Source organism: Wolffia australiana, chromosome 4 (genome assembly GCF_029677425.1).
Source record: "Wolffia australiana isolate 7733 chromosome 4, ASM2967742v1".
NCBI classification, from domain to species: Eukaryota; Viridiplantae; Streptophyta; class Magnoliopsida; order Alismatales; family Araceae; genus Wolffia; species Wolffia australiana.
The window spans coordinates 11,988,428-12,060,516 of NC_135838.1; the positions used below are offsets into that span (position 1 = coordinate 11,988,428).

Here is a 72,089-nt window from a genome sequence, read left to right on the forward strand (position 1 = left end):
CCTTCATAAAAATTGCACATTCGCACCTATTCGCACTGCACAGAGGTGTGTGCAGTGTGCGAATATTTCGTGCGGCGCGGTGTGATAAATTACCACCACACCGCACAAACGCACGAAAGTTTTTTGCTTGCAGATTTGGACCTTCCCTAATTCTAGGAAAAAACTTACGCCTCTGATGACATTAGTCTCGTATTCTGTCGTATCCGATGATCCAACTTTTTCAAATAGATGATAACATCACATACGACATTTAGATGACCTTAAAATTGAACAATAACGTTCATTTTTTCGGCTCACAACCTAACGGAATTGTTTCTATCTCATGCAGCTCTCTCGGCCGACCCATCCAACTATATTTTTTCATGGAGTCGGTGGCTTGTAAAAGCGATGCAACCTGTGCATGAGCCCGAGCATTTGACACGAGGAAAATCCCTCTCCTCGTTGACATACACGGACGAATTGAAAATGCGCCCGTCGTTTCGGAGACGTGCAACGGGCATCCCATGCGAATACTGAAATTAGGACGGACCAAAATACGTGCGCAACGAGTGAAAGTAACTTTTGCAGTATTTCGTGGTGTTATTCGAATTTCGTTGCGGAGAGGGGATGAGATTTAGTGCGTTCATTCTTGGACATATTTTGACAAGTATGGTCTTATTATTGCACAGATGGTGGGCTCTTAATGCGGCCTACGCCGCATCGTAAGAACAGCGCTAACACACCATGAGGATGCTCCTAAAGTCGTGATGACCGCATCGGCGGGTCTCCCTGCTCAGGCGGACCGACGGGCCGTTGCAATGGCGACCCGTGTAAAGACGCGCCGTCTATCCCTCGGTGAAGACGAAGTGGAAGCCTCCGGAGAAGCCCCTCAAGGGAAAGCAGCCGCAGCCGTTAACGTCTCTGGTCTGGCCGGCGCAGCCCGGGCCCGAGAAGGCGGTCAGCGTGCTGGCGGATGCAGGGCCAACAATGGCAGCTGCCACGAGCAGCGCAAGGATAATCGCGGCATGAGCAGGTGTGTTGGACGAGGCCATCTGTACTTCATGGAAATGTTATGAAGCGCGAGCGACGGTTGTAGGGCTGTTTTTAGTTTTTAGCTGATCTCGGTGTGGATAATTTTGAAGGCACGCATGTGGCCTATATATAGACCGCAGAAGAAGGGGCAATACAGTCTCGATTATAGAAGCGATGACCCGTCGGAGAATACTTTCGACCCTCACCCGCGTGGGCCACTGCGCGGCTGACGTATTTAGTTTATCGCCGCTTGTCTTTGAATTTTGGTTGCTGGGTCAAGTTGAAAACTGTGACTCTTCTCGGGATTTAACCGGCGACAAATGGGTTTTTTCGAAGTGTTCGGGTTGCGCGTGAACATTTTGAGAATGTCTCCCCGAGGTTATCCGTGTATTTTCCAGAGTCCTTGCTCTTGGCAATGTTGATGAGTCGTTACCCCGCGTCAACGCGCGGCGGGGGGCGGGCGGTCCCGCCAGACAAAGTCCCCTACGCGACTATTGTTTTCATTTTACTTTGTTTCCAGCAGTGTGTGTCGTACGCATTGCGGGTTCGCTTTGCTGCGGTGGTTCAAATAAACAGGTTGCCTCTTAGTTGGCTCATCGTTTTTAAGTAGTCCTCTTTCGAGAGTAAAGGAATCTTGATGCTTTGTTTTCTTTTGCTATCGGGCTCATTTCGGCGCTTGGCGTTTCATTTGATTCTGCGTCGTAACTCAAAATGTTTAGATTTTGCCACAAGAAGAAGAACGGAAGAAAGAGAAGAGAAGAAGAAGAGAGAGAGAAGGAGAGCACGCACAGGAATACTTTAAGATCGTTGTATTTCCCTTGACTATGTTAGAACATTGGTTGGCAATTTATACGGTATATAGATAGCTAAACATAGTAACTACTATAATGTATATATCCATTGTAACGATTTACGACGGATATATAAATTTGAATTATGATTTTAACTCTTGACCGTTATAACGTTTGGGTTCTCGATCACAAGCGTCGCTCGGTGCTGTGGACCCACTTATATAACGGATATAGGAGATCTAATCCTGACCATATATTCCTATCTATGTTTAACTCTATCTATGTTTATCCCTATATATGTTTGAACTTATATGTCATCCTAACATTCTAACCTCTAACGAGTACAATTATATGAGCTCTTTTTAGTAATACTCTAATCTTGATTAAGGGCCCTATCCAGCCGCCTCCATTTCGCGAGTCTTCGACTCCTCTTTACCCCCCGTCAAGCACATCGGCCGATCCCAGGATGTTGAGCTTGAGCCGCAAAAATAAAAACCGTCCTCGCAGTAAAGGCTTTGTGAGGGCGTCAGCAAGCTGAGCTTCTCAATTGATAAATTTCACGGATATGTTCTTGGAAGAGACCTGCTCACGAACAAAATGAAAATCTATCTCTATATGTTTAGTTCGAGCATGAAAGATCGGATTAGCCACAAGGTAAGTCGCCCCTATATTATCACACTAGATTATTGGAGCATTATTCTGTTGAATGTTAATCTCTTTAAGGAGAGATTGAATCCAAAGAAGTTCTGAAGCACAATTAGCGAGAGACTTATACTCAGCCTTGGTACTAGATCTGGCAACCGTGGGTTGTTTCTTAGAACTCCAGGAGATGAGATTCTTACCTATGTATATCAGGAAAGCGCTTGTGGATCGATGATCAATTTCATCGCCAGCCCAGTCTGCATCGCTAAATGTGTTCAGAGTGGAGCATGAATCATTGTAGATGAGCAATCCTTGCATAATTGTGCCTTCCAAATATCTTAGTAAATGCTTAAGAAATTTCCAAACACCAGAAGTAGGGGAATGCATTTTTTGACAAGCCCGATTAACCGCAAAAGCAGTGTCAGGTCGAGTTAATGTTAAATATTGAAGTGCTCCTACAATCTGTCGGTAAATAATATCATCAACTGGTGAATCACTTGAATCTGCTGATGTAGAGTAAAGATAAGGAGTGGATGCAGGTTTGCAATTTTCCATATTGGATTTTTTAAGCAGAGAAACAATGTAATTTGATTGAGTTAAAAAATAGCCATCATGGTGTTTAATAAACTCAATTCCTAAAAAATAATGCGCAGGTCCAAGATCTTTACTAGCAAAATCCGAATGTAAAAATTGAACAATGTGAGAAATGTTAACTTCATTTGGTCCCATAATAAGGATATCATCAATGTATATTAAAATAAAAAGAGGTTCTGGTTTCAGATCATAAAACAAAGAGGTATCTGGCTTGGACCCTGCAAAACCAAGACTATGTAATTTAGAAGAAAGTTTTGTAAACCAAGCATGTGGTGATTGTTTTAGACCATACAAAGATTTTTTTAATCGACATACATGATTTGGAAAATGTTTATTTTTAAAACCAGGGGTTGTTCCATGAATATTTTTTCATGTAAATCCTCATGAAGGAATGCATTTGACACATCAAGTTGATGTATAAACCACTTATTACTAACTGCTAAGGAAAGCATTAGACAAATAGTTGTGTGTTTAATAACGGGACTAAAAGTTTCATTAAAGTCAAAACCCTCTTGTTGATTATAGCCTTTAGCAACCAATCAAGCTTTATATTTGTCTATATCACCAGTGGATTTATATTTTAACTTATAAACCCACTTGCAACCGATTACATGAAGATTGGGATTTCGTGGGACGAGATCCCAAGTATCATTTTTAATAAGAGCATTATACTCGGATGCCATTGCCTGCATCCAGTTTTCATTTTTTGAGGCAATGGTGAAGGAGGTTGGCTCCGAAATAATGTCTATAGAAATCTAATCGAGCAAGTAAAAGATTCCTTCAAGGGAATAGAATCTAATTATGAATCGATATTCGTTCCTTGTCGATAAATATTTTGAACAAGTTTGATTTTTAATTTAACATTTGGATCGGGAGTTTGATCAAATGTGGATATAATTTCTGGAAATTTGGAAATAATAGTATCAGGATAACATTGTGAATCATCTTTTTCTGGAGATGATGCCAGTTTGTTTGATTCAGAACAATCATGATCATGTACAGGATCATATTTAGATTGTGAATCAGGGACAGCCACAGCCTTATTTCCAACAAACTGGGAAATAGGGAACGAGGAAGGGAACATGGGATTATTTGAGTTTATGTTGGAATGTGGAGAGGCTCCCAAAGTTCCTGTGGTCGATTTTTTTCCAAAAGGAAAAGAATTCTCATAAAACACAACATGACGTGAAATATAAAGTTTACCTGTTTGGAGAGAAAAACATCTATAGCCCACATGCATTGAGATATATCCCACGAAGATGCAAGTTTCTGATCTATCTTCAAGTTTATTGTTAGTATAAGGTCTCGAATATGGGTAACAGAGACATCCAAAAGTTCTTAGAAAGCTATAATCAGGCTTATTTTTAAAAAGAACTTTGTATGGAGATTCATTTTGTAAGACTGGTGTAACATTCTATTAATAAGAAACACAGAAGTACCAACTGCTTCGTCCCAAAAATATTTAGGCATATGAGCTTGTTTTAATAATGCAAGAGACGTTTCTATTATATGACGATGCTTCCTTTCAGCTGTGCCGTTTTGCTCAGGAATATAAGGACAAGAAATTCGATGAATGATTCCACGTTGTTTGAGAAACAAATTCAATGATTGGAACTCTCCTCCCCAATCCGACTGTAGATATGTAATTTTACAATTAAGTTGTTTTTCAACTCTAATAGAAAATTCTTCAAACGTGGAAAGTAGATCACTTTTCCTTTTAAGAGGATAAAGCCACGTGTATTTACTGAAATCATCTATGAAGACAACATAATAAGAGTACCCAGATTTTGATAAAACTGGTGAAGGCCCCCATAAATCCAAATGTATTACTTCTTGAAAATGAGTAGACAGATGAGAAGTGGGATTAAAAGGCAACATGCGATTAAGCTAAATTGCAAGACTCACATATAAAATTTTTGTTCATTTGTGAAACGGGTAATCCAAACTTATTTATTGTAGAAACTAATGTCTGAAGTTGAGGATGCCCAAGTCTGGCATGCCAGATGTCTGATGGCGCCTTTTCTCCAAGAAAAACAGCCTTCGTAGTTATGGGAGAGTCAAGATAGTAAAGCCCATCTTTAACTCTCCCTTTGAGCAGTACTCGATGAGTTACTTTGTCCTTCACAAGGCAATAGAAATCATGAGATTCAATGAAAATATTGTTATCTAGTGTAAATTTATGTACGGGAGAGCAAATTTTTGGTAATTTCTGGCACATGTAAAATATCTTTCAAGTCAAGTATTTGATTTGAAGTAGAAATTTTTGAGGAACCAACACATAAAATTCTCAAACCTGTTCCATTACGTATATGCAGTTGGTGACTTTGCTCATAAGGAACTGGCTGGACCAACGTATTTTCACTTGCAGTGACATGGTGCGTTGCACCACTGTCAGGATACCACCCTTATGCTCTGATGTGGCAATATAGACTTGTCTTTGAGGATTTTGAGATGTAGAGCTTTGGAATTCTGGACACTCTCTGGCTCAGTGCCCAAATTATGCACAGATCTGACATCGAGGTTGAAACCTCTGATTCCTTCCTCTACCTCTTCCTCATCCTTGAAAATAATTTCTGGATTGGTTGTAATTTCTTGAATTGTATCCTTTCTGACTCCTTTGTGTCTGCAGATTGTTAGCCATTCGAGGGAAATAGCTCTTTTCCTCCTCTAGTTCAAAACTTAAAAATGCGTCATGCGCCTTTAGATTAGTAATGATTTCATCGAATTTTAGATGTCCAAGATTTGCATTGATGCTAGCAACAAATTGGGTATAAGCTGACTCCGGGATAGGATAACCCATTTGTTCAAGAGACTCTATAACATCTTTAAAATGCTGAATATAATCCTCAATTGACCGTGTACCTTTTTTCATGTTATGTAGTTGACGTTGCAAATCCATCATTCTCACTTGATTCCAGCCAGCAAATGTAGTCTCCAGCTTTTCCCAAGCTTCTCATGAGGATCTTGCCTTGTTGATGTATGGTAGCACGGATTCGAAGATTATTTGGTGGAGGAACCCTAAGACTTGCTGCTCTATTCTCCACCACTTCTTGAACTCTGGATTCTCAACTATATTCCCATTCGCATCTGCAATTGAAATTGGAGGTGAAACTGCTTCAACAAACTTCATTAAATCATACCCGTGCAAAATTGGGATGATTGATCCCTTCCACATCTGATAATTGTTGCTGCTCAATCCCAGATGGATTGAAATTCCTAGAGGGATGGCAACTAGGACTTTTCCTGCAGTTGTGGTGCTGATTTTTGCAGTGGATCCAACAGGCGTGACGATGGTAGAATTTTCCATTGCCAACTTGATCCCCAATTTTCTCCCTGATACCATGAAAATATTTTGATCTCGCCACAAGAAGAAGAACATAAGAAAGAGAAGAGAAGAAGAGAGAGAGGAGAGCACACACAGGAATATTTATGATAATTGTATTTCCCTTGATTATATCAGAACATTGGTTGGAAATTTATATGGTATATAGATAGCTAAACATAGTAACTACTATAACACATATATCTGTTGTAACGATTTACAATGGATAGATAAATTTGAATTATGGTTTTAAATCTTGACCGTTATAATGTTTGGGTGCACTGATCACAACCGTTGATCGGTGCCGTGGACCCATTTATTAACGGATATACGAGATTTAATCCTGACCGTATATTCCTACCTACATTTAACTCTATCTATGTTTATTCCTATCTATGTTTGAACTTATATGTCATCCTAACATTCTAACCTCTAACCACTATAATGATATGAACTCTTTTTATTACTACTCTAATCTTGATTAAGGTCCCTATCCAGCCGCCTCCATCTCGCGAGTCTTCGACTCCTCTTTAGTAACGACGTCCAGATTTCCTCGACATTGTACAGGTCTATCCTCAATTTGATGTCGCCATCCTTGGGGTTGTGGTTGTAGGCGGTCCTGGTCGTTTTATTTTGCGTTGTGCTTTTACTCAACTCCTCCTATTCGTGCATTTCTCTATGCGCATTTTAACACAGTTTTTCGTATGTTGGCCAGTTTTCTGGGGCCGGGCTGGACATCGTAACAGGCTGAAATTTATCGCAATTGCTCTGGCTGTTTTAGAGGCAAGCAGCCATGCGCCTCATGGTCAGTAGCCCGCAGCGACAGAAATAAAGACCGAGAAACGCAAGTATTACCAGCGACAGATAGACAGTAGTAGATGGGGAAAATAAATCAGGACGGACAGACATCAGTAAAAAATACAAAAAACACAGAAATGGAGAGAGAGGACTGACTAATAGACAGAGAAAAAGAGGACCCTGAAAAAACTAAGGGAGAGAAAGACACAGCCGAAGATCCATAAACAATGAGGGAAAATAAATGATAGAAATGGAGAGAAAAAGAAAGAGATTTATACCTCGAGGGAGAAAGTTGTTTGGATAGAATCCCTACTGCCACTCCTTGGCAGCACATGTCTTGGTGGGAGAGAACAAGGGAGAAGAAGAAGAAAAGAAAAAACCAGAAGAAAGAAACCCTCGTCCTAGAAAAAACTGTTCAAGAGTGTTCCTTTTATGAAAGGAATATAGAGGCGGAGTTGAAATGTGGTTACCGAGAATAAAAAAGAAGTGGGACCCATTCAAGGCCAAACCCCACAATCTCCCCCTTGATCTTGACGTCATTCCCTGCAGACACTTTGAACTCCCAGCTTCACACGTAGCTCCCTGAACTTCAGCTGTCCAAGAGTTTTCATGAATATTTCAGCCAGTTGATCTTCTGAATTGACATGGTGTACACTTACTTTACCTTCTTCAATGTACTCCCTAATAAAATAAACCTTGTGTCGATGTGCTTCGAGCGACTATGGTAGACAGGATTCTTGCCAAGGGCAATGGTAGATTTGTTGTCGACCATCGGTCTCACAGGCTTCGGACTTTCTCTTTTCAATTCTGCAATCAACTTGGCCAACCAAATTCCCTGACACCGTAGCAGTCATGGATATATACTCGGCTTCACAAGAAGAGAGAGCTACGATCTTCTGCTTCTGTGAGGCCCAACTTATCAGGTTTGGTCCGAGGAAGAATGCCATACTAGTGGTGCTCTTACGGTCATCAAGGTCTCCAGCATGGTCACTATCACAATAGCCAACCAGCTCTTCTTCTCCAACTGCTTTCTCATAACATAGACCAAGGTTTAATGTTCCCTTGATATACCTTAAGAGCCTCTTCACCACCGTCATGTGTTCAGCCGTTGGTGTCTCCATATATTTGCTTAGAATTCCCACAGAATAATTTAAGTCAGGCTTGGTATGAGTCAAATACCTTAGGCTGCCGATCAGACTCCGGTACTCCATAGAGTCAGCGGGAGAGGACGAGCCTTCAACAGTAAATTTCTGTCTTGCTTCAAGCGGCGTATGGATTGGGTTGCAATTCATCATCCCACTTTGCTGTAGGATCTTCATTGCATAACCTTTCTAACTCAGTTTGATATGCCCATCTAATTGAATAACTTCTATGCCTATGTAAGAGTTGAGCAATCCCAAGTCACTCATCTCGAATATGTCCATCATTTCGCTCTTAAACGCCTCAACATGGAAGCTCTCTGGTCTGGTCACGATCAAGTCATCAACATATACTCCCACGAGCGAGTGCACATCATCTGCAATCTTCATGTAGACTGCGTGCTCCTGGACATTCCTAGTAAAACCAATGGAAATAAGAAAGTTATCCAACTTGGTATACCATGCTCGTGGTGCTTGTCTTAGGCCATACAAGGCCTTCTTCAGCTTCAGAACCATATGCTCTTTGCCTCTCTTTATTAACCCCTTGGGTTGCTTCACGTACACTTCTTCCTTTATCTCTCCATTGAGAAAAGCTGACTTGGCATCAAGATGATGCAAGTCCCATCCTCCTTGTGCTGCTAGAGCCACTAAGACACTGATGGTGTCAATTCTTGCCACTGGTGCAAATGCCTCCTCGAAGTCAACTCCAAGCTTCTGGACGTAGCCCTTCGCGACCAATCTGGCCTTGTGTCTCACCACTTCTCCTTGTGAGTTCTTCTTGAGCTTGAAAACCCATTTAAGGCCGATCATCTTGTAGCCTTTTGTTGGATTCACTAGCTCCCATGTCCGGTTCTCCTCAATGGAGTCCATCTCCTCCTTAGAAGCTTCTAGGAGATTTTCTAGCTCCCCCTCTATCACCAAGCACTCTTCTTGTTCATGGTGGACTTGCTCGGTGTCTTCATAAACTCGACATAAACCTCTGAACCTCCTGGGCGACCTCTCTTCAATAGTGAGAAGAGGATCTCCTTCCCATGGTTCAGGGCTCACTTCATGTAGAGGTGATGCAACATCAACTTCCTCCACTGGTATTGATGGCGAGGACGCCAACACTTCAGCATCGAACGCGTCACCACGGTCAACCGGAGTCAACACACCCGCTATGGACCACGGTCAATCGGAGTCAACCGAAGTAGACATGCCACAACCGTCGACAAGCATGTCTCCACCCACGCACGTCCCTACGCGCGTCATGACACGACGCCAGAGGCAGATCCACAACTGCCCTTTGGCGTGACATGGCGCACGTCTTTATTTTCTCATCTTTATTTTCTCGTCATTTTCTCTTTCCTCCAAGGCCTATATATAGGCCATTGTTTTCAAAAAACATTAGGCAATCATAATTCAAGAATCGAGTTTTTGTTTAACTCTTCTTGGAGGATTGCCCAGCCTCCCCTATCTTCCACCTTCCAAACCCTAGTCGCCGTCGCCGCCGCCGCCGCCGCTGCCGCTGCCGCCACTGCCGCGGCCTTGCGATGTCGGCCTCCCCTCTTCTCTCTCTCTCTCTCTCTTCCTCTCTCTCTCGCCCAAGGCTACCCAGGTAGTCCGCCAAGGGGCCACCCAAACTGCCCGCGCGCCGCCTGAGCGCCGCTCGCGCATTGCGATGCACCGCGCGGTCGCCAGCGTGCGCCCGCGCGCCCGCCTGCTGCGCCGCCGCCGCCGCCGCCGCCGCCGCGCGCCGCCGCCGCGCGCCGCCAGCGCCGCCCGCGCCGCCAGCAACGCCCGCCAGCGCCGCGCGCCGCGCCGCGCCGCCCGCGCGCCACCTCGCCTGCCCGATAGCCCGCCAGAACGCCGAGATCGCACTCGGCTGCCCCTGTCTGGGCGCCGTCGGCGCCAACCAGCAGCGCGGCGCTTTCGACTGGCGCGATCCGCCGCTCCGCGTACTCCACGCGCGCTGCTCCGCGCGCTCCGTGCGCTCGCGCGCACTTCCAGCAGCGCCGCTCGCGCGGTGTTCGCCACGCTGACACTCGCCACGACAACGCGCCCAACCAGGGTCGTTCAACGCCCGAAACGTCCATTCTCGTCCTCGTCCAGTGGGCTGCTCAATGCCCGGATTCGCCCAGAATCGTCACGTTCAGAATTGCCAGCAACCTCTTCACGCACTGCGGTGCTGAGGTACGCCAGAACTCTTTGGTGTCGACGTGTTCTCCGTCCAGTGTTTTCTCAGGAAGTTTCCACCGCCGTCGGAATCTGAATTGGTTTGGATTCTCTGCTTCTTCAACCTACCTCTCGAGTGTTTCCTCGCGACGTGAATTCGACGTATTGATTTCGGTGCTTAGGCATCGTCGCGGTGGGGGAAGACAGTACTCCCGCCCTCGATAAGGGTCGGAGCTGCACCAGCAGATTTTCATCGGTTTTAAAGTCTGGATCCGACCGTGAATTTCTGTGGATTGTTTTATCCCTCACGCCTATCCTACCCCTAGTCCTGTCGTCCCGCCCTTCCTCGCCTACCTTATAGTCGTCCTACGTCAAATTGGTATTAGAGCCTAACCTGTCAGCCCAGTCGTTTCCACCATCGTAGATGTCTACATTCATCATCATCTGTCAGTTCCTTGCATGCATTTGCGTTCCGGCAAATGAGTCGCCGCTCCGATGACAGACCAACCCCAAGACGGTCGTGAGGTGTCTGTCCCTGTCCACGAGTTGTCGTCATCCATACCACCGACCTCTTCTCGAGGAGACATCGATCGTGTATTAGACGCTGTCCAGAACGGTTTTCGTGATGTCAATACACAAATTACCAATATGGACAATCGTCTAACTAGTTCGATTGATGCGGTGAGCGAACGGACTTATCAACTCGAAAATAGAGGTTTGGATCGACATCGCCGCGATCGCGAGAATCACTATCCCCCAGATCCTAGATCTCGAGATCGTGATAGGAATCATCGCGACATTGATGATCCTATACAACCTGAAGATAGATCCGGAAGCCGAAATCAGAATCGTCTCGAGCGAGACGATCCGATTCCTCCGGATATTTGCACTCCGGTTCATGATAGAAATTCTCGCGATGATTACTATCCGCCCGAACCTAGGACCCCAGGTCAGGATCGGAATCGTCTTCCTCGTAATGATCCCTATCCGCCTGTGGATAGAGCCCCGGTGCATGATGGAAATTGCCCACTACGGGACGACTACCATCCACCGGAGGAGAGGATCCCAGAGCGCGATAGGAATCATCCCCCTCGGAATGATCCTTATCCGGCCGATGATAGATATCACAGATGGAACGGGAATCATCCGGACAGGAACGATCCTTTTCCACCCGAGGATGTGGTTCCCCATCGCGATCACCGCCGTGTGGATCACAACAACCAATGGCAGCAGATTCAGCGTAGCGTCAAAGTCGATGTTCCATACTACGAGGGATCTAGGGACCCTAAAGAGTATCTTGTTTGGGAGTCTAAATTGAATAGTTATTTCAAGTGGTACAATATGCTAGAGTGGCAGAAGGTCCAGTACGCCGAGATGAGATTAGGTGTACAAGCCAAGATCTTTTGGGAAAATCTTGAATTTTCGATTTATAACTATCGTGAGGCACCCATAGATACTTGGCCCCAAATGAAGGACAAACTACGTGAAAAATACGTCCCACTTGCCTATCTTGACAACCTTCTTGACCAATGGCACAAACTGCAGCAGGGTAGGCGCCCCGTCTCCGAGTATATCACTCAATTTGAGGAATTCTATATGAGGTGTCGAGTTGAAGAGAATCCTCGAGTCGTTATTTCTCATTTTAGGACTGGTCTTAACCCTTATCTAGAGACGGAATTGCTTTTCCGTAAGGCCACGACTCTCGAGCAGGCCTATCAGATTGTAGAGGACGTAGAACTTTGTTAGAACTTATACCATACTCCCGTGTACAATCGCCCTGCTCTTACGGATCGGTCGCACTTATCTAACCCTTCTTATTCCAATCGTGCGACCCAGCGTAATCCTCCCTTAGCTCTCCCGGCACCACCACCACCCGTTCCTACCCCTACTCGTTCTCCCACTGAACATCGTCCACCCGCTCCGAATCAGTCATCAACTATGCCGAATCTCGTCCCTCACCCTCCCTAGAGTCCACCGCTAGGGCTCCTCCTCAATCCAATTCTGCACAACTCGGTCCTTCCGGCTTGACTTGTTTTAAATGCCAAGGTCGAGGTCATAGAGCTTCCCAATGCCCTTCACGAGCCTTGCACATAGGACAAGAGCCCCTCGATAGTGACCCTACCTTTGATGAGCCACCTATAGATGAGGAGGAGTATAGAGTTGAAAGCTATGTTGTAGATGAATTTGTGCATGATGACGGATTAGTGAGTTTCATTGGTATCACAGACTGTCCCCCATCTCTTCCTCGTCACTACCCATCTACGTCAGTTAGGGGCATTATCCGTTGCAACCTTACTCAGCGTAACACCGATAATTCTGCATTGAGGACATCCATATTTTACACATATTTTAAAATTGGTGATAAGATGTGTAAAACGATCGTAGATAGTGGTAGCTGTATTAACGTCGTCTCCGATGTTATGACATCACGTTTGGGATTACCTTTGATTGATCACCCTCACCCCTATTTCGTGTCTTGGATCGATGCTACCTCCATCCCTGTGAAGAACCAATGCCGTCTCCCCTTGAAGGTTCAATCCTATGAAGAGGAGATATTATGTGATGTACTACCCATGAAGGTGGGCAGCATTATCCTCGGCCGCCCTTGGTTGTATGATAATGATGTACACCTCTATGGTTGGAGCAATACCTGTTATTTTATCCATCAGGGCAAGAAAATTACGTGACATCCCTACACTCATAGTCCGCAGAGAGCCTCACCGAAATCTCCATCCGTAGGCTTATGTGTTGTTACTGGATCCCAATTTCAGAAAGAACTCGATAGTGAAATGACTATGTGCTTGGCCATGATACCCGATCATTCCTCCGAGGATTCCTCCACCCCACCCCCCGAGATTTCTCAGCTACTAGAGGAATTCGCTAGTGTTTTCCCCAATGATTTGCCCAATGACCTACCTCCGATGCGTGATATTCAGCACGCTATTGATTTCATTCCAGGGTCATCATTACCCAACCTCCCTCACTATCGGATGGACCCTACGCAGTACAAGGAATTACAGCGCCAAGTCCAAGAACTCTTGGACAAGGGGTTCATCCAAGAGAGCCTTAGCCCGTGTGCCGTTCCTGCACTGCTCGCTCCCAAGAAGGATGGGAGTTGGCGTATGTGCATTGACAGTAGAGCTATAAATAAGATCACGGTCAAGTATAGGTTTCCTATTCCCCGCATCGACGATATGTTTGATATGATGGCAGGTTTGACAGTTTTCTCCAAAATTGATCTTAAGAGCGGTTATCACCAGGTTCATATCCGACCCGGAGACGAATGGAAAACCTCCTTTAAGATCAAGGACGGACTATATGAGTGGAAGGTCATGCCCTTTGGATTATCAAACGCACCTAGCAGCTTTCAGCGATTGATGAATCATATACTTAGACCGTTCATAGGAAATTTCATCGTCGTATATTTTGATGATATCCTTATCTATAGCAGATCCACACCCGATCATCTCCAACACTTACGTTTAGTTTGTGAAGTATTGAAAACTGAGCAGCTGTATGCTCACCCAAAAAAATGTTCTTTCCTTGTCAGTCATGTTTCATTCTTAGGTTTTATCCTATCTGGCCAAGGTGTATCCGTTGATCCGGCCAAAATCGATGACATAGCCCAGTGGCCAACGCCTAAAAATGCCCATGATGTTCGTAGTTTTCACGGCCTAGCAACTTTCTATTGACGATTCATATCCAACTTTAGCACCATCATGGCACCCTTGACTGAATGCCTTAAGGGAAATTATTTTGAATGGACGGTAGAAGCTCAGAAATCTTTTGAGGAGATCAAACTTAGAATGACTCAGGCCCCTATTCTTCGCTTACATGATTTTGATAAAGTATTCGAGGTTGCCTGTGATGCTTCAGGGTTAGGAATAGGAGTTCTGAGTCAAGAAAACCATCCTATTGCCTTCTTTAGTGAGAAATTGAATGACGCTAAGCTCAAATATTCTACCTACGACAAAGAATTTTATGCGATCGTCCAATCTTTACGTCATTGGCGTCATTACGTGCTCTCTAAGGAATTTGTCCTCTACTCTGATCATGAAGCCTTGAAATATCTCCATTCCCAGCAGAAATTAAACTCTAGGCATATTAAATGGGTCAAATTCATTCAGTCTTATACCTTTGTCCTTAAACACAAGAGAGGAGTTGAGAACCGAGTCGCCGATGCTTTGAGTAGAAGGGTCCACTTGTTGAATGTTATGAAAGTTGAGGTTATCAGATTTGATCAGATGAAGGACCTATATCCAGATTGCCCGGATTTTGCTCCCATTCTTCAGAGCTTAGGCAAATAACCGAATCCTGATAGTCAAAATTATATCGTGGAGAATGGATTCTTATTTTACGATCGTCGCCTATGCATCCAACGCTCATCTCTTAGGGATTTCCTCGTATGGGAAACACATGTCGGAGGCCTTAGTGGTCATTTTGGGAGAGATAAAACCATAGCTATGGTTGAGCATCGATTCTTTTGGCCCTCCCTAAAGCGAGACGTAGCAAGTATAGTTTCTCAATGTCGTGTATGTGCTCTCGCTAAGCAGGTAAAGCAGAACACCGGCCTCTACACCCCACTACCAGTCCCTCAAAAACCCTGGGAGGATGTGAGCATCGACTTTGTGCTAGGGCTTCCGAGGACGAACAAACGCCATGATTCCATCATGGTGGTTGTAGATCGTTTTTCAAAGATGGCTCATTTCATCCCTTGCTTTAAAACTTCGGATGCGTCTCATGTCGCCCAATTATTTTTCAATGAAGTAGTACGTCTCCACGGTCTTCCAAAAAGCATAGTGTCGGATAGAGATGTCCGATTCACTAGCTACTTTTGGAAGACCCTTTGGCATCTTTTGGGGACAAAGCTTAAGTTTTCCACGGCTTTTCACCCCCAAATTGATGGACAGACCGAGGTCGTAAATAGGAGCCTCGGCAACATATTACGGTCATTGGGATTCTCGGCAACATATTACAACCTCAAGTCTTGGGATTCTGTCATTCCGGGTGCCGAATTTGCTTACAACGCGTCAGTCAATCATACTACCAGTATGAGTCCATTTGAGATTGTGCATGGTCATCTCCCTCGTACCCCTACCGACCTTATACCTATGTTGCCGCATGCTAGAGTCTCAGATGACGGTCGTGAATTTGCGCATCATATTAGAAGTCTGCATGAGGAAATCCGTTCACGCATTATAAATAGTAATGCCTCATATAAACAATCCGCAGATTTGCACCGTCGTTTTCTTGAATTTAAAGAAGGTGAAATGGTGATGGTGCGGATTAGGCCGGAAAGATTTTCTTCCAAACGGGCTACTAAGCTTCATGCTCCTAGTGCCGGGTCGTTTCCGATCCTCAAACGAGTTGGAGAAAATGCCTATGCCGTTGACATACCCTCCTCGTGGGGAATAAGCACTACTTTCAATATCTCGGATTTAGTCACGTTTAAAGCCCCACCTCCTTCGTCTAATAGCCACGTTCTACCCTCGGACTTTTTGGTGAGCGAGTTTGACTTGTCCACTCCCCCATCACTACACTCTGACTGGCATGAAATCATCGAGGAAATACTGGACGAAGTAATCACCTTCACCAAAGGTGGAACGGTGCGGAAGTTTATTGTTCGTTGGTAGGGCAAGGCATCGATGGACGACATGTGGATTACGGAGGATGACCTGGCTCGCCTGCGTCCCGACCTACTAACCCCGCTGGAGCTTTCAGATGTCTACTCAACAGAGTCGAGTTCTCCGCACCCCGGGGGAATTGATGGCGAGGACGCCAACACTTCAGCATCGAACACGTCACCACGGTCAACTGGAGTCAACACGCCCGCTATGGACCACGGTCAACCGGAGTCAACATTAGGCAATCATAATTCAAGAATCGAGTTTTTGTTTAACTCTTCTTGGAGGATTGCCCAGCCTCCCCTATCTTCCACCTTCCAAACCCTAGTCGCCGTCGCCGCCGCCGCCGCCGCTGCCGCCATTGCCGCCACTAGCGCGGCCTTGCGACGTCGGCCTCCCCTCTTCTCTCTCTCTCTCTTCCTCTCTCTCTCGCCCAACGCTACCCAGGTAGTCCGCCAAGGGGCCACCCAGACTGCCCGCGCGCCACCCGCGCGCCGTCCGCCTGCCGCCGCGCCGCCGCGCACCGCCCGTGCGCCGCGGCGCCCGCCCGCGGTCGCCAGCGTGCCGCCAGCGCCGCCTTTGCGCCGCCCGCGCATCGCCCGCGCGCCGCCTTTGCGCCGCCCGCGCATCGCCCGCGCGCCGCCCGCGCGCCGCCTTTGCGTCGCCCGTGCGCTGCCCGCGCGCCGACTTTGCGCCACTCGCGCGCCGTCCGCGCGCCGCCCTCGCCTGCCCCGATAGCCTTCGCCAAGGCCGCCCGAGATCGCACTCCGGCTGCCCCTGTCCGGACGCCGTCGGCGCTTCAAGCCACGCGCGAAGCACGCGTGCGGGTGTTCGCCCACGCTTGACACTACGCCCACGACAACCGCACTTAACCAAGGCTGTTCAACGCCCGGAACGTCCAGCCTCGTCCTCGTCTAGTGGGCTGCTCAACGCCCGGATTCACCCAGCCTCGTCACGTTCAGAATTGCCCGCAACCTCTTCACGCACTGTTGTGCTGAGGTACGCCAGAACTCTTTGGTGTCGACGTGTTCTCCGTCCAGTGTTTTCTCGGGAAGTTTCCACCGCCGTTGGAATCTGAATTGGTTTGGATTCTCTGCTTCTTCAACCTACCTCTCGAGTGTTTCCTCACGACGTGAATTCGACGTATTGATTTCGGTGCTTAGGCATCGTCGCGGTGGGGGAAGACAATACTCCCGCCCTCGATAAGGGTCGGATCTGCACCAGCAGATTTTCATCGGTTTTAAAGTCCGGATCCGACCGTGAATTTCTGTGGATTGTTTTATCCCTCACGCCTATCCTACCCCTAGTCCTGTCGTCCCGCCCTTCCTCGCCTACCCCGTAGTCGTCCTACGTCAGGTATCTCTTCCACATGACCATCACAATCATCAGTTAACATAGGAAAATCATGAGAGAGCGGGGTACCTTGCTTGTTCTTCACTTCAGGGACATCCTAGTCCCACTTTGCATCTTCTTCAAAGATGATGTCTCTGCTCAAATGTACCTTTCCACTGTTAGGGTCATAGCAGCGATAAGCTTTATACCCAATTTCATAACCGATGAAGGCCGTAGGCTTGCTTCAGTCATCCAACTTGTTCAAGTGCCCCCCCAGCACTTTCACATGAGCTAGGCAGCCAAAAACTCTAAGGTGTGCAACCTTAGGCTTTGACCCTGTCCAAGCTTCATACGGTGTAGTTCCTTCTAGGCTTCTAGTTGGAGTGCAGTTCATGAGGTACACTGCCGTGCTCACTACCTCTCCCCATAGCTCCTTGGGTAGGCCTCTGCCATTCAACATAGATCGCATTATGGACATAATTGTTTGATTCCTTCTCTCAACGACACCATTCTACTGCGGAGAATATGGGGCTGTCAAGTGTCTCTTTATCCCATGCTTTCACAAAAAGCTGAAAACTCTGTTGAAGCAAACTCTCCTCCTCAATCAGTCCTGAGAACTTTGACCTTCACATTATTCTCACCTTCTGCGATCTCCTTAAACTTTGTGAAAGCGCCAAGAGTTTCAGACTTCTTCTTCAGCAAGGCAGCATAAGTGAGTCGACTAAAATCATCAACTATCAACATAAAATAAGAATTACCACCCATGTCGACGGAGTGATCAGACTGCATAAGTCAACATGCAGCAACTCAAGTGGTGTCTTCGCTCTATATGTTGATGAAGATGGAAATGGAGCTCTCGAATGCTTACCTGCTATGCAACTTCGACATAACTGGTCTGGAGATTGTAAAGAGGGTAATCCTTCAACCATCTCTCGATCAGCTAACAACTTCAATGCTTGGTGGTTGAGATGCTCATAGCGCTCATGCCATACTCATGCCATACAAACTCTGATAGTATTTAGCTTCAACAGATATAAACGGCCATTGGTCTTCTTTACACGAGCCAGCAGTCTCTCCTGCTGATCGTATATGATCAAATAACCACGCTCCATCACAGTCTTGCAGCCTTGTTCATCAAGCTGCCCGATACTCAAAATGTTAGAGTGTTTTTTAGGGATAAACGGAACATTACTCAGAGCGGGGAATAAAAAAGGAGAGGGACCCATTCAAGGTCAAAGCCCACAAACGTAAGAGATGGACGGCGTGCGAAGGAGTAAGACAGAGATTTGTAGGTAGAGCGAGAGATAGATAAATCGGGAGCAAAAGTTAAAGATATTGATAGAGGGAGCCCGAGGGAAAGAGATGCAGAGAGACGTTAGTATATCCAGAGCATAAATGGAATGATCGACAAAGAGGCACTAATAGACCCAAAATAGAAGATTCAGACTTGGATCGACAAAGAGGCACAAATAAAGCAAGAGCAACAATAAAAGAGCAAGATTAGTAAGGGGAAAGCACAAGAGATAGGGGAAGAGAGAGAGACAGAGACATATATAAATAGCAAAAGTTGGAGAAAAAGAGGGAGACAGAGACATAGAGAAAGAGTGAGAGAGTATGGGATAGAGAGAAAGCGACAGACGAAGACGGAGCGAAAGGGTGAGAAAGAGAGAGAGAAGAGTTAGACAGGGACAGAGAGAGAGCGCGAGATAGAGACAGAGAGAAAGAGCGAGAAAGATGATGAGAGAAACAGAGACGGACAAAGAGCGAGAGAGGAGAGATAGACACAGAGGAGCGATATAGAGAAGTAGTGGGAGAATGTGAGATAAAAAATGCAAGAGCGAAAGTAAAGAGTGAAAGAATCAGAAATAGAGGAGGAAGAATTGGATAGAGATAGAGACATGATTCAAGCAAGAGCAAGAATAAAAGAGAGCGGCTTAAAGATAGAGATAAAGAAAACGAGAGCAGAAGTGAAAGGGTAGGAGAGACAGAGAAACACAAGGATGGAAAGAGAAAGAAAGTATTTCTACAAAATTTTAAGCGATTATTCGAAATGTCCTTAAATTAGGCAAGTACTGTGAAATCAGATATGTAATAACTTAATATTCACAAATAATAACCTCACCGTTTTTAAGTTTTTATTCCCCCTCTTTTCAGCTTTATTTCTGCTGTTGGGCCATGTGTTGTATTAAACATTGATTGTAGTTTGCCAAAACTGCTTACGACTCAAAGACACCGTTTTCCAGTGAACACCCATTGTGTTCACCAAAACTGCTTTCATAAAACCGCAAAGGCATAAATGTTTCTAGCTTTGTTACGACTAAGCCAAACCTTATTTTTTGTTTCTCCGAACTAACACCAGCAGTAAATACAAACAAACTAGTTGCATATCTTAATGATGTGATATTATGAGCATATGCTCTGATCTTTTACTCTTTATCAACAATGACGTGGGAGAGTAAGTTTTTGAAAGCTTTGTACTTGTATCTTCAGTCCGTTGCCAAATTTGCTTATAGCTTCTGTCAACGGAGAATGACCTAGTTGCCTTCAATATGATTTTCTCATCGTACTAACTAATCCATATTACTAAGAAATTAAAGAATATGGATTGGGAAATCCTGATCAAATGCCACTTAAACTTCTACTTAAGGTAATGGAAAATCCTGATCAATCAACCTATTGACTTATCAATCAATGCACACGGTCCTTGGTGCGCAAGTGAAAAATTGACCGATTGAAATAAATATTGATCAACTATATGAAAATCCGATGATGCCAATTAATATGTGCAAATGACTTCCCATAGCCTAAAGAATCGAAAACATTGAAACAAGTCCATAAAAAAACACTCTCATACTTCATATATGCCACTGGTTGTTAGGATTACATTCCCATCATTCACTCTCTCGTGTTAAAACTAATTTATTTGATGAGTAGTTTTTATATGCATTGGATTACTTTCGGAGACTAATCCTACTTGACTCATTTGAGCCAAGTGGGCTTTCCTCACATCTTCTTGTCGTTTTATTTGATATGCGGGGGCTAGCTGAATAAAATGGGCACTTTCATAGGTAAATGGAAGAAAAGTAAAAGCCCTAGCACTGTCCTAGAAAAGAAAAGGAAACCGACGCCACCCACATCATAAAAAGAGGCCCCAAAAAAGAAGCAGCTCACCATTCAGGCCTATTACAGTTTAAATGTGTAACTAACCCACAAATAAAACTGCAAGGACTGTGGTAATAACCCACAGTCCTTGTATTTTTATTTGTAGAACTGATGAACTGTGGAGCTAACCCACAAATGGAAATTTAGTGATGGGAAAGAATGGACGAAGATCTAGAGTGGATTACAATCCAAACGCCGCAATCGGTAGAGAACTTCAATTTTAACTTTTCTTCCCCCACATAGTGTCCCATCTGGAATTTCTGGTTTGAACTTGTTGTGAATGGACTCATACATCAGGCCTATTTGATCCATTGTTGTGCCAAAACAATTTGGGCGAGGGTTCAAATTTGATCAAGGTTGTGAGAGAAAGAAACATTCCTTTTTGGGGAAGTGAAATCGAGGGTTTTGTGATCTCCTAGCTTGTTTCATTTGATTTTGATATTCATTTTCTCCAGGAAAGCAGTATTAATGATAACTCAGATGTCAACATTTCCCAGGCCCATAACTATGTCCAGACATTAAATATGTAGCCCAAGTTCCACAATTCTAAGCTACCAAATCAACGGCCCTCACCACAGCCAACTGACCTGTTCGACTTGAATAGACCAAAATCGACAATAGACCGACCAAAAGGTATTGTCATTTCATTTTGATTTCTTCTATACTGTTAAAAGTCAAATGAATTCCATAAAACTTAAACGACATTCCTTGATGTGATATCAAATTAGTATAATATAAGAAAAGAAAAACTCAGATTCCATTTATTTATTTGAACACGTTTTCCATGGTTTTTCTTACGTTGGATGGAATTTGGTTCCTAGGAAAATCGCAAAGAAAATTATTTAATGAAAGTATTCGATAATATATTTTAATGAAAATCAACTTTCTTACTCCCTGGGCCCTCTGGGATAAACTGTTGCTCAACCCTCCCTAAGTGAACACTAATAAATAGATCTTTTTAAATCAGAATCATGAACTGACATATTTAAACCCAAATTTTAGGTTTTTAATAATGCTATTAAGTCTGCACCTTTTCAATCTAAAAAATGTTTGTAAGGCTTGTGTTGTCGCCTTCTTATAATGAATGCATATCATATGAATTAGGCTTATGCAGGTACATGTGTTAACGTTTATAAAGGGTAAGTGCGTGAAAATTCTTCAATAAATGTTTGTTTGTTCGGAGAGTGTAATTCAAATGTATATTCTCAAGCCAATAGTATGCTGATGTGCAATGGAAAACTAATAAACATGAGTATTTTTATATATACTTGAAATATAAATAATTATTAATAATTATGATATTCAAGAAGTTGGAAAATTTTAATGATGCTGCATAGCCATTGGAAACATATCATAAATGTGAAAAGCTACAGTGATCCCTAACCTTAGTATGGCTGACAACCTTTTTTTCCGTCTCAACAGATGGCTTAACATTATTAGGTGTTTTGCACTGGGTGATAATTAGAGGAAGTACGACCTAAAATTTCACTGTAACGATGTCTGTGTTTTGCACTGGGTGATAATATAGAGGAAGTACGACCTAAAATCTCAATGTAACAATGTCTGTATTTCAATGAAATTAGTAAGGTTCATTATAGTTTTTCCTCACGACATACATTTGAAAGTTCGAGCCGTACGCATAACTAGAGGACCTTGTCCCATAGCACGCCTCTATTCAAGATTTCTGCAGCAAAATAAGCTATTATGAACAAACATTTGCATGCACGTGTAGATGTATTACATACTTGATTTTATTTTGCTCATTTCATTTGCCTTGCATGTTTTTGTTGTTCTAAGGCTGTAACTGTAAATGAAAAAAATATCATTCTCCAGTGTCACTTGACTGGACTTTTCTGGGATTTACTAAATGAAACAGTGTACCTGATCAAATGCTATTCTAAAACAAAATTGCCCTTCTGTTGACCTTTTTACCGTATTCAGTTATATCAGATGATATAATATTCTAAAATCGAGGATAATTTTATGGGGACATTCAGTTAGCCTTAAAATTGAACTATAACATTGAATTTCTCATTCTAACAGAACCGAATTGTCTCTTCCTCATACAGTTCTCTTGGTGGACCCATCTAACTATCTTTTTCATTAAGTCCATAGCCTGTTAAAGAAATGTATCCTACGTATGAGCCCGAGCACTTCGTAAAAGAAAAATGTTTCTCGACATTGATATATGTTGAGACCCACTGATACTCGTAATGAAAACTCCAAAATGCTGTCCTCAACAAAGTTCGAACACAGAACAAATGGGAAAAGGTGGAAAAAGATTGAGGGAAACAGAAAGGAATGGAGTGGAGCACGCTTGCTGCCCTTGTTGCCAGGAGGCTCGGTTGCAAGGTTTAAGGTCGCTGTAGGAACAAGAAAGGAGAGGAGTTAGGGTCAGGGTAAAAGGGTGAGAGAGATAGAGGGAAGGGGACTCACGATAGGATTTTCTTCATGCCTCCCAGCTCCATGTTCTCCTCTCTTAAATAGAGGGTAGGTTGGGAGCCTAAACGTCCCCCGGGGAAGTCGAAGTATCCCCCGGGGAAGTTGAAACGTCAGAGGGTCTTTTCGATTTCCGTCTCTGGTAAACCCCCCGGGAAGTCGAAGCGTCCCCCAGGGAAGTTGAAACGTCAGAGGGTCTTTTCGACTTCCGTCTCTGGTAAACCCCCCCAGGAAGTCGAAGCGTCCCCCGGGGAAGTTGAAAGGTCAGGGGCCCTTTTCGACTTCCGTCTCTGGTAAACCCTTAGTGGGGTCTTAACTTGGTACGTCGTTTTGGAGACATGCATCTAATGAATCTAACTGGAGCCGTCGTTTTGGAGACATGCAATAGGCATCGTCTGTCAATATCTAAATTAGGACACAATAAGTATGTGCGCATAAATAAAAAAATTAGTTTAAAAGCATTTAAGAGATGGAAATAAAATGTAATATACTGTATACTATTAGATTCTCTGACTCCTTTTTGGGGCATCTCTCGGCTATTTCTTTATTGTTTAGATGGCAATATCCTGATGTGGTATCAGAATTTTGACAAGTATGATCTTATTACACATACAATGGGCGCTTAATGCGCACCAAACTATGTGGTAAAAGCAGCTATAGGACACATGAGGATGTTCTAAGAGTCGTGTTGACCGTATCGGTGAGTCTCCGTTCTCAGGCAGACCGACGGGCCATTGCAGTGGCGACACGTCCAAAGATGCATCCCCTGCCCCTCTGTGAAGGCAAAGTGGAAGCCTCTGGAGATGCCCCTCAAGGGAAAGTGGCCACAGCTGTGATTGTCTTTGGTCTGGCCAGTGCAGCCGGGCCCCGAGGGGTCGACAATGGCAGCTGCCACGAGCAGCACAAGGACAATTGTGGGATGAACTGATGTGTTGGGCGAGGCCATCTGGATTTGATGGAAGTATAATGAAGGACGAGTGAAGGTTCTAGGGCTGTTTTTTGAAGATCTTGGTGCGGGTTATTTGAAGGCACAACTGTAGCCTATTCATTGTCTATTGGCCAATATTTAGGCTGGTATGATTTGATATCTCACAGCATATTTCAAACTATTGATCTGTTTGTTTCATAAGCAAGCTTTTATGCTCTATTTTACAACTCTGAAATGTAGTAGAGTTTTCCTCACCTCTTCCATCCAAATGACGAAACTTCTCCAGATAAGACTCAAGCTAATGTTCAGAGATGTGAGAATAATATAATTCGAAGGCTATTCAGAAATCACAAGAAAGAAACATGAAAATGCAATAAATCATAATAGCTCAATGAAAATCTAATATAATATAGAATTTTGAGAAAATGCAAAAAATAAAATATCACAAGTCATGAACGCTTTTTCTATGACTTGGAATCACCATCCAAAGCCATCAAGATCTTTTGTTCAGATCATTATAGAATTTGAAAGTTAGCTACTCATTTAACTTTAGATTCTAAGCGTCCAAAATTAAACAGCTCTGATTCAGTGCAAAAATAAAAGATGACATGAATTCCAATGATCAGCTTCTTAAATTTATTCATTCGCATCATCACTTTACTCAACAGCTCCAGCAGCAAACGCTTTTAATTATGAGAACTGAGAGAGAGAGAGAGAAGTATATGCTGTTGATTAGCAACAAATGCTTTATTGATCATCATAATCTTATTCCCAATTGCTCTGCGGGAACATGCACAGTTGAATGTACACCAGGCTGATGCTATTGCCTATCATTTCTCTCCCTCATGAACAGCCCTTTGCAAGAAATTTCTGCTATTCTGGCTGATGCCATAGCTCATGGTGTATCCATCTCTATCAGAGACAGACTGAGAGAGAAGTATTATATTCCTCTCTCTTGTTTTCCACAAAGGCCCATTCTAACTAAGAGCATAGTTGATCTGCTCCAGCAATTCGATCACCTTGATGACCGAGATACCTCCGCCAGATACCGTCCAATCCAGCAAAGCTCCTCCATTCTTCCCCTCTCTGTCAAGGCCCAAAACTTGAGCCTGCTGGTCACTGGTCAGCTCTAGAAACTGCGCCAGCATGTCCCCGTCAAGCATTGTTTGTACTCCTGGCTGAACGTCGGAATTAAACTTGAGACTGGGAGAACCAACAAAACTTAATCACCGATGGAAAGTTTTAATGTATACCAGTAATCCCCGCCCGCGAAATAGAGCATGGTCATTCCCAAGGATGGGAGCTGTGATTGGATGGACTGATATTTTGTTTTCAACAGCTTTCAATAACTCGTTCTCTTCCCTGCAGTGAACAACAAAGATGGGAAATAGCTGAAGATATAAGAAATAACAAAAAATTAATATTACCAATTGTACAACATCGGAAGTAACTAATGTGATTTAACAAAAGAAGAGGAAAAAGATGAGAGGAAACCCTGCGATTCCTTAAGATGAGGAGAAGTAACCAACTCTACAAAACAGACTCAACTACACATGAGGTTGATATAAGAAAGAACTAAAAAAAATACAATATAAACCATTGTACAACAATATCGAAAGTAGCTAATTTGCGGAAGTGATTCAACAAAAGAAGAGGAAGAAAGATGAGATGAAAACCCTGGGACTCCTGAAGATGAAGAGAGGCAAAACAACTCTACAAAAAAGAGTCAATTACACCAGAGGTTTTCTACCCTTTTAAAGGGATACGGAAGTTGCAAGAAAAACTCTACTTTTAGAACCATAATATTTCTGGAAAGGAGAAAACAATCTCTGAATGAGGTAATGTCTTGAGATTTTCTCAAATTCACTACTCACGCTGAACGAGGTATCTATCCTCTTATAAGGAGTAAGGAATCCTCCTTGATTGAGTTTGGTTTTTAATCTTTGTCCACTCTCCTATCTCTCTTCTTCATCTCTCAGCATTTTTCCCATTAAGCTCTACACAATGTTGACCCATCCAATAGTTGGAAAGACGGTGTTTTCATACAATCAAGCCAAAAGATGGAGGAAAATAAATTCGAGTCATGATTAATCTGTAGAGTTTAAGATTTTGATGTTCACCTGGTGAGAGCAATCAGAGTCAGCATGTTGCCCAACATTGTGCCACAAACAATACTTTCCGTCAGGAAAGGCAAGGATCTATTCCAATTTCGATATGCCTTGGATGCATCATCCGCTGGTATTGAACCCTGAGTCGAAAAATATTTCCCTCTGTGAAGCTAATGAATAGAACAAGCAAGGAACAGAGAAAACTAACTCCTGGTTTCATAACGACATTTAAAATTCAAATAATTAAAGCAAGTACATAAATCAATGTGATATTTGCCCACAAGTACATCAAATTTATGTGTCCGTGACGCGTTTTGACTCATGTAAACTTTGGAAATAACTCATTGATTATAGACTATGTATTCTATATCCATGGATATCAAGAAAACGAATTTGAGAATCAAAAAAAATTAATATTAATAGCAGATGATTCTCCACTGCAACTACAGAACTCTGGTGTCTCCCTTGATCTCCATGGATCTTCTCCTTCCACCAGGTTACCAGCCACCAGAGCCTGTTGCCGAATACAGCTTCTCTCTGAACATCCTCCCCCTTTGAAAGAATGATTTTGCATACACATCATGTCTCCCTTTCCTTCTTTGTACTTCCCATCCCTAACGGAAAGTAAGGATTTTCTTCAATTTGCACCTGCTTCCGCATGTGACAATTTGTTTCCTCCTTCCAATAATACCGTCGTCTTCTTCTTTCTATTTTTCAATCTCATCCTTTGATATCCTACCATCCCTTCCCCTTCCATTACCATGTCGTCTCTGAGGTAGAACACCAGAAATTGACATGATGACGGATAAGGGTTCCCAGGAAGAATATGCAATCAGCAGGCCTTTCTGTCTAATGTATAGTACCAAATTACCTGACTTTTCTCAGGCATTCAGTCCTTTTATGGGTATCATTTGCCACTCTAACTGTTCAGATAACATGGCACTTTTATGGGTAGAGCTTGCTCATACTCTCCCAGAGAATTCTTCAACTGAGAGATAAGAAAGACTGGAAGTAAGTCTCAATCTGCTGGAAGTAATGGTCAATGGTTCCCACTTTTTTCAGCACTAAATAGGGACCAGAAATTTTGGGGGCTACATTCTCTTTCACTCTCTTAGCTAAACCTTGTCACCTTCAAATTTCAAAACTCGTCTATGTCTTTATCATTGAATTTGCTTGTGACAATTTCTGACTGAAATTCATCGGCATTTGCTCTCTCTGTCGGTAGACTGTTTAATTTCTCTATTGAGGAGAATTAAGTCCCATAATGTAACAACCTCGAAAGATCCTGACCATAAACCAGATTGAATAGAGTTGACTTCAAAGCTGAGTGATATGAGGCGCCGTATGAGTATTCGGCCCAATATTACCATTTTGACCATATTTTCAGTTTCTCAGAAGTGAAAAACCTTAAGTACCCTTCCAGACCCCAGATGACCACTTCTGTCTGACCATCCATTTCCGGGGGTACAAGGAACTCATTCAGAGGGCCTTCCCTTGTTACAGTAGCAGACATGCGAAAAACCTGCCGCTTAGATTCACCAGGTGTCTATGGGCCGCTATTTTTTCAGGTACCTTTGGTTTCTGATTTGTATCTACCCAATTAGTGCAGCTGAAGACTCAAACATCTTCTCCAACCATTGTTTATTCTTATCTAATGATTTCTGTATGGCCACCTCACTTCTAGATTTAAATTCCTACATACCACACTTCATTTCTGTGACTTCCTCCATAGCATTCATTCCCAGTTCCAAATCTTTGACCGTCACGGTTTGTTTCACCGCCACAGCTCTGATACTTGTAATAAGCTACCAACCAACGCCAATAAAATGAACTCGAGAATTAAACTCCCTAATATGAATAGCGGATGATTGTCCATCAATGATGGCTGAACTACTCCATCTCTCTTGATCTTTATGGATCTTGTCCTTCCCCAAAAGTTAGAAGGGTGTAGAACCTGTTGCCAAATGCAGCTTCCCTCCTGGACATCCTCTTCTCTGAACGACCAATGTCCCACTCAATGTTCCTTGCATCTGCCTCTCCTCATTTGACCTTCCAACTCCTAGCTGGAAGGTTGTTAGAATTTTCTTAACTTGTCACCTGTTTCCCTGCATGATGATTTGTTTCCCCTCTCCAATAATACAAGTGCCTGTTTCTTTCTATATTTCATTCAATTCATCACAAAAAATAATGGGATGGATTGAAATTACCAATTCTCAAATTAGACTGGATGAAGGATACAAAATCAAGCCCAAAAACAATGAGTTAGAATTTGTGGATAGTTTTCCGCTAAAATTCAGGGTTTTATTGAGTTACGGACTGTTCGCCCATTAAAGGTCGACAAACTATCAATAGACTGTCTTGGCCGATTGTGAACTCGTGCAGCAAAGCACAGCTTAGCTGCAGAGTTTATCTATTTTCCTTTGTTTCATACACAACATGTTATAAGAGGCCTGCAAATATGTATCCCATATTAGTATCCCTATATATACAGGGGTACAAGGGTGCAGTTAGGGTTAACAATGCACTATGTTTGTTTCCTTCCACCTGTCAGCTAGGGTTCATTGCTCCACAACTCACAGAGCATGTGAATAAAAATATTTTGAAGCTTTTACTCTCCATCCAATGATCATTACAGAAGTGGGAGCTAATGTAAAACTAGAAGATGTTATGCATTATCATGTGTTGTATTTTTTAAACTAAACCTCTGCTTCCCACGGTCACATTTCTTTAAACCCTCATCTTTCTGTATCTGTAAATATCTTATGGGGATTCACCATAAGTCAAGGGTTTTGCCAGAAAATTCGGTCCATTATCTTGACAACATCTTGTTTAAATACTGGTCCGTACTGTGTGGAGGCTGAGATGCCGATATAGTTTAACAGCAGGCAAAAATTCTGAAAGAAACCTAGAAATATGGTCCGAAAAATCATAATTAAGAAAACAGAAGATAATCCATTTGAAAGGAAAATGCTTAGTGGGCAGAAGATGAGTTAGGGGAACCATCACAATGTCACAAAGGGAGTGTTTCTCTGGTAATCCTACTTCTTCCCACATTGTAGGGTTACAATGTGGGTCACCTAAAAAGTGTTCCTTGCTGGGCCTTCTAAGAAGACCTTACATGTGATCTCCTCTACGGGTATATATGCATATAGATTTTCATCTATATGCAATACAGGGTATGGAAATATGTTTATGTTCAACTAAAAACATGTTCATCTGCTGACACCCCCCTCAAGCTGGTGCGTAGATACTTCCGATGTCCACCTTGTCACTGAGCCAATGGAATAATGTTCCAGGTAGCCCTTTGGTCAGCATATCTGCCACCTGGTCTACTATCGATTTCCACATGCTTGGTTCTGTTATGCTGCACTGGATTATATGCAATATCAATTGCTGTCTTGCTATCACAATACATAGTAGCTGGGACAATGAGAGAGATTCTTACTTCCTCAATCATACTCCTGTTCCATATACTTTCACACATTCCTCTTGCCACTTATCTTTTATCTGCTTCTGCACTTGAATGTGCATCTACAACTTGCTTTTTACTCCTCCGGGTGACTATGTTTCCGCCAAGAAAAGCACAATAACCCATAGTAGATCGTCAATCAAGCAGAGATTCTCTATTATCTACATCCGTGGATATCTCCAAGTGGGTTCCTCCACCTCAACTGAAGAAGAGTCAATGGCCCGCAGTCCCTTTCAGGTACGAAGGAACCTTAAAAACTGCTAGACAATGTGCCTATCCAGGATTATGCATTTACTAACTTAGATACCCAACAGCAAATGCTATGTCCGGCCATGTATGTTTCAGTTAGATAAATCTGCCAACTAACCTATGATACTGTTTTCTGTTTACTGGTGGATCTTCTTCAGAGCTGCCCAATTTGATGGTGGGATCAGTTGGTACAAACAACGGCTTGCACTTGACCATCTTCGCCTCGCTCAACAGATCAAGCACATACTTATGTGGAGAAATGAAAATTCCACCCTTTGAATCTCTATGCCCAAAAAGTTTTTCAGTCGTCCCAGGGACTTTATCTCAAATATCTGAGATAGTTTTAACACTTAATCGGTGATTCTCAAGTTCATCATCACCGGTAATAATTATGTCATCCACATAACAATGAAGATGGAGAACTTCCCTACCTGTGAATTGTTCATGAACATTATATGATCAGCATTACCTTGACGGTATTCCATGTTGCTCATTCTGTTCAAAAACTTCCAAAAACAGGCACGTGGTGACTGCATGGGACCATACAAGGCTTTCTTCAATTTACACACTGTGTGTAGACTCCTGTTCATGATATCCAGGTGGCAGTTCCATGTGAATTTCTTCATCAAGGTCTCCACGGAGGAAGGCATTCTTCCCATTGTATCAATACACATTCCAATCTGTTACGACCCCGATCGGAGACCGTAACTTCCAATGTAATGCGTCCAAATTTGCAATGCAATTGATAACTCAAGATTGATGTCCAAACGAGAGTAGAGAAGGTGAGGGAAATTCCCCGGGGTAAGAGAAGACGGGAATGGTAAGGGAAGAGAAGAGAATGATCGCCGAGAGGGAGAGCGTCCACGAGCAGGCTGGCGACGCCCACCTGAGAGAACGAGGAGATGTTACGGGGAGGAATAGGGCAAGAGAGAAGTGAAGAAGCTAGGAGGAGAGAAGGGAGAGAGAGAGCTCACAATTGGTTCTTCCTGCTTCTGCTCTCACAAGTGGAGCCTTAAATGGGATCGGCCATGGGTTGGGCCGACCTTAACGGGCTGGGCCGGTGTCGTGCCTTCCTCCGAACATAAACGCAGGTGTGGATCATATCAAAATCCAGACTGGCGCCCAAGTCGGCAAAGATAGGCACAGTGTTCAGCTTTTCAACCAGTGCAAATGTTTCTCCATAGTCTATTCCATAAGACTGCATAACCTTCGCTACTAGCCGAGCCTTGTATCTCTACAAGGATCCATCCGCATGATAATTCACTGTATATACACCCATCTGCATCCCGGATACTTTTTACCCTAGGGAGCACTAACAGTCTACAATGTACCATTCTTCATCAATGTCTCCATCTCTTCATCCATAGCTCTCCAATTCTCATACTTAATGGCACACTGCCATGAATTTAGTACTGTCGTAGAGTTTAGTGCCATTAAAAGGAATGATACTATGGTGAAACACTTTGGTATGTATTGAAATTTGACATAGAAAGTTTTCCTTTTTGAGTACAAGCTCTCTTCCCTTTTCTCAAAGCAATAGGCCATCTGCTGTCATCTTCTTCTGCAGCAACTTCAGTTTGGTCGACATAGTCCATTTCATCCTCTTGGTTTTCACATTCCATGCCAAATGCAATGTTAGGTGATAATGGAGTCTGAGACTCAACTGGTTGAAGAATCTTCTCAGAGTAACTTGAGTTATCAAATGTTACTGTTTGTCCACCAGTTTCCTAGACTGAATTGGGAGGATTGCACGTACTTGGATAAGTGCACTCCAACAAAGGGAATATGTTGATAGAACTTTTCTGGATGGAGAAGAATTTCACTCCATGAAAAATGACATCGGCAGAAATAAAGAACCTTTTTTGTAGGGTGGAAATAAAAAACCTGTTATAATAATTGTTATAGATAGGCCCCACACATCACATGGATTAATGTAAATGTAAGAGACTGATATGATCCCACGGCGCGTGTATGAATGCAGACAAAGGCCCAAGAACACAAGGGAAGCCCAGCCCACTAGCGAAGGAGTTTGAAGGGTCCGACAGCCAGAGGGTTAGGGCAGACAAGTGCTTTGGTCAATAAATCCTTCTCCCTTTTCCCTTTGCTCCCAATCTCCTTCTTTCGTCTGGTCGTCCTCACCCTCCTCTGCTGGCAGGTCTCAATCACTGGTGAGCAGTGGCCACCTCGCAACGCTCCACTGTCATCTATCTCCTCCTCTCACCTCATCTCTGTTCTCCGTTGTTACCCCCCACTCCTTCTCTGGACTACCTGCTGTTGAACTCTCTTTTGGTGGTAATAGATTTCAGTTCACAAAGTTTGAGGAAGAGGAAAGCGATACGTTGAGTGGCAATGTATCAGAGACCTACGCTCACTTCTTCCATGAACCAAGGCTCTTTTGTGCTTAGCGAACTTGCAAGTATCACATAAAAAATGAGTGTTACAATAATTTAACATGCTCATAAAACATCTTTTCCAACACTTCAACCGACGGATGACCAAGACGAAAATGTCACAATTTAAATTGTTCCAGACATTGTGGATGGCACTCTCCACCATCAAACCAGCAATTTGGGCATCGTCCACGTACATAAGTTTGTTCCTCTCCTTAGAATTTTTAGATCTTCAAGTTCCTTGCCTTTTCAAATAAAAAACACCCAGTTTTTAAAACACAGTCAATATCGCTAACCAGTTTTAGAGGAGATATCAACTGCGCTTTCAGGTCAGGAACATGAAGGATGTTTTTAATAAACCATATGGTTTATAATAAATCAGACGTTTTTAATAAACCAGATGTCCCTCACTACGGTTTATATGCAAATAAATGAAATGCAGGGCATGGAAATAAGAAAATGTTTATCTGCTAACAAAAAGGAAGATATTTAGTCGGTGGAAGAAAAAGGGAAACCATCAAAATGTTTTGAAGATATTCCCCTAGCTACTAATCCAAAATGACATTCCTACCCATTATCTGGGACGTAAAATTTTTCAAAAAAAAACAATCTGAAAAGTAAAAATAGGTCCGCTAGCACATGCATTTCATCATGAAAAATTCATGGTCTGACTCTCAACATAAAAACCAAACGAAGTTTATTCATAAAGAAAGGCAAGTGAACTCATGATCTACCTGTCGACTGCTCATTACTATCTCACCCAGATGGTACGAGGATCTTGTTCTCAGATTACGTTCTGGGCTTGAATTATCTGAAAAACATAAAGGCTTCCAGATATGAAACACCATACTTCATATGATGGGAGTACATCAAGAAAGGGAAATTCACAAGTACCAATAGGAAACTGAAACCTCACTTGAACTTTACATGCTTAGCTTCTTGTTTATCTTCATCCAATATTTCAGGAAGACAGTATCAATATCGGTCTCATTTTTTAGCAAAAATATGAACCTACATATAAAATTCTGAGATTGTGACCCAGCAATGCCCTCCGACGATGACTTCTGGAAGCAGCCTATCTCGGCGTCATCACTTCTACCTCCAGAAATTTTCCACAACTTTGAAGCATCTCTTTTGACTCTGCCTGCTTCAGAACGCTAGGCTTTGTTTTGAGCTCAGGGTGGCCATTGCTCTGCCTCCTCCTCTCCCTCCTTTATTCATCAAATGACACATTCCCACCTCTTCACCTGTGAGCCTCTCTCTAGTAACCATAAGGTATCCGCTGCCTCTGAAGATTTTCTCACAGTTGTGGGTATTGGTAGGCATCCAACAATCTGTTGTGGTGTCAATGAGGCAATATGAAAGAAGGAAATTACATAAGGGAAATAAAGGAAGGGGAGCGTCACATGCAGAAGCACGTGACAATTAAAGAAATTGTAACTAACTTGTCGTGTCGAGGGGAAGTATAAATAAAGGGCAAAAGATGAAAGAGGGGAATTTTCCTGGCTTTTGAGAGGAGACACAAGGGATCTCTGCGAGTGGAGACTCTAGAAGGAAGATCTCATGGTGATCAGTGAAGCCAGAGGATTTCGTTCCAGGTGGTGACCTAAATCGGAATCAAGGAAGAAATTCTTCCTAAAAGTATTCTGTGGATTTAGGGAACCTATCACGGTCATCATTCCCAATTACATCACACCCTTCTTCATATCCCCAGTCTTACATTCAGCATAATATCCATCTATCAGTTGGTTAAGGACTTGTGTCATGATGTTATATTTTCTGAGAATTATTGTTTTTACATTAACAATGTCTCAGGGTGGATGGTTGGACTTGCTAAGGAAGGTGGTGACCCTGAGCTTCTTCATGAATCTAAACTGAACTTATGTTGAGAGAACTTTGTTGACCTCATCTCTCACGTCCCCATCTTTCGACAACATGTGGTGGCATCATGACAGTTCATCTCTCTTCAAAAAATGATTTTCCCATCAATCTCATGGGGTTCTCATAACGCATTACTTCCATTAGGGCATTATAGTATTTATATTATCATCCGGATCAACAAGTAGACCTTAAGATGAGTGGACAGAATAGAGTTAACATTTGAGTGCGCCAAGAGTAGACCATTTCTTCTTTGAAAAGGAAAAACAGCAGACCATTTCTACAAACTATGAAAAATGATGAGACAGCTGTCATCCTCACGAAACTACAGGCTTCCCTGATTGCAAATATTGATGCAACTCATTGGTTTACACAAGTAGTAAAATAATACCAAAAGGTCAAAGACAAACTATGAGCAATGAGCAACCATAATTTCATAGGTTGGTTTACATGAGCTATTTTATCGCAGGAATAAATCAGATCGATCTTGAATGGAATGAGGAAGGGAGGACAAATTAACATACAGATAAAATGAAGGTAAGTAACAGATAATTAACCCATGCAGAGTTTCCCTAACTTCAATTTCTTGTACTAGTCCCCGCAAAAATCCAAATGAGGTGTCCCATCCAAATTTTCCAGTTTTTTATGACTCTTATGACCCTACACCAGAAAGACAACAGGGGGAGAGAATTTTATGCATCTGCCACTTCCCTGGAACACAAATTTGGGCAAAACTCCTATTCTTCACTTCACCCTTTCTCTTGGGTCACAACTTACTCAGGACAATCCACATATCTTGAGGAATGTCTCCACAGCTGTAGATTTCATGACTCAAGAATTGACTGTAGATAAACAACTTGTTTCTTTTCTATCCACGGAAGTGGCTAAATCCCATGGAGAAAGAAACGAACAAAATTTCAAGTGACCACACGCCGCTCTATGGAAGACAGAAAGATAGCAGTGACAGGAAACTGAAGTATAGTGAAATAAAAACGGTCACATTAGCATTGCTCATGACCAAATTCAACATGATCCCACTAAACCAGAGAGATGGATAGGCATCAGAATATAGAGAAGAGAAAGAGATACATTGCATCATCCTCACTCTTTAGAACAAGCGAAATTGAGATGTACAGGTCTAGTTAATAAAGACCTATCTGAGTTTCAAAACATCAAGCTTCTTTGCGAACTGGGAAAAGAATACAACATGACAAGGCTCTTTGCAAGGGGGATTGATGCGAAGAGTCAAACGGAAATGCCAGGAGGGGTCAGATGTAGGAGTCAGGGAAGGAGAAGGAATGAGCTGGCTGAAGACAATCATGAGGGAGGGGGGTTGTTGAGGGAGTGACAGGACTTAGACATCAATTGGAGGAGAGACAAGGAACTCCAACTTCATTCTTCTTGGCTCCCTTCCTAGAGAGAGGGATGTCCTATTTAAAAAAGATACATAAATGCCAAATAACCAAAATGTCCCAAGTAGTCTATTAAAACAATACTAACCCTAAGTAGGATGGGGATCATATCAATCAGCAAGATGGAAATATTGATAATAGCCAGTTACATAATACCCTTTATCTGGTAGTCCTAGTCTGAATTCAGCTGTTCATGTATAATTTAATACCAATAAGCTACAAGTTTACGTAATGTCACCCCCAGTATTTTTAATGGATTCAAATGAGTAGTCCTTTCTTATGGCACTGAGCAGGCTTCAAAGAAGTAAACCATATCATGGTACAAAGAGTATTGATAATGTCACACAAATAACCACAACGAGATTTTTTTATGAGATATTATTGTTCCAATCTAAAAGAATCGGCCAACGAAAAGCATATACCCAACAGATAGAACGATAAACAGCAAAATTGTGTCCCATACAATGAAATTCAAGCTTGAAACTTTAAAACTACATTAAACCCCAATTTACACATATGGTTGCTATCACACCTTCAAAATGAGTTGGAGATGACAGCAAGCTAATCATCCCAAGCCGATCTGACACCAGAGCTGTGGTACAGTTAATTAGAGAACAATCGCCAATTAATCTCTGGAATGGATCACTATACAACAGCTCAAGTTTTTTCTGTTCCTAAAAAATCAACAAAAAACAAGTGTCAAAGGTTTGGTCCGGTAATGGAGACTGAACTGATGTGCTTGCATAAAAAACAGAAGTAACGTTTATAGGATTTTCATTTTGGAGTTCAAGGAAGAACACAAATGTGCATCTTTAAATGTCATTAGGAGCATACCTCATGGTACGTATAAAAGAGAATACCATCACGACAATCCCCAACAGCTATCATGTTCAAATGGGATGTCAGAGAGGTTATTGTAAACCGTGATTTTGTGGTGGCGAGTCTTCTTAACCGATGTGGATTATCATTGACAAAGCCACAAACACACAGCTGATAATCATAAAAGACTTTAGTTATGATAATAGAAAAAAATTTTATTTAATATTGCTGATACAAGGAGAATGATACAGGAAAGAAATCCTACAAAACTCCCAGCAGATGCCAAGACAAAGCGGTCTAAATAGGAGCAGACTGAAAGGACAGCTCCCGGCATAGACATGTTTGCTAGTACTTGCAACCGTTCTGTCTCCTGACTAAGCTGTTGAAAATCTTCATAACCCACAGTGTCTAACATCCTGGAAGAAAAGTGTCAAAGACTCGCCCAGTACAGGATCTAGCCTAAAGTAGCATTTTTAAGTAAAGAATAATGTTATATAACCTTCCTGCCATTCTGAGCCTGATGATGATTAAGCGGCCACTTGAACTGTCGATGATAAAAGAGTCAGCACAGCTTTACACTTCACTTGAAAGTGACAAAGAAACTGCAGTACTACCAATTATGGAAATAGATTTGTTTAATGATATCATTAGAAGCATTATAACAAGCTCAATATGGGCTTGTTTGCATAATAGGCCTGTTTACCCCAGCAGTGTAGGCTCACCAGTCACAAACAGGGGTGGATGTGATACGTTCTTTACAAGAATGTATCGTCAGACTTCCATAAAGAGCAAAGCCAACAAGAACATACATGCAATTGCTTGCACGAATGAATCAGTTTAAAAGAGAAGGCAACCCGCGCAGGAGAGGTATCACGCATTTCTTGGAAGTCCGCCAGAATCAGGAAGGATTGGCAGAGCGCCGAAGACCGGACCAGCAGAGGGACCATCCATGGCCTGAGGGGACTATACCATCAAGGGCAGTCCATCTTCTATCTTTCTCTTCATCTACCTTACACTCACAAGATGGATTTCATCCAGACATTTGGGCATTTGTGACTGATTTGGATAATGAGTACAGATCAGTATTTTTCCTCAGAGGAAGTCTTCTGAAATTCTAGAGGCAGAGGTGCACTAAGGGGGAGAGAGGGCCATGGTTGACCATTCATGGTGCACCAGGCATTACTGCTGCATTGGACGGAGGTTATATTGAATGGAAAGGAGACATCACTGGATGGTGTTGACCTAGCCATCCAGAGTCTTAACTCATGGTTTAAAGGGCTGAGACCAGAGGGTGTGGGGGCCCTTTGGGCCTCTTGTATACTTATTGGTCCTATCTGTTAAGCACATCCAGAGGGTCACCAATTTTGAATGAGTTCAAACGTGAACTATGTTGAACAACGGCCATATCACATATTAAGGCACTCTCTCCCGCCAGGTTGGGATAATCATAGAAGTTTTCCCCAGTCCATTCTAGTTCCATCTCTCATATTCACTGATACAAGACAAGTCAGTCCCAACCCCTTCCTGATACGACCCACTCCCCGGACTATGAACGTCGCCCTCGGCCCAGACATCAAGATGGTGATCCGGCCCAGCAGAGCCCAATACCGCAGCCTTAAGGGAGCTCATCCGAGGACGACAGAGTACATTGATCCTCGTAAGCTCCTACGAACCATCCTAGGTCTACACTCTGGCTCATCTCTCTCTCTCTTGCAGAAGGCCACCCCTGCAATGAGAAAACAATCGGGAGCCCGTGCCGTGCACTACCCCGTCACCTCTCTCATTATCACCTCCCTCTTATCTATCGACGTGCTAACTCCGTCAAACACACCCCCTTCCTCTCTATCTCTATAGCCTTTCGAACTCTCCCTTCTATTAAGAACTATGTGTTCTTCTTAAAAAGTTTAGGAAGTTTATTATTGTTGAAGTTCCACAAGGGAGTCATATCACTTCCTGAGTGTTGGATCAAGATGCAAATAGATTCGAGCAGAAATAGATAAAATCCCAGTATTTGGTCCTAAACCTGGCACTCACAAGTAGTCTCACTTCACGATGAACTTGATCACTGATACAATCCAGTAAGCCCACTAGGGGCATAGTCGTCTTTAGTCATTTCCATTTACGTTCCTTTAAGTATGTAGCCATCCTTGTTGGAGGGCAGGACATGAATTATTGAGTCGTTTCCTTTGGTAGTCTCTTCTTCTCTCTCTCTCTCCCCTCGACGACGGCCACTCCGTCGAGCTCTCCGGCGACGTCCACTCCGCCGACCCCGCCCTGCCGTAGTCCATCCCGGCACGCCGACGTCCACCCCGGCGACTTCACTCTCCCTCCACCCGCCTTCTTCCCGTACGAACCAGCCAGGTTCGTATCAATCACATATTAATGCACTCTCACCCGCCAGGTTAGGATAATCATAGAAGTTTTCTATGCTAGTTGCATTTCTCTTTTTCTTTGATACAAGGCAAATCAGTCCCAACCCCTTCCCGAGGGTTGGATCAAGATGCAAATAGATTCGAGCAGAAATAGATAAAATCCTAGTATTTGGTCCTCAACCTGACACTCACAAGTAGTCTCACTTCACGATGAACTTGATCCCAAAAAAGGTGCATCACTTCGGATGGGAATGTGTCGTCAGAGACCTCATTGGCTGCAGCCTGGGGAAAATGTGGACCCACATGCATGTTGAAAGACCCATGTCCCAGTGTCTTTATCTTCTTTTTCCTTCACCCGGGTCTGAGAGAGGGCCAAGAGATCTTTCAGTAGTTTCAGTGTTTGATCACATCTTTGGAGTTGCTAGTCCAAAGCTGAAAGGAGTTTATAGGTTGATCGTTGCAGTCAATTTTTGTTCATATGCACCCTTCAAGCGATTCACTCTACTTCTGGAAATTTATAGGTTGCTTGTCTTTGGAGAAATTACTTCTATTTCTGGAAATTCCAGGAACCCTTGGCACAGATTCACTCAATAGTAAAACATTCTCCAGAGGACCCTATCATAGTCCCCGCTTGACATTTGGGTCAATGGGTGATACAAACCCAAAACCCATAAGGCTATTTTGTCATTTCATTTTCTTATGACATCCTTCAAATGATGTAGCCCTCCTCATTGGAGGGCAGGAAGAAACCTGATGGTAAGTGAACCTTGCATGACAATGTCCACCATACAAAATAATGTAGCCTTGCTGTTAAGCCCTAACCATAATCAGGATTTAGGGTAGAGAATGGAAGAACAAGAGAAGGAACTCACGTTAAGAGTAGAAAATGCAGAACACTCACTCAGACGGCGCCCTAGGGTTTTTTATAAGTAGCCTGGGCGTTTCAGTCATCCAGGCTATCGTGGACCCGATAGCCTGGATCCGCTTCACTTATATCCGATGAGGACATAAGCCTTCAGACAATACAAACACATATAAATACCAATACATGATAAAACATCATAGGCGGCTGACACTTGCCAAAGACATCCAGCCTGTTGGAATTCGATCTCATCGGGAACATCGGTCATCTAGATTTGAATCAATGGGTACTGTAAACGGCTTGCAGTTATACATCTTGGTCTCTTCAAGGAGATCAAGGATGTATTTCTGCTGGGAAATAAATAAGTCCTCCTTCCAATTGTCCACTTCAAAGTCTAGAAAATACCAGAAGTCTGCCAAGCGACTTAATCTCGAATGATTCAGACAGTCTGATACTCAGGAGCTGGTTCCCTGTCACGTCATCAGTTGCATTCATTTGCGTACACCAGTAATACACAAAATTGTCATAGAATCAGAGGATTTACCCCCATCAAGTATGTACAATCATTGATAAATATTATAATTCACAGTCACCGGCCAAAAGGTGGGACATGAAGGGCCCCACACATCACAATGGCCTCATGCATGCAGCAAGTTATTTTGTTTGTTTCTCGCTGAGTCTGAGTTTCTTTTATGCTTAGCATACTGGCATACATGGCAAACGAGATAAGATAAATCCAAGTCTCTGAAAGGGTTTGAAAGATGTGTTTTTCAAATGTTCATAATAGGCTGAATCTTCTCCTGCCGTCCACTCGAATTCTCTCCTTGTGCAGTGCACCCAGACACAATGTCAGCACCAGCTTTATTCTCCACATTTACAAGCCCATTATAAAGGTGAATGCCTCTGGTTCTTTGACTAGACATAAACAAAACGCCCATCAGGAGTCACACCTTTTGTAGAGATAATTCTCAAATCTTTAATGAACTTCTGTGGAGATAAAAGGTGCAACAGAGACCAGGAACATCTGATACATGTCTCATAGTTCTCAGTCTTCCACCTCGAACACAACCAATGGCAGTAACTGGTAGGATTTAACCCATGCGGTAAAGACTCCTTTATAACGGTTATAAGTATGAAACTTTGAATGGTGGGGAGTCAAAGGGTCTGAAGCACCACTATCAGTAATTGATCTGATAGAATATGCTTCAAAATGGAAGTGGACACCAAAATGGAAGGATTTCCTGTATTATCAGATCTCAAAAGGATTATCAGATCTAAATGAATGAAATCCATATTAGTATTATCCGATCTTAGAAGGAAACAAATACAGGAAACAAATGGTACATATGTCAACGAAGAAAGAAAAAATATAAACCGAGTCTCGGCCTAACACTTACTTGAGGTAGACACACAATGAAAGAAAAGCAGGAGGTTCACACTGTCCTACCATGCTAGTCATGTCTCTTCCTCCAGTCCCGTGGCACTAAAACTTTTGCTATCTCATTAACCCATAACCCTAATATTCTGTGAGGTTCATATAAGATAAATATATGGTGTTCATGACAAAGCCAACTCCCAGAGTTTGAAGTTGAATAATGGCAGATTCTACCCGGCCTTCCCTGTCCTCCAGCTTCACTCTAAGCACTAGGATCTTGCCCAAAGAAACAGCTTTTTCACAACCAAGATCCCAGTTAAATGCCAGCTCTGACCATCATCGGTCAGGTCCATTATGGAAGTCAAGAGAAACACCATCACTCATTCAGTGGCTGGAGAGTATCTCGATCTGAGAGGTCTCCACTTCTTTGAAAGGAGAGAGACAGCCCAAGTAAAAGAGAAGGATAAAAGAAAAAACATGTTTCAGAAAGGCCAAATCATCCCCAAGTATGAGATACAGCTGAGCAGAACTCCCGTTATAAAGATAGGTCCAGACCCACATTCCTTACAACGGCCAAAAGATGTTAAGCATCTAAATATAAGTTACAAAAGTAAAAGGGCAATCTCAAAGATGACGAAAAAGTGACTTTGATTCCTAACACAAAGTAATTAGTCGATCCTCTGGGTGATTCACTTTATAATCATTTTGGAATGGCATAGGTCCAACAAGGTAACCAAAATTAAAATCACAGTTTTCCATCCAAAAAAGAAGTAAATACAGAGTAAGAGAAAAAATGATAACAGAATAGGAATAAGCAAATGATAACAAAATGACATGTTGATTTCTAACAGAAGCCAGAGTGAAATTTTGAAGAAAGAATGAGAGAGACAAACATGTCAGGTTCACCAGTTGGCAAGATAATTCTTTCTCCCGATCTAATAGTTCCGACGACCAAGACCTTTTCGCTCCCCACCTTGACTATTTTCATGCACTTAGCAATTTCCTTGCTTTCACAGTTGAATCTTGCCAGAATAGATCCGCTACACAGGTCCAATTGACAGATGTCCGATACGCATGAATCATCAAATTGACCCCGTCTCAGAACAAACGATGTCTTGCTCTCCTCATCGTATAGAATTTTACAGCATGTACCATCAAGGGAAAACTTTTCAATATTGAACCGCTTACTGTTGTTAACTTCTACCTTTACACAGAAAATTAATCAGAGGTGCCGCTCAAAATATTCATTTATAAAATATGCCTCAGTGAGCAATCATTGTCCAGAACAGATAAGAAAAGGGTTATTGCACAGCACAGGCAGCCAAGGAGTTAAAACTTGACCAAGAGATGGAGACTTATAAATATTCACAAGAAAATAGTTTACCAATATATTTTTTTTTTTTGAAGAAATAGTTTACCAATATTTAAAACAAACATAAAGATAAAATGTTCAATAGTCAGAATTTTTTTCATGAGAAATTGTCTCCATTCAAGAACTTAGATTCTAATTCAGATTTTGAAACTGCAGTCATAACGAGGAAATAAAACCTAAATCATAATCTGTTGAGAAAAAATATGACTTGATCTCCTAGACTAAAATTTTTTATCTTTTTTAAAGAAAATAAAGAAGGTCACCTGACATTGGTGATCGACCCTCATAAACTGGAATGATAACCCAACTAATGAAGTATCTGCATGGAGAAGGAAATTCTGATCGGCCTCAAAGAAAACTAAAACTCCTCGTTGTATCTTGCAGAGCTTCCAATGCACACCAGATCCAACTCCTCAAGAAAAGGTGGATCCCCACAAAGGAGATGCCTCACCTTTGCAAACTAACCAGACAAACTGTAATGATCTATTCCCACTATTAAACTGATAGGACTCTCGAACCAAATCAAAGTAGGATACTGATATTCTCTGATTCAGGCGATATTCAGAATAGCAATGACGGATCAAAGTCAGGAGGATCGAGAGGGAACTCCACCGATGAGAACAATATCTAGAACAATTAAGAAGGAAAGATACAGTTGAACCAGGATCTCACAATCCCCTTATGGATGCAGGCATTTCCCACTCTCCAGCCCTTCCCGCACGCTGACCAGCCTTGACACTTCTTGAAGAGGTATGCCTTCTTGTGGTTGCTCCAGTCTTTATTTATAGGGTTGTTGACCCTGTTAGTGTGTCCATGCTGACGTGGCATGGCTAGAGCGGTTGATCCTTCGTCTTTTATAAGTTCTTGAAAAGAACTTATCATAAACCCACTAACGGGCATTCTCATCTTGCATTTCGCTTTAAATATGTAGCACTCCTCATTGCAGGGCAGGACATGAAGTTAGAATCAAGTATTTCCCTCAAAACAGAGTGACGACTGAGTTTTCCGAAAGAAGATGTATCCTGATGCACCGACGGAATGCTTATCGTGCACAGGAGGAGAAGAGGATTGTAATCAACTATTCTTCGAGTGCCCTCTTGCTCACACAATTTGGGCTACTCGAACTCAGACGGCGGTGAACCCAACATTAGAGGAAGCCTTCTGGGACTCAATACAGAGACTCGGCTCTAGACAAAGAGAAGGGGGGGCAAAGCATTGGCAGTGCTCTGGGGAATATGGTGCCACAGAAATGACGTGATCTTTCACGGGGGATGGCCTCTACGGATGGGCTAGCCCACGAGGTGGAAGGACTTCTGGCAGCTTGATTCCCCTGAGTCAGGAAAAGAGAGGGAAGAGGATAAACCCTTTTGTAATAGAGCCTTACGGCTAAGGCATGTAATTCGAGGGTGGTTACCGACCCTTTTCGGGTGACTGTCTTTTTTGTTATTCAAAAAAAAAAAAGAATCAAGTATTTCCCTTTGGTAGCCACTATCTCAATCGAGACGTCCACTCCATCAGGTCTGTTCCTCTCCGGCGATGCCAACACCACCACCCTCGTCCACCTTGGCATTGTCCATCCCTCCAGGGTCTCCTCCTCCCTCTTCATTATTGATATGTTCCCCGGGGGAGATTGTATCACAAACCCCAACCCTAAGGTTATTTTGTGTCATTTCATCTTCTTACAAACCCCTCTAAATGCTGTAGCCCTCCTCGTTGGAGGGTAGGAAGGAAATTATGGTTTGGTAATCTTGCAAATGACATTAACCCCGTCGGAACCCCCCCTCTAGGCAACGACCACTCCCTCTGGCCTTCATCTCACCAATCTCCACCATAGCATCTCCTGTCCGGGGCCGACAATCATTCCATTATATTCTCCCTCCTTTCCCGTACTCTACCCTGATAGGAACTTGAGAGTTCATAATCACTCTTCGACCCCTATCTTCCTAGATAAGAACTGTTATGGTTCTTATCACACATCACCAAACCAATGGTCAGATACACAGTAGGTCTCTGTCACGAGACCTTGGTAGACATGTCAAAGGTGCAAAAAAAATAAAAGAGCTAGAGGGTTCGGCGATGAAGGACACTTGTGTAGGGCCACCCAAGAATGAGGAAGACAATACCCCACTTCTACTCCCTTCTTGTTCTCCGATACTCATTTTCTTAGTCTTCCTACTCTTTCAAGGTTTGGACGTTCAAGCGTCGGGTGTTTTATTTTTTTTAATGAAGCTTCAGGTGATTTTTAATATAAGTACGTATCAGGATCTGACATAGAGTACCTCCATCGTCGATTTAAACTCAATTCTCACATTACAGACCGTCATTAATCGCGCAGGGTCATGATGCAGTCTGTGCAAATTTCTTTGACTGATCTAGAAGTTTGTCAAGTTTCTTTGGGTGAAAGAAACCTGTAGTGAACAGTCAAAGAATTCTTCAAACAATAACTGGTGAATTTGTAACTACATATAAAATTCTTTTTGATCCACTAAATAAATACATCAAATTTAACCAATGGGCGAACCACTTTCTATGTGTCATGACACATTATCTCCAAGAACATATAACGAATGGATTGCACTGAGGGATCAGTAAATATTGAACACATTAATTTCTAATAAATATAATTCAAAGATGTCAAAAAACTCTAGAGTCCAGATGCAAGAAAAATATATCAGGGCTGATCCAATTTAGCGTTTGAAAAGTTCATCACTTTCCCCGTTGGAATTTCCAAATTTTGGGTAGGAAAAAGAGGTGATCATCACTTATACGTTGTCTTTACAACATCTAACAGACTCGATTGAGTTCCTCATCCTTAGCGCCACAATGAGAAGAAGAAATTCATCAAAGGTGATAGATCTAATAATTCATAAATGCTGACCATCAAAAACGTAGGAGCAAAATGTTAACCATTTTTTTAAATTTAGTGATCCAAAATTTAGGGAACGCTTATTTTTTAAATGATCCAAAATTTAGTGAGAATGATATGTGGGGGCTACGTTTTTGTGATCAGCACTGGTACAAAAAATGCCACAGACTAAAAATTTCCCTACTCAATTGATAGAGTGTTGTAGGATAAAGTCCACTACAAGGTTGTGCAGTGTCAGAACCACAATAGGATAGCGTTGAGAAAATAGATGGCAGAATTACTAAAAATAAGTCTTACCAAATGTAGGGAGTTCTCAGAAGCAAACAAGATTCCTTGTGGACTGGCAGGGCTACTCACAGAAGACACATGAGTAGCAGACTGGAATGGAATAGATACATATGCTATGCTATGCCTAGCAGCATGCAACAACCAAGGTCTGTCACCGAGGGCAATAATGTCTGATTCGAGTGAATCACGAACTGGAACTAAGACAATCGGAGTTATACCCATTTGTCTGAAAGAAACCAACAGCAGATCCACAGGAAAAGAGGCAGAGATACCCTCAGTGTTCATGGGTAGAACATTAGGCCACTCATAACGAAGGAGAACTCCATTTCTTAGACCCACAAGCACGTAGAACCGATCAACCACCACAGTTCTGATGCTCTCAGGCACGCATCCTCCTGCAGGGCATCCAAAGTTACTGCTTATCGTTATACTTCCAATGGCTAGTATCCTACAATCTCCATCAGGTCGAACAGATATGATCTCCAGAGATGGTTTATGGGTCCCAACAAGAAACGTCCTGTCAAATTCAAATCCAGGAGGCAAGGGGGTTTTCAGCTCAGACAATCCATGATCAAACTTTTTCTTGGGTACAGAAATACAAGATATTTCACTTTGTAGCCTGATGCTTCTAATTTCAGATATTGCAAATTCATCGGGAGACTGGGAAACAAAGCCGAGGAGAAAGATGAAGCAAGGGTTCGAAGTGGCCACTACGATTAAGTTATGACCAATAGCACCCAAGTTAATTGTCAAATGCTGGGGACACCAAGAAGCAGATATTGGCACCTTCTTACTCTCTGTAGGGGATGATACTCGCACCCCTGTTTTATGAACCTGCGCAAATACTCCATCTCGCACTAGCCCGCATGCTAAAGTGCATACATCGGCACGGAGACCAACAGATTCAGTGACATCCACAAAATTCAACCCAACAGTGAGTATCCTGGTTTCTTCAACAAATGATATCACAAGGAAGGAATGATAAGGGTCCATTTCAGTATGTTGAAGAGCCCAGATACCAGTTATTCCTTCATACGTTGGTGCAGTTTTCAGAAGTCTCTCCAAACAAATACCACTTCTGATTGTCCTCACTGTTCCTTCAGGCTTCATACCACAACATGCAAGTGCCTGATCTTGTTTCTCATTATGGAAGTCAGAAATAGATAAATCTAAAATTGGAGAAAGATTTTGAATGTAGCCGATGCACCCAGCTCGTCCGTTCTCCAATTTGAGGAGCATTCCATCTCCCATTTCAACAATTGCAATAACTGTTTCATGTTTAGCCCACAAAAGGACCTTGCAGGAGGATACCCTGGCAATGCTATCAGACAAACTCATTTTAGCGACCTCAAATTCAGGAAAGACATCCAACACAAAGAGGTCTCCCACATCATCAAAGAGGGCCAACTTTGGAGGAATGGAATCTGGTTTCCAACTCCATGTAGGAGTGAATCTGCGGGATGGTTGTGATCCACCATTTTCACTGTCAGTCTTCATAGGGTCGTCCACTCTATACTTTCCAGCACTTGCATCCCGAAGCTCCAGCAATGCACATGCAGCTGCTTCAAACATGCCTTCGTCATCAACATCAAAATTATGATCTTCCGCTGATTCTTTCAAGGTAATCATTTGGATCCAGCAGGGATGTGTGGGATCCCTAAAGTCCATCAAATAAATACATCCCATCCCAAAAAGAAGTGCAAAACCATAAACATGAGGGACTTCGGCGATGTCTAAAGCTACAGTCTGCGCTTCAGAAAACTTGGAGATGACACTGATAGTATTTGTCTGGATGTTGCACCCAAATAGAAATAAGTCATTAAGAACTGCTCCCTTCCTGTCACGACAAATCCAATGTATTCGCATCAGTAGACCGAAAAAATTAAAGAACTTTTACTGCCTAACTCAATCAGATGACGAATTTGAGGTGAATAAGAACGTCATAAAGTGCAAAAATACCGATGGATGATCAATGCCAGGAGACAATCATGCTCATATGGAGCAGGTAATTCTTTGTCTTTGGAAACAAATGACATGCTCCAAATTATGCCGCGGGTAATAAATTCAGGAGGGTCCTTCCCAATATGGTTTCCTTGATGACCTTCTGTCGGGTAATGAATGATCTGGATTTGTGACAAGCGAAATATTGTAAGTGAAAAAATATAACCAATGATCGTGAAGAAATTACCAAGATAATCCCTGTGAAATGTAATTAAGTAGCAAACCTTTAAAATTCTAACTGTAAAGATGTCAGATGGATGTGACTGATCCGACTTTATACATGAGCCTAAAGTATAACTCGAAAGAAAATCTGGTGATAAGCATACCTGATCGATGATTTCTTTCTCTGGCGATGGAGAAACACACAGTACAGCAAATCGATCCTCATATGCACTGGCAGCAACAAAATACCCACTGCAAACAAGAATGGGGGTTAGATAGAGAATTTTCCTCTTCGAGATTTCATTTTAGGTCTTGAAAATTGTGAACTTATGTGCGCTTTTACTTTCTCTTTCCAGTCTTAAATGCAGCCTAAATACCAGCTGGATCCGTTCCACCTGAAGTGTTTTCTTCATGTACAGGGCATTGCAAGCAGAGCAGCAACAGGGAAACTCAACCAACGAAGGAGGACTGTGATTGGGTATTGGTCCTTGCTAAAATATGAAGAAAAAAGGCCAACAAGAGGAGGAGAGAAATCTTTTCAACCTGATTCGAATTTCAGGGCCAAGCAATATGGAAAAATTGAACTATTTACCGTTTGGAACAATTCAACTGCAAACGAAATTGACTTTGCAACATGAACGTGAATCTTCTTCACAAGACTGAGCATCTCCTTCTACTACTTCCGGGACACTACACGCCTATTAACATTCCCCTGCAAGCCTTATCACTAGAATCAACTTTTCCCTGTAATCAGACCTATTTGGTTTGAAAGTCTTTCTCTTTCCGTCCTCGACTAGTCAATATTGGTTCTATTTGATTTCTGGCAAGAATAATTTTATTTTTTTGCATAAAATGTACACCAATAAAGAATGGAGAGGTCGCAAACCTATAACAACAACTCTTCCTTGATTGACAAGAGATAAGATACTGATACATGGACAGGGAAAGAGAGAAAGTGCGAGAGATAGAGAAGACACCACAGAAAAGCGAGATACCCTTTGGAGTTCTACGAAAATTAACAGTACCCAACGACTGTTGCTCAACCCATCACTCTAATCACAACAGCGCCTAGTTTCTTTACACCCAAAGGATACCATATATTTTCTGAAATGGATTCGCACATTTGTTAAACAGCTATTTGGTCCCGAAGAAGTAACCTAGCAAGGTAACCCAAAAGATCAGTCAACGTGAGATTGACTTAAAAAATTTTAATTAACCCCAAATTGGCAAGAAAAAGGAGAAACAGATGTATAGGAGGCTTTTCCCTTGGCATATTCAACTATTTCTCCAGATTAAATACACGTTTTACATCTGCCAACAATTTTGGGCTCGAACACTTTGCATCCCCTTACAGCTTTACATCCCCATAACTAGGCAGATGAGAGATAACAAAGTTTCCTAAAACACCCTACTAAAACACTGAAAGGTCGTTCTCACCTTGTCATCAAACAAATATTATTTCTATTATTAGCAGGAGATGATAAATATGTGAGAATACAATCTTCAATAACTAGCTACAGTTGTCGCTCACATCAGACTGTCTACACTACCCCAAAATATTTCCCCAAAACTAAGTTTCCAATATTATAAATTACTGGGCATTACGACATTCCCATTGAATACTCGGAAGAAGTAAAAACGGGATCAGTATTTAAGCTCGACTGACTACTTATAAGACGAAAACGAATTGTTATGGCATTACAACACAGCACGTGAGGAACACGTGCTGCACATCGTTTATGGATTATCCTAGCAGGTATTAACGACAGTTGTAATACATCATGTATATAATATGAATAGAAGGAATAGAAACTTGAGCCAATTGTTTACCCCTTTCATACTCCACTCACTAATACGACTTATTCGGTCTCTTCCCAATCGCGAGCTTCCCTCTTACTTATACCATTTAAAAAAAAAAACCAATATTTAAACATCTAACTTACCAAGAATCAACAGCAAGCATTGCTCCCAAGCAGGTGGTTGAAGAATTATCATGTCCCGTCAATGCCAAACGTTTTAGTGGGACAAACCTTGCGTGAGGAGGAGAAAATTTTGAATAAAAAGAAAATTCTTTAAGAGATGAACTCAAAAGCTATGAAAGTTTGAACTAACCAACCTGCGCATTTCTGGACAGAACGATAGAATAGAGATGTAAGGAGAGTCCGACGACACAACCAGCAAGTCTCTCCCCTGCGGCACAAGATTTAATGATAATTTGAGAAAGAGAAAGCGAGACAGAGAGAGGAAGGAGAGATAAACCTGGCTAACTGAGAAAGGTAATCTGTCACTTGCAGGTAACACGACAAGATCTCTAATGATTCCAAAGACATTCTGCTCGCAAAATGTCAGCATATTGCCATCCTCGCAAAGGACAACCAATTCAATCCACGTTTCCTGTAAAATAAGAACGAAGAACAAACATCAGCATAAACCGACGCAACAAAAATGCACCAAGCTATCTACTCTTAATAATAATCTGCACGGCTCCAACAATTCCCCATGATCGACGACCCAAAGAGTCAACGGCGCGCGAGATTATCATCAACATCATTTCCAGAGGATAAAAACTCCGTAAAAATGGGGCAAAAATGAAAGAATCAAGAAGAGAGCTGGGCTGACCTTGCCGAAGACGATATCGTAGGAAGATTGAGATCGAAAACGCCCACGAACGGCCTGAAGAATCATCCCTCCTTTCATCACATACTTGGCGAGGTAATGCCTCTCCGGCCCAGACGCCTCCTCGTCCGCCATCATCAGCAGAACGTCGCCACTTCTCCCTCCAGAATCTTCCCAGAGAGGAAGTAGGAAATGGAGGAAAGCAAACGACTACGGCCTAATATAGAAAAGTTTTCAACCCTTTGAAATTTTCTGGCCCATTATCTCGGCCCAAGGTTGTTTTCAAAGGGCTTTGAATATGACTCAGTATAGTTCCGGATGGTCTGGGACGGGACGGGACGGGACGGGACGGGACGGGACGAAGATTGTCCTGTCCTACGTTCAGAATCAGTACAGGGATGCAGGCAGGATGGTTTTTTCCTCCGAGACCTACGGACGGGACAATTTTTTTATCTGAGTGGACGAAAACCGTCCCGTCTGTTCGTCTCGGGACAAATTGCCGTCCCGATTCTCGTCCAACCTCGTGGGCGGGACAATTTTTCGTCCTGGAACGAAAAAATCATCCCGTCCGCGTCCCTGCACTAGTATAGTTTCGGATCGTCCGGGACATGGATGATGGACGGAACGGGATGGGACAAAGATTGTCCCTTCTGACGCCCAGAATCATTGCAGGGGCGTGGACGGGACGGTTTTTTGTCTGAGTCCTTTGGACGGACGAAAACCCTCCCGTCTGTTCATCTCGAGACAAATTTTCGTCCCGTTATTCGTCCAACCTCACAGACGGGATAATTTTTCACCCAAGGATGAAAAAACCATCATGTTCGCGTCCCTGCACTATAAATATGAGTTTGGGATTGTTCTCTTGCAATTCTTACGTTACTTTGGATAACCAAAGGCACGAGTTTACAAGCGGAACCAACCTTAAGAGCAAAGCGACTGCAAAACTTTAGGAGTGGCGCGGCAAGAAAATTAGAAGGAAAAGGGAGGCTGTCAAGCCTCATTTATTTGCCACAGCCGTTTGCTCAAGTGACAGACTAACCCTCCTTGTAGATGGTGAACTTAAGACTGCCAAGCTTCTTTAGGGGATGACGCATGAGTAAACACTAAAGGGTGAGTAGTGCGTCTTAAGTTCTCTTTCCCACTCTTTGATATATGCATGCATTTAATGAATTGAGCATATGCATCTATAAACAAATTAAAAAAACCTTTGTGACATAGGACGGCTACGGAATGGACGACTAAGGAATGGACGACGAAGGAATGGACGACTGGGTTGACAAGACAGACTATGGGTAGATGGACAACTAGGGATGGATCGGATACTGGAGGGATAAAACAGCCACAGAAATCACACGGTCGGATTCGGACTTCAAAACCGATGAAAATCTGGTGGTGCAGCTCCGACCCTTATCGAGGGCGGGAGTATTGTCTTCCCCCACCGCGACGATGCCTAAGCACTGAAATCAATATCCAAATTCGCGTAACAAAGAAACACTCGAGAAAGAGAGAGAAGAAGTGGAAAATCCAAACCAAATCTAATTCTGACGGTGGTGGAAACTTCTCGAGAAAGCACTCGACGGAGAACACTTTCGACACCAAAGAGTTCAGGCGTACCTCGGCACCGTAGTGCGTGAAGAGGATGCGGGAAATTCCGATCGTGACGAGACTGGGCGAATCTAGGCGTTGAGCGGCCCACTGGACGAAGGGGACTGGGCGTTCCGGGCGTTGAACGGCCGTGGTAGTGAGTTGATGTCGTGGTGAAGTTCTGACAGAGGGCGAGGCGGGCGGACAGGTACAGCCGGAGAAGTGAGTATGGCCTTGGCAGGGGCAGCCTAGGCGGCCTTAGGCAGCCCTGACGGGGGCGGCCTGGGCGGTCTTGGGCAGCCCTGGCTAGGGCGGCCTGGGCGTGGCCTTGGGTGGCCTGGCAGGGGCGGCCTAGGGCTGCTCGTGGGCGGACCTGGCAGGGGCAGCCTGGGCGCCCTGGGGCAGCCCTGGCTGGGGTGGCCTTGGCGGCCTTAGGCTGCGCTATTGTGGCGGCCTGGGGCTGGCCTTGGGCGGCCCTGGTAGGGGCGGCCTGGGCGGCCTTGGGCTGCCCTGTTGTGGCGGCCTGGGGCTGGCCTTGGGCGGCCTGGGTGGCCTTGGGCTGCCCTGTTGTGGCGGCCTGGGGCTGGCCTTGGGCTGCCCTATTGTGGCGGCCTGGGGCAGGCCTTGGGCGGCCCTGGCTGGGCAGCTTGGGCGGCCTTAGGCTGCCCTGTTGTAGCGGCCTAGGGCTGGCCTTGGGCGGCCCTGGCTGGGGCGGCCTAGGGCGACCTTGGGCTGCCCTGTTGGGGAGGCATGGGGTTGCCCTTGGATGGATGCTTTGGATAAGCGCGAGAGAGAAAGAGAGAGGGAGGGAGAGAGAGAGAATAGAAGAGGAAGGAGGAGAAGAGGCAGACCGGCGATGCGACGGCGACAGCGACGACGGCGGTTGCGGCGGCGGTTACGGCGGCGGCGACGATGACTAGGGTTAGGAGGGATAGGGGAGGCTGGGCAGTCCTCCAAGAAGAGTTAAAGAAAACTCAATTCTTGAAATTATGACTGCCTAACTGTTTCTTGAAAACAATGGCCTATATATAGGCCTTGGAGGAAAGAGAAAATGACGATAAATAAAAGACGAGAAAATTAAAGATGAAGGATGTGCTTCGTGTCACGCCAAAGGACAGTTGTTGATCTTCCTCTGGTGACGTGTCATGACGCGCGTAGGGACGTGCGCGGATGGAGATGTGCATGACGACGGTTGCGGCGTGTTTGTGGCGGAGGTGTTGACTTTGGTTGACTGCGTCGTTGTGTCCTTGGTGGAGATGTTGACTTTGGTTGATGGCGGTGGTGCGTCTGGTGTCGAAGCATTGGCGTCCATGCCACCACTTTGATAGGGATAAATAGTTCAACAGATTGATCACCGTCATATGTAAAGAGATTAAATAACTCATTGATATGGATAAATAATTTGATATACTTAGCACATTTGTAGATAAATAGTTGAAATAACTCCTTTGTAGGGATAAATATTTCAATGGACTGAGTACCATTATATACGAGGTGAAAGAACCCTTTGACAGGGATACATAGTTCAATAGATTGCTCACTAGCATGTGTAACCAGATGAAGAATCCTTTGATTAGGGATAAATAATTTGATAGATTGAGCATAAACATGCAAAAAAATGAAATAAATCTTAGGCAGGGATAAGTAATTTAATAGATTGAGCATATGGATATGCAAACAGATGAAATGTATACGTTGACATAGCATACATCTTGGATTACGACATTATTAAAGGCACATGGGTGCCACTAAATGACACTACAAATTCATTGGCAGCGGCCCTTGTTAAATCATCTAAACGATATGAAAAGTATGCTTGGAAATGGCGCTAGGAGTATCCATGGTGGGATATCCATGAAAAGACTAGGAGAGAACAAACTAAGGTACAAGTGTTCTTTGGTCTTTCCCTCTCACTATATCCATTGAGACATAATAATTAGTCAACAACATCATGTGAAAGGCTTAGCGCTCCTTTGCTCTTTGCCCTATCTCTTGATGGAAATATATATCACTGACAAGCCAATCACATATAACATATATAGTTCCATTTTCATTAGTAAATTGTATTTATTTTAGTGCATGTGTGATGCTTAGAATAAAATTCATGAATACATGATATGGTTTAATGAATTATAATGAAATTATAATATGTATATCACTAGTCTTTAATCATGAATTCTAAATATTGCTATTTTGAAGGATAATTGAGAGTGACATCAAAGTATCTAAATAGAATAGTACTATCTAATCTCTGGTCCCATAGCGATTAGTGTGGAGATACTAAGGATATAAAGTGATTGTTATTTAGAAAAATAATTCACTGAAATTAATTTGTATGAATCCATGAATGGTACTATGCCAAAGTCTCAATCAGGTTGATTCATGTCATTGTTGTGCAAATGGTCCTTAGACTTGAGGCGCCAAAGGTGTATTGTTGACCAACAAACATACTTTGATTGGGACCTACGAGTTTCTAATCGTGGAAATCTAAACAATCTTAGTTTGGACGCATAAAGAACTTTATGAAAATGATTGAGTGGCCAAGATGGGTCTTCCACCCTCATAAAGATGCTCAATAAAGATGCTAAGATGTAGTTGTTGGGTTCTATGCTTTGGTTCAACCATGGAAAACATGATTTCCATGACGCAAAAGTGTGTAATCAATTCATAATCAATCTATAAAATCAATACATCATATGTACCTTATACGGAACTTATTCCACCCTTATTTTCCCACTCTGAGATTGTTCTGAAGCCGTTCGCGCGTCCAACATCTAGAAATATCCATGTGATCATGTTGACCTTGGATCTCCACCTCTTCTTCATCAATTCTCCTTGAAAATATTGAAGATGTTCTCACCATGAAGACAGTTTCGCCATAGAGAAAGGGAGGGGGGCTTTCGATTCAGGCTGACCTGTGATGTAACACAACGCACCAGAATCGGGCGGCTCATGTCACACCACGGGGAATGGGTGAGAAAAGCAAGATGTAATGAACTCAAACTCAAAAAATTCAACGAGAAGTACATGGGCTGACCATCTGGTCCAAGTAAGGGCGCAGATAATGACACGAGGGAGGTTTGGCTCGGACAGCTCCGAAAGATCCGTGTCATCAGTTTGAAGGCGGACAAACAGGGGGACGTTCACCATCCCTGACTGTCCACTTCCATCACCATAAATGATACTGATCTGATAGTGACAATAAGATTTCCTAACATGTGAATGGTGGCTAATCCTACAGACGTATATATCACTCGAGGCATAGAAGTAGTCATAGACCGGCACTAACAAAGGTAATAATACTGTAAAAAGACGGGGATGAGAGGAAGAAAGTAGGACCTTTGGCGCAGTGGGAAGCTGTTTTGGGGAGTCGACTGTCTCGGAGGGACGAAGAGATTTTTTGGCGCAATGGGAAGCTGCTGGCGGGAGTCGACTACCATGGAGGGATGAAGAGATCCATATCCTAGCACTCCGATGCGCCAAGGTCTGATGTAGGTGCAAGCGGTTTCGCGATGAAATTGTCAAACACAAGGACTCTCGACATCAATTATCACGAACGCATGAAGAGAGATGGAGTGATTTAGTGCAAGTGACAGTGACCAAAGGAAGGGCTCTGAATGCGACTAGGGGGGAAGGCATCATGGTCAAGGACTGTAGTGACGACAACGGTGGTGTTGGGTCTTATCGTGGGTGACGTACGTCGCATGATCTTGGCTGCCTAAAGAAAAGAGTCACTCTAGCAGGGCAGGACCAAGTGAAACTACGTCATGGATGGTTGGCAGCAGATAATAGTCACCTGTCGACAGGAATCATTGATGAAGTCACCAATCCAGTCAAAGGAACAATGGTGGATCACGGCGAGAGCAACCCGGTCAATCAACCACTCCTCGGCAAGGTTGCATAGGCAGTTCATCTCACTTGTTTCACGGTAGGTGGAGAGTAACTACGTGGACAAACCAGATGTCACAAATTGTGTGTGATTCGACCTCTTGGTCCATGCGATCGGATTTGCCAATCAAAGAGGACGTCAAAAGCTGAAGGTCGAAACTTTCACTTCTGATCGTTGAGATCAAGCCCTTGTCGATCAAAAATCTCATACTTGCAGGAGTCAGTCTGATGGCGCACGCCATTGAAGATCGTCATCGACGTCACCTGCACCACGCACCCTCAATGTCAAAGACGGGGTGAAGCCACTCCAGCTATCCTTTCCATTTTCTCGTCTCCTTCTCTCTCTCTCTCTCGTGTTTTGTCTCTTTTTCCATTCTCATCTGTCTCATTTCCATCGTGTTTTGTCGTGTTCGCGACGTTCGTCCGACCGTTGTTTCGCCGTCGAGGGGGATGGGCCCTTCTCTAACCCTTCCCCCCTTGCTTCTTCTTTTTCTCTCCTATTTCCCCCTCATTTTCCCCTTTTTAATGTCTTTGTTTTTCTTTGTTGTAAGGGGGAGCCCATTTATAAGGGCTCCCCAAATGGACCCTTTTAAGGCCCACTTAGGGGCCCATTCCCCCCCCCCCCCTTATATAAGGGAGGAGATGGGCGCCCTATGTCCTCAGACCAGAAATTTTTGTTGAAGCATTTTGTCGAACATGTCTCTGGTCTCCCTTCCTCGACAAGAGAAGAACAAAAGGGAAGGAGAAGAGAAGGAAGGAGAAAGGAAAGAGAAGAGGAAAGAGGAGGAAGAGGTGATTGCCACCTTTGCTACCGTCCGAGCCGCTTACTAGCCGCGCTACTCAGAGCCGTCGCTGTCGCCCTTGCCGCTGCCACCGCCGTCGAGCCGCGCGCCGTCACTGCCGCCCGAGCGGCCTACCAAACGCGCTGCTCAGAGTCGCCGCTACTGCGCCGCTCGCAGGTGCCCTCGCTGCCGCCGCCGTTGCGAAACCGCGCACCGCTGCTGCCGCCCGAGCCGCTTGCAAGCCGCGCCGCTCAGAGACACTCTTGTTATGTCGCCTGCGGGCTCTCTAGCCGCCGTCGAGCCGCTCGCCGCCGCTACCGCCTGAGCGGCCTACCAGCCACGCCGCTCAAGGCTGCCCCTGCCGCACTTCCCGCGGCTCCATCACCGTTGCCGTCGCCATTGAACCACGCGCTGCTGCTGCCACCCGAGCCGCCTACCAGCCACGCCGCTCAAGGCTGTTGCTGCCTGCACCGCCCGTGGGTACCACCGTCGCGCCGCGTGAGTCAAACGCGCGTCGAGCCCCTAGCTGCCTACTGCCATTTGTGGCCACTGTCCCACGATTCCCATTCCCTTGCCTACGCCTGCGCACGTCCGGACTGCCAGAGCTGCCCATCGCCACTCGCGGCCGCCGTGTGTGCTTCCGCGCTCTACCTCTGCGGTGCCCGCACGACCCTAGCACTGGCCATTGCGGCCGTCGCTTAACCCGCCGTGAGGCTACCAGTGCGCGCGATCTCCCCCCCCCCCCTCGCCGCCGACCCTTAGCATCGCTCTGGCACCTTCCGCTACACATCGAGCCACCGTGACTATTCCGGCATCTCTCCACCCCGCCCGCTCTGACTCTCCATCGACGAGGATGAGATCCTGCACTACGAGCCACCGTCGACGAGGTACGCTGTCCTCTCCCGTCGCTCGTTTAATTATCCTCTCGCAGTATATTTTCTTCCTGTCCCCACCGCCTCGGGCTAGGTAGGTGAGAGAGGCTAAACGAGAGATAACTACGAATCGTAGTGTCTTAGCGGTACGGACGAGACCGTCTGTTACGTGCGAGCCCAACGGATTGATTCCGTTCGGCCGTAGACGTCCTCGTTGCTCCGACAAGGTTCGAGATCCCCAGGCGTCGTCACCCAACGACTCCCATCCAAGCTTGGAGCTCAGTGCCTCCCTCGAGTCGGAGCCTACACGTATGACACGTAGGGCATTCATCTCACGTAGTTACATACCCGTTAGGATATTGTCGGACGATGACACCGTCGTATTTTGATATATTTATCATTTATCGCCACCGAGCCATCATACTCAGTGAAGATCGGACGACGTCCAACATCCTGGTCCACGTCCGACGTTCGACAAATCGTGTGTGATTCAACCTCCTAGTCCACGCGATCGGATTCGCCAATCAAAGAGGACGTCAAAAGCTGAAGGTCGAAACTTTCAATTCTGATCATTGAGATCAAACCCTTGTCGATCAAAAATCTCATACTTGCAGGAGTCAGTCAACAAGTGAAGGCAGACTGACTTGCACTAGCTCGTCAAAGGCTCATTCTGGTCGCCAACCTTCTTCAACCTTGGGTGCAACTTCGTGTAGAAGAACAGAAAGAGAAGAAGAGGAAACCTTAGATGTAACAAAACAAAATATTCTTTTCTTTCAGAAAACATCAATGATGATGATAACTTCCCATGGTCACCCCCCTTCTCCTCTTATAGTAGAGATGGGGTAGTTATGGGCGCCCTAATGGGCACCTTTTAAGGCGGAAGCTTAGTCGGCTTCCCCCTAAAAGGGTCCTTTAGGGGGGGAAGAAGTCAACATGGACTTCCCCCTTAAAGGTGTAAACTAAATCACCAAACAAAACAAACACATACGGGGGAGGCCCGTACATACGTAGGAAGCGGGCCTCCCTTCTATCGAATGATGACGAGAAAAGACTAAAAATGACGTGATGATGGGGCCCGTACATGAGGAATGAGCCATCATAAAACCACAAAGGACACGACACATAACAAGACAATGCGATGCGGCTTCTCAAACTTGGTAGCAAAAATGCGGGTTCTTCACACCGGCTCGAGCTCTGTGAAGTGGCTGGTGTTGAATCTAGATGTGATCTACTAGATAGTCCTCCACCAGCCTAAGTGCTTGAAATGAGTGTCCTTCACTGTTTATATTTTACTTAAATTTTCTCAAAAAACCCATAAAGTAAAATGTATTCACTAGTGACCCTATGATCTTATGCATGTGACCTTTAGGCCATGTATTATTGTAGTTTATAGCTTTAGTGGCCCAATAATAATTCTTGACCAACATTATTAATTAACTATATTAACATATAGATTAATTAACTAAGGATTGATTTAACCCAATCGATAGGTTAAGTTTCCAGCCCATGGGGTGCAAAGCTACACCTCGTGCTTTAGGAGATATCAAGTAGTATTTGAACTCTCTCATGGAACCTTTACCATCATTGGTTACCGTACATGCATAATCCATCATCCGCGCGAGACTCTCACAAGACTTAGGGTATGGTTTATCATCAAACCCTAATCTGTCATTTGATTAATACTGATGCATAACGGGGATCATAGGAGAACGCCTTCTCTAATATGATTGCTACTCTGGACAAGCATTTTATGCATAGTCTTCCTTGAGTCAATCTACTCTTATAACGAGGCCAGATGATCCCCTCTTGACCACTCAATCACCTTTGTGAGCTTCTTACTACCCCGAGATATAACTTGTTTGAATCCAATAATTAGATAGTTGTAAGTCATTTTCAAAATGTAGTTGTCCATTTACGAGATGTCCTTGGTGTCTCAAGTTAGTGGATCACTTATACAACCATGAAAGGAATTAATATGGTTGACGTTTAAGTATAATACCAATCAGGGATTCATCATAATCAATTTAGTGAACTCTTTCTCCAAACAACACCCACTATCTGTCCTTAGTGTCCCCACACTAATAGCCATAGGATCAGCTACACTTATCATCTAAGTAAGATCACTTAATGCTATTCTATCCAGATAATTTGATGTCCATCTCGATTAGCCATCAATTAGGAATATTTTGAACAGATGTTTAAAGACTAGTGATCACTATATTATGATATCATCATAATTCACTATGTCATTACACGTATTCATGGACTTCATTATTTACATCACACTAGAATAATAATGAACACAGTTTTTTATTCAATAAACTTAAATAAACATGGTGTTATGATTTTTCTTGGTGGATCAATAATATACATTAGTAGTCTTTCGCCAAGGCAATGGAATATCGACGAAGAGTTGTATGATGAATTATGAACACATCATTACTCACATGAATGAGTGATCAGGGTTTGACAGTTGACCATACCCTAAGTCGTCCTCAGAGTATTAAGAAAATGAACTGTGTACATGGTAACAGACGATAGACATGTTCCATGAGTGAGTCAGTATACACTCCATTGTATCTTCTAGAGCACTAGTGTAGCTTGGCACTCCAAGGGTTTAAGACTCAACATATCGATTAAGGGTAATTCAATATAGATAATGAATTCGGAAGGTCAATAAAGGTTATTGAGACCATAGTCATTGGACATCAGAAGATATACTTAAAGTTTGATATTTTTACGAAAAATACCCACATAGTCTAAATAAAGGAAGGCCCTAAATGAAATTCACCTGCGCCAAAAAAATTTAAGGCTCTTATTTTCCTTCTTCTCCCTTCTCTACTTGTCTCATCTCCATTCTTGATGTGTAACGATAATGATGGAGCATGAACAAGGCTTGTCAAAGCAAAGGAGGAAATTCAACGTGTCATTTCGATTCTATTAAAACTTTGTAGCTAAAAAATCCATTTTATTTCATATAGATCAAGGCCATAGGACCCAACATCTCAAACTCTACAAGTAAGCCTTTATACCTTACCTGTCATGCACTTGCCCTATTTGTGTCATTTAATTTGTTGTCTGACCATATCTTGAAGCCTTTTGTGTAGCTATAGGGAAGGCGTGAATGGACACATAGTATTATGCTTACTAGATTGTGGTACTAATGAACTTAAATGGCATAAAAGTCGATCACACATACAACTATTTTATGGATTCGCTACTATTCATGTGAAATGTTTATAATGAAGTCCATGGAAATGTGGAATGGTGTGTTAATAATGATGAGATCATATTATAATTAGTTTTTTTTGCAAGATATATTATAAACATTCATATACTTAGTATACTGAAGTAGGACACACAAATATCTTGATAAAGTTGCACTAATCGTTATGATCATGTGATGGGAATGGTTATTTCAACAACTAGAGGCCCAAAGGATAGATTATTTGTGCTCTTTAGGGAGAGAGTTCACTAAATAAAATACATATTAATTGTCAGAAAAATTTATAGCTAACTGTCAAACAAGTTAATTCATTTCATGGTTTCTAAATGATCCTTAAAATTTATAATCAGAATTTATCTTTTGAATGCAATGTAAGGTTGGAGCATGAATTATGAATCTTTAGTCACAATATTCTAAATATTCTTCACTTGGATGCGTCAAAAACTCCATGATTGTTATTTGTGTGGTAAAGATAAGATTGTTCACTCTTATTGTAGGATGAGACAAAAAGTAATTAAGATAATGTAATAGAGTCCATGTCAAAAGTAGTGCAAATATTTAAAAATGCGTTTTTGAATGATTTTCTAATGCATCAATCCTATAGTGATAAATTATGGTTTGATTATTGGCCATGGACTAATCTAATATATGAGTGTTGTGAAAATAATTTATGCATGCATGGTAACCAATTCTGGAAAGGTTCTACGAAAGAGTTTACAAACTCTTTTGTACCTTTTATAACATAGTATTTTTTCTTGGAAAAAGACATGGTTCTGATTATGGCCAACCTAACTGTTGTGCCCATAAACTGATCCAACCCTGCCTTGGACACCACCTAAGGGGGTTTTATATATTAAGTAGACTGTTTATAATCGTTTATAGGTGTGGAGTGAGCATAAATGTCCTAATTACGCATGGACCGTACATGCCTACACCCATGGTGCAAAAAAGGAAAATATACAAGAGATGATACCAAGACTGCTCTTGTAGAAGGCCATAGGCTTCCACGTCGTGCCCGTGTCCCTCAGAGTTGGTGCTACATGGAGAATGAAGGTCCTCATGCCATCTTCATATGTGAGCATGGAAATATGCTGAGGGACATCATTTTGAAGGAGTTCATGCACTCCCACCACTAGTGCTCCATGCTATATGCCACTCTCGTGGGCTAACCTTCCGTAGGAGGCAACGCATACTACATAGTTGGGAGAGCATCTGCCATCTAGTTTCCCTCACGCAATTGGTGGCGAATGCTGGTCACAGGGGGGAGACACCACATGATGTCTTGTCATATACTTTGGAGACGCCACAATGAGCATGAGCCTACACGGAGCATGTTGACCAAGAATTGTGAGTACAATTCTATGATGATATTGTGAAGGTTGCACTCCTCGTAGAGGAGAAAACCATCACAAATTGCCATAGCCTCAGTTGTTGTGTTAGTTTGGACTCCATAGAAATTTGAAAAGCCAAAAAGGATACTCCATGTGTGATCTCGTAGAATGCCACCCCCTCCGACTAGTCTCGGATTTCCTTTGGCGACAACATCTACATTGAGCTTTAGAATACCCATTGGCAGTGGTTGCCAATGGACAATCTATAGCCGAGTGGTGATGGGTGGCATGGCCCCCAGGATGCCCTAAGTGCAAAGTAAATCAGAAGAAACTAGGGAGCTCTGGGGAACGGGCGGCAGGAGGTGATGTGTGCGTCGTAACCATTGTTTGACGCATCACATACCATCTTGTGCTCGCATGGGGGGCCCTACAAAGCGAGAAGAATTTTGACCTTTCCATATCTCCTATAGTATGTAAGCTATGATGATGTGTAGATAGGGGCTCTACTTAGGGTGTGTTGACGTGACAAAGTTCTTGTCATAGTACTCTAACGCTGTTAGAGGAGTGTGGGTGTGTAAGAGCGGGTGCCAATGATGAGTAAATTGGCTCCAACATTCAAAAACAATCTCGCTATGGAAGAAAAGGTGTTCCATAATATCTACTTGAGGAGAGACAAGGCAATAGTGAAAGAGAAAACTAAGGGAGTGACCAATATGGGTCACTCGATCATTTGTCGGAAGGCCATAGTGCATGAGTGAGAACCGATGATGTCATAATTGGCAATCCCAAGTCAAAATTGGGAATCTCTCTTGAAAATGGTCCCAAGAGGACCGACAAGATAATTTCCATCAATCGTTAGAGTCCAAATAGGTTGATCGGGAGAGGCCCTATGTCAGTAGCCATTGCTTAGGATATGGAATCTAACGGGAGACCATGCTGCTCCTGTAGGAGTCTCGTGTTCCCCATTAGAAATTGTGCCACAATCAATCGTGGTTGATGATGGACAAATTGAGGGTGGCGGGCTAAGGGTGTATTGGTGACCAATGTATTATACCACACACTAAACGTGCTTGGGCCAACAGACCAACGGGTCACATTGAATATGCCTAGCCAATGTCGTTGCCAGGTCTGCCACCTTTTGTGGCCCTTGATGTCGGACTCCCTACGAGCTCACTAACTACACTCTCTATGATGGGGGACCATAGAGAGGACCAAGCCCACGCATGCCAACAACCACATTGAGAAGCTCGAGCCGACGCCAAGGACCCGAGCTTCAAGCACCCGACTTGACGATCGACCCCGACAGTCATTTACGTTGCTTTATATTTTGCTTAATTTTTACGACGACCACTGTGTTTGGGCCCGTGTTTTATTTTTTTGTTTTCGTTCAGGCACCCGGGCCGTTGGGGGGGAACGTCTCACTTTGTACATTTCCCTCTAAGTGATCCATTAGGTTAACCACCCTTACTAAGGGATAGTGTACCCTAAGACTGTTTTGGTTTTAGTTTGAAAAAAAAATTGTGCTCTTTTTTTGGTCCCTTTGAGATCCCACCCTCCTGCATGGAGAGGTCCCATCATACCTAGAAGATAACTGATGTCGGAAGATTGCCGATCAAGAGCCGCCGTTGACGCATCAACGAGATCTCTGGTGAAAGGACACGCCGCCGCCGCCGTCGCTGCTCACCCTCAACATCTCCTCGTTCTCAACTGCCCTGCCGCTATCTATCTACACTGTTGCCGATCTCTTCCTCGACGAGATGGACAGCCCCACTTGAAGATGATGTAATACTATGATTGTCTCGGGATCGGGCGGCTCGTATTACGTCACAGGAATGATAAGGGGTTGAGCTTTGTAGTTAACTGTATGAGATGAATGTCAATTTAAAGACCCTCGCTGAGCAATACTAGACGACTCACAATGAGGTTCGACGGACGATGACATCCACGGAGGAGATATTGATCAGATGAGACTCCCAATGACCCTTCAAGACCAACTACAATGTCTAGGAGTGAGGGGCGTTTGACGGCCCAAAGTTGTCCCAAATCTAAGAATCAAGGAGTAACCTTCTACCGCAAGAAATCCTATCTCTCGACATGGTGGCTACCCTATAGCAATTATCAGAGCAATTCAAGGCAGAGGAAGAGATAGCGGATGACGGCACTAGAGGCAGGTAATGATGCTGGAATTAACGGAGGGGAGACGAATAGGTACCTTGTTGTCACTAGTCCACGGCGCAGTAAGTGTTCAGGATGCTGGTGATGAAGACGGACTAACACGCAGGCCACGGGTCATGGCGTCTGCACACGGCGGCGGATGTAACGGGCAGAGGTGGTGTCGGCCGCGCGGGCTGTGACCTGTGTGCGAGCCGAAGGGGCACGCGCGGTGGTGCGCAGGGTGCGCGCGGCAGGACGTTTGCGTTTGCCGTGAGTGGGCGGCAGACGCGCAGTGGTGCGCGGGCAAGAAGCCTGCATGCAGCCCTTGCAGAGCGGGCGGTGGAGACGGCCGGGCGGAGGCAGACAGGAGCGGCGGGGCTGAGCGCATGGGCTGGGGTGCCTGCGCGCGAACTGTGCAGGGCGGATGGCAGAGGTGGCCTGGCGGAGGCGTGCAAAGTGAGGGCGAGGCTGAGCGCGCGGGCAGGGTGCCTGCGTGCGGCTTGTGCAGGCAGATGCCGGAGGCGGCTTGGCGGAGGCGTTCAAAGGGAGGGCGGGGCTGAGCGTGCGGCCAGTGTGCCTGCCCGCGGCCTGTGCAGGGCGATCAGGGATGGTGGCGATCGTTCAGACGGGGGCAATCCTCCGAGAAAGAAACTCTTGGAGAACAACCACTCAAGAATCCAAGGGATTGGCAAATTCTTGATCGATCGGAGGATTCTTGATGGCGGTGGAGGGGCCTTGATGGAAGATGATGGCAGCACTTCTTGAATCTCGAACTCCTTTGGAGTAGTCTCGACGGAGGAGTCTTCCGGCTTCAAGAGCTGTCAGATTCTTGAATCTTTAGGCGGGCTCAGAGTAATCTCGACGAGGATGTTGGAACACGTCGTCACAGCGTGGTCTTGACGTGACGACGCGGGCTCTATCCCATGGAGTAATCTTAACGTGGACGAGGGTAGCCACTCCTCTCTACACTCTAATCGCTATCTATCACTAAGATAAGGAGACGTGGTTTGGCCTCTCTTTAACGGTTACAAGCAAATGAAAACATAACGCGGACGAGGCCCAAAACACCGGCCCAGTCCGTAAAATCCAAGAACAAAAATAACACAAAGACAAAACAAATAAAAGACAAAAATAAGATGCTTACGCGGAGTACTTAAACCCCGGATGGCGAGCATCAGCGCGAGCAGCCCGATGTGGCTGGATTCGTCCCGTCCTGGCATCCGCTGGATGGTCCCCCATCAGAAGAGCTACCGTCTCGCTCACCTCCAACATTCCCTTCTTCGATCCACGGACAAGATTGCCCCTTGTATGTGATTCCATCCACCCACGCGGTGACAATCCAAGCTTCGCCAATCACGCGGATGTCGATACGAGCCTCATTGGTACCTTGCCTGGCTCGTGCTCTATTGTCGACACCGTGAGACTAACGGCTCCCGGCCTTCAACTGCCTGACACCCAACCGCAACATCCCCAGGCTGAACGGGATCGATCCCCTCTTCATCCTCAATCAATTGGGGGTCCCTGAGTTTCGATTGGCTGATTGCCTGATCGGTTGATCGGTCAACGTTCGGGCTCTACCTCTTGGTCGTTCGATCGGTCGTGGGCCCCTTGGGTCTCTACTCCATTGACCGCATCGATCCGGCGACTGGTCAGCGTTTGGGACTTCTCTTGTCTGAACGACCAGTCGTGGGTCCCTTGGACTTTCATCCCTACCATCCGTACTGACTGACCGCTTGGTCGACGCTTGAGCTCCCCACTTCACCTCGACACCCTCGGAGTCTTGCCTATTGGTTAAAAGACCGCTTCAACGACCCAGGACGTCACCCACCTTTGATCTCGTCCAGTTCAGTGACCAAGCGCCGCTATAAGGTTTGATCTCTCCCTCCTACGTAATTTGCAATATAAGTTATCTACTCTAGTGCCATCCTTGATGTTCGCCCCTCGGTAGCACATCAACGTTGGTTTAGCTACCAGAAATATAGTGAGGATCTCTTCTTGGAATCAGACTGGGTCACCGATGATGACGGTCGAACAGGCTCAGACAATGATTGTCCACCTCGAGCGTATGTCTCGTCGTGGTCCGTCGGGTCATTTGGAGCCTGACCAGTTCCTAGACCCCTCCATGCCTCTCTAATAGTTCTACTAACTAGTCGACAGCTGCTAAGTACTGCTCATGAATTTTTTTTAATGATGCATCATTTTGACCGTAGCAATTTACAAATTTCTTCTTGTGGTGTAACCCAACCTCTGACTTGACCAGTTGAGTTACATCAATGAAGCTCCCCAATGGGGAGCTTGTGGTTATCATATGCCACACAAGCTTCTTTTAATGCATCTATTGGACGTCCTAAGGGCACCTGATCCCTAGACCTTCCTCTTTCGTCTGTCGACATACTTTTGTTTCAATGAAACCCAATGGTGTCTATTGCCTCCCTTGAGGTGACCCAAACATAGGAAATGAGCGCATAGATGCTCCACAAAGCAAAGAACATTGGGGGATAATGATGGTAGAACTAGGGTATGTAGAGGAATACTTAAGAGGACGTGTTAGATTAGTTTCCATCCATCTATTTTTGTTCACAACTTGGCTAACAAGGCATCAAAATAATGATTTCATGCTTCGCTGACAAAGATGGGGCATCCAAGATAGGCAAAAGGAAGACATCCTTCTGAGTATCCGTATATTGATGCATGATATGTGAGTGCTTCATGGTGGCAGATGGGCCATCCATAAAGCTACTCTTTGAGGCATTGACGAGCTAGCATGAAGCTCACTCTTACGCATTGAGTACACTCAAAAGCCCCTTAATGGATTTTTTAGATCCATTAAGAAAAAGGATAACATCAACTGCGAATAGAGAATGCGAGATGATTCAGGCGACCCTTTTTTAAAAAATACAGTTAAATGGATCCTCGGACAATTGCTCATTGATAACACCCTAAATTTGGTAATTAATTCAAGCAATTAGTACAATTTTTTGCATTCAAATAGTTTAAAATAGGGTTGTTATAATATATTACATGTTAATTAATTTTTCCATGTCAACTATGATTTTCCCTAATTTCCTGTAAATTTATAAATTTTATGGAATTTATTTAAGCTTCGAATAATTATATTTAAAATAAAGTGGCGGTTTTAAATTTTAATTATAATGTTAAGTAATGTGGGCACAAATTAGTGGGTTTTTCAGATTTTTATGTAATTTTATTGGATTTTTGGGAATTTATTAGATGAAGAAATGAATTTTATAAATAGAAACTGATATATTCATAAGGAAAATACGAGTATTAAAACAATTTCTAAAGTCTGAGGGTTTTTCTTAAAATTTTATTACAATTATACCCTTCAAACAGCTCTTTATCACCCTTTGCAGGCATAAAGATCAAATTAAAATGTTTGTAGGTTTTTTTGAAATTAATCAGGATTTTTAATGGTTTTTTTAAGAAAATATGAAGGAGAGAGAAAGCGAAGGGCATATGTATAAATAATTTTTGGGTGGCATCAATTTGTGCGCATGAATATTTTCAGGGATTTAACCACAAAAACTCCAAATATGCATTTCAGATGGCCATGTGGCCAAATCATGGCCGTCAGATGAGAATCTGATGGCGTAAAGGAGATTCGTTGAGGAATCTACTTTGGGCGGTAAGTTCACCACTCGTGGGGCGCATACAAAACATGCACACGGGCAATGAGGTGGCCACTTTTGATTGGGTAGCGCTAGGAGTAATGAACAGGTAAGTGTGTTTTAAATGGAATGAGATTATTTTTTGATCCTTTTTTTCTTTATTTTGATCTCAGGATAGGGGGTACGTACTGCGCCAAGAAAAAACACGCCAAAATATCTTCAAAATGTGGTAACCAATGGGATATTGACACTTGATTGCATGTTTTAAAAATTAAAATTAAATAAATAAAAATTGATCCAATAACTCTGATTAATCAATTTTCATTTATTAATAACTTTTGATTCTCAAGTCTGATTGAGGTGATTTTTTATGGATTTGCTAGTCTCAACCTCCTCATTAGTGATAAAATGGTAATTTTTACCAAGTAACCTAAGTATAAAAGAAGGATTTTGAGTTGAGGAGGTCATTTTGGTGGGGGATCTTTAAGAGCTGCAAGACAGAGAGTTAAACCAGCCTGAATCAAGCCTATTTGGTACTTTTTATGTCATTGTATTTGAAATTTTAGTGTAATTAGGGTGATTTGTTAGTGAGTTTCTTCATCATTCTTCTCGATCTTGGTCTGAATTTCTAAATCACTAGGCTTGAGCGAAATGTACAAGTCCTTACTGGGGCTGAGAGGAGAGATTGTGAAATTTATTTAGCTATTTCTTTTGCTCCTTAAAAATATTATAAAGAAGTTTAAATTCTAGAAAGATTAGGGTGTATGTTAAGGATTGCCCATCCCAATGACGGCATCAGATTATGGTGTCGGGACGGATGCTGTACTTGATACCAAAATTTGACTTTTGGTATCCATTTTTTCTGATATCCGAATATCGGATATCGGTTGCTACAGTACCGATATCTGAAATTGGTATCCCTCTAGATGTCTTCATCCGCCTCCGTCTCTCGGGGAGGATGACGATATCAGATATCGGAGTTGGATATTGGATTTCAATATCCAACATAGAAGGTTGATAAAAATATATTTTAGTCATTGACTACGTGGGGCCTGGCATGAGGAATTATGTGGGCCACGTGTTAGCAGAAGCTTTTAAGTTATTTGAGCAGCTCGCTTAGAATATACAGCTCAATATTTTTGTTTTCTTCCATATGGGACAACATGATTGACTTTACCATTAAACTCCAAATCATGTTATCTCATATGGAAGAAAATAAAAATATTAAGCTGTACATATTAAATGAGGTAATATTATATTATATATATATATGATATATTATGTATTAAATCTATTATTAAATTATTTAACATATGTTCTACCTCCTTTAATATATACAGCTCAAAATTTCTTTTTTCTTCCATATGGGAAATAGGTTGGCGTTTAATGTTAAAATGTGAATCCTGTTATCCCAAATGGAAGAAAACAAAAAACACTTGAGCTGTATATATTAATCGAGGTAGAATAAATATCACAAACACATGGTGTTGTTGACATAAATCATTGAGCAAGGATAATCAACATTTTTTTTTTCTGTTGATACCAGATATTGATATCTGGATACCCGATCCAATATTTGGATATCAAAATTCGCTATTCAGTATCCGATATCTGTCTCTTCCGTACCCCTTCGATATCTGTCTCCAATATCCGTCTTCACATATCAGACGGATATTGTCCGATATCCGATATCAGACATCGTCCCATTTTTTCTGTATATCAGATATGGAATGTCCGATACCGGATATCGAACGGATATCAGACAAACAATCCCTGATGTGTGTATGAAATAGTAATTAGTCAATTTGGTTTCCAAATCGCCCCCAAAACAGATTAAGATCAAATCTCCTTTTTATCCCCTCTAATTGACCCTTTTGATCCTTTTTATTGGATCAAAGAAGTCAATATAGAGCTCCTCATTTCCTCTATTCTTCCCATCTCTTCTACCCCCTTTCGAAATTCCTAACCTAATTAGGGTGATTTGATCTTCATTGAAGATTAAATTAACTTTAATTAGGATCAAATTATTTAAGTAGATCACTAATTAAATGCCTTACTAGCTTCCCTTGGACGATATGCATATTTATCAGTATGCATCTTAAGTTAGGGTTTTATGAATTTTATTGTATAAGCTAAAATCAACAAAATAAGGGATTATAAAATTGCATAATTCACCCCTATTTTTGGCTTATCACTCATGTGAGTTATCAGCTAAAGACCTCGTCTACCATTATGAAAAGGGTGGGTGAGGTAGGGTCACCTTGTTGTAGACCTCATGTGGCAGGTAAAGAGACTAATGTAGCTTTTGTCCACCAAGAGAGAAGTGATTCTCTCTAATACAAGCATCAATTAGATTGATGAATGTATCGTTGAATCCAAAGTTGTAGAACACTAGGGTAAGGAAATTACACTCGACTCTATCAAAAGCCTTCCCCATATTGAGTTTGATAATGACGTTCAAACTCGGAATATGAGTGTCCACTAACTGTTTTCACTCCTGAACTAGCATGATACTATCGTGGATCTGCGAACCCTTGACAAAACCACACTGTTAAGAAGATATGAGTATATCAAAGAACGTCCCTACTCACTTTATACTCATTTTGGAAGCAACTTTGTAGCATACATTACAAAGACTAATAGGGCAAAAGTCTCTAAAAAATTGATCTATTATGCTTGAAGGGATTAACTAGATGAGTGCAGACGTAGAGGTTCATTAATTTTTTTTCATTGGTCACTAAAACACAATTTCAAATGTATAATAAAATATTAAATCCATTGAAATGATATGAAACGTTAAGGTGGCGTAACAACTATAGGTCAAACAGGAAGAAAACTGAGGTTCACTTTCGACTTATATAAATATCTAAGTACTAATTAGGTAAGAATAAAAACTTATAAAATACAAACTATAGATAATTTGACAAAGCAACAAGTACATCCGTATCAGATAAGAAATGACCGAGAAATTATCAATTAAATATAAATGTATGAAGCCATTTTCAACATTCAAGGCGTAAGTTCTTTCTATTTCTTTAGCTTTTCATCAACTTCAGCAGTCAGAACCAAAGACAATAAGCACAACTTCATCATCTAATCAAGTACGTCTGATAAGAGAATTAGATAATTGGACAAAACAACAAATACATCTGGATCTGATAAGAAATTAGTGAGAAATTATGAATGAACTATAAATGTGTGAAGTCATTTTCATTATTCAAGGCGTAAGTTCTTTCTATTTCTTTAGCTTTTCATTAACTTGAGCAGTCAGAATTAAAGCCAGTAAACACAACTTAATCATCTAATCAAGTACGTCTGATAAGAGAATTAGATAATTGGACCAAACAACAAATACATCCGGATCTGATAAGAAATTAGCGAGAAATTATGAATGAACTATAAATGTGTGAAGTCATTTTCATTATTCAAGGCGTAAGTTCTTTCTATTTCTTTAGCTTTTCATTAACTTGAGCAGTCAGAATTAAAGCCAGTAAACACAACTTAATCATCTAATCAAGTACGTCTGATAAGAGAATTAGATAATTGGACCAAACAACAAATACATCCGGATCTGATAAGAAATTAGCGAGAAATTATGAATGAACTATAAATGTGTGAAGTCATTTTCAACATTCAAGGCGTAAGTTCTTTCTATTTCTTTAGCTTTTCATTAACTTGAGCAGTCAGAATTAAAGCCAGTAAACACAACTTAATCATCTAATCAAGTACGTCTGATAAGAGAATTAGATAATTGGACCAAACAACAAATACATCCGGATCAGATAAGAAATTAGCGAGAAATTATGAATGAAATATAAATATGTGAAGTCATTTTCAACATTCAAGGCGTAAGTTCTTTCTATTTCTTTAGCTTTTCATCACTTTCAGCAGTCAGAACCAAAGCCAATAAGCACAACTTCATCATCTAATCAAGTACGTCTGATAAGAGAATTAGATAATTGGACAAAACAACAAATACATCTGGATCTGATAAGAAATTAGCGAGAAATTATGAATGAACTATAAATGTGTGAAGTCATTTTCATTATTCAAGGCGTAAGTTCTTTCTATTTCTTTAGCTTTTCATTAACTTGAGCAGTCAGAATTAAAGCCAGTAAACACAACTTAATCATCTAATCAAGTACGTCTGATAAGAGAATTAGATAATTGGACCAAACAACAAATACATCCGGATCTGATAAGAAATTAGCGAGAAATTATGAATGAACTATAAATGTGTGAAGTCATTTTCAACATTCAAGGCGTAAGTTCTTTCTATTTCTTTAGATTTTCATTAACTTGAGCAGTCAGAATTAAAGCCAGTAAACACAACTTAATCATCTAATCAAGTACGTCTGATAAGAGAATTAGATAATTGGACCAAACAACAAATACATCCGGATCTGATAAGAAATTAGCGAGAAATTATGAATGAAATATAAATATGT

The 72,089-nt window shown here is 42.9% G+C and overlaps 1 protein-coding gene across 1 annotated transcript; it reads right to left on the reverse strand.

Annotated features, from left to right (window-relative positions):
• Positions 1–24,655: 24,655 nt before the first annotated feature.
• LOC144702507 (Cleavage and polyadenylation specificity factor (CPSF) A subunit protein) lies at positions 24,656–55,889 on the reverse strand. The gene is made up of 18 exons (XM_078574560.1): positions 55,746–55,889; positions 55,556–55,702; positions 50,179–50,385; positions 49,819–49,953; positions 49,676–49,749; positions 49,503–49,589; positions 47,724–47,811; positions 47,356–47,519; positions 45,406–47,233; positions 41,764–42,074; positions 36,761–36,805; positions 36,527–36,677; positions 36,277–36,432; positions 35,975–36,116; positions 32,887–32,963; positions 26,057–26,184; positions 25,190–25,298; positions 24,656–25,114 (listed from the first exon to the last, which is right to left on the reverse strand). Exons 1-18 carry the CDS (start codon positions 55,887–55,889, stop codon positions 24,914–24,916), a joined length of 4,194 nt encoding a protein of 1,397 aa, XP_078430686.1. The 3' UTR covers positions 24,656–24,913.
• Between the last annotated feature and the right edge of the window lie 16,200 nt (positions 55,890–72,089).

Coding starts and splice junctions, on each gene's coding strand:
- LOC144702507 (XM_078574560.1), bottom strand. CDS start 55,889: ATGGCGTGCGCCATCAGACTGACTCCTGCAAGTATGAGATTTTTGATC. Junction 50,386..55,555: donor TCAATGATTCCTGTCGACAG/GTGACTATTATC, acceptor ATTAGGCCGTAG/TCGTTTGCTTTCCTCCATTT. Junction 25,299..26,056: donor ACTCTGATTGCTCTCACCAG/GTGAACATCAAA, acceptor TGTTCACTGCAG/GGAAGAGAACGAGTTATTGA.